The sequence below is a fragment of the Myotis myotis genome, unplaced genomic scaffold (assembly GCF_014108235.1).
Source record: "Myotis myotis isolate mMyoMyo1 unplaced genomic scaffold, mMyoMyo1.p scaffold_m19_p_12, whole genome shotgun sequence".
In the NCBI taxonomy this organism is placed as follows: domain Eukaryota; kingdom Metazoa; phylum Chordata; class Mammalia; order Chiroptera; family Vespertilionidae; genus Myotis; species Myotis myotis.
The window spans coordinates 57,935,125-58,007,213 of NW_023416316.1; the positions used below are offsets into that span (position 1 = coordinate 57,935,125).

Genomic DNA, 72,089 nt, shown 5'->3' on the forward strand with positions numbered 1-72,089 from the left:
CAAAGGGTATATTAAAGAAATGAAGTTTCTACAATTCATCTTCCAGGCTTGCCTCACATTTTTCATCCCAAGCTCTTCCCTTTAACAGCCTTCACTCTCACAAACCAAAGCTCTCAGCCTTCAAATTTGCCTTAGCCGGGATTTGAGGAGCTCTATTTTGAAACTGAAAGCTGAGTTTTTCCCACTGGGGACAGCGAGTATAGACAGCCATCGCTGCTGCCTGGAAGATAGAGAGCAAAGGAAATAATAAAGACATTTAAAAAATATACTATCATTCAGTCGCAACCTCCTGTCCTAAATCTGCTCACCACACCCCTGCCTCCTTCCCCACCCTCAGAATGCTGATCCAGGCCTGGCTTTGCCTCTCCTCCTCTTCTTATATCTCAATTTATCCCTCTTTACTTACTTCTATGCCCTCAATATTTAACCACCTTTATGTTTTCCCTGGTAAATTAATTGAACAAGGAGACCATTAGACTAAAGTGCTTTTAATGACTTAGCAACCTACTTTAGAAAACCAAAACCTGGGCTTGTAATACCTCAAGGTTAAGAAACTGAAATCTAAGGACAACCAATCACAAACAGTCTTGGGGGGAGGGGGGGGGAGTTCCTAAATGAGGCAACTGCTGAAGCTATAGCCAATCAAATGATTGCATTGCTGTGCCTCTCTGGATGCTATAGCAGTGTTGCCCCAGCTCTTGTCAGTGGATCTCTCCTAACAGTTCCACTTTGGTGCTGCCCAATTCACATAGATTTTTGCTCAAATAAGCTTTAAAAAATTTTTAATATGTCTCAGTTTATCTTTTAACATCTTCAAAACAAACTTACAAACAAAAACTCAACGAACATTCCTACCTAATTGCATGTCCTAATTGCATTTCTTTCTGTTTTCTCCAACAGTTTCATGAATCGAGAAAAATATCCTCACCATCCACTATTCACTCCCAACTCCTTTTATTTTGGCTTCTCAATCCTGTGGGCGGGTGTCAGCCTCATCTCCCTTGACTTCTCTGTTGGATTGCTCTCATTGACCACTAGCTTCTTAAAGCTCTTTCCTTCCCTGGCCCAAGCTCTCCTGGGTTTCCTCCCACTTCTCTGCCCATTTTCTCAGCCTTTCTACTCATTTCCTCCACCTCTGGCCATACCTTTGAGGGTGCTGTTGCCTGGGTTCTGTCTGTGCTCTTTTCTGCTTACATCCTCCTCCAAGGCCATAGGGATCACAGATGTGCCCTTTGCATCTGCTTTCCAACCCTTTAGAATGCCTTCTTTGCCCCTCTGGGAACTGACCCCTAGACACATGCCTTCTTAGCCTTCCGATGGAAGGTGGATTGTGGGGAGGGTGCTCCTCCTCTGGGCAGGGCCCCCCCTTCTGTTTGCTCTTATATCCTGTGGGGCCTGGTGGCTGGCTGTTCCCTGTATTCTGGGAGGCCTCTCCTTGGCTTGAGCACACCGTGGGTCCTGCCTTTTCCATCCCGCACTTTCCTGAAGGAGTAATCTGTAGAGTCTCTTTCATTATCTATTCCCTGATAGTAACAACCCTGCTTCTTCCAACACCGAGAGTTCTCCTTCCAAAAAGCTGAAGAGGTTTTGCTTCCTAAGGTCTCAGGTAATCTTTCAACAGAGTTGGGATATCTGCCGGGGGTACAAGATGGAGGCAGCATGCTGCCTCAGTTAGACCCTTCCCGGGACGACTGGCTGCGTTTGGGTGATGAGGATGTGTGGCGTGCGGATTCTTTCCAAGGACATCATCTCTAGTCTCTAAACCTGTGCACTAGCCGTTTCCTCTGCCAGAAGCACTCTTTTTCATCCCTTCCCAGCTTCCTCCAGGTTTCTGCTCAAGGGTCACTCCTCTCACCACCTGTGTTATCTAACATCCCCCCAACACTCTCACCCTCTTATCTGGCTATCCCCCTTTTTCCTCTGGGCAGTTATCAACACCTGACACATTCTAATATACTTGTTGGTTGTCTTTCTCTCTACTAGAATGTAATGTCCGCGGTGGCAGGAATTAATACAGCTTTGTTCAGTGCTGTGTCCCCAGTGCCTCAGACAGGGCCTGGCATGCTCAGTAGTGTTTGTTGAATTGATGAATGAGTGAATGGTGATGTCTCTTCCCAGGAGAACAGGAGATTTAGGGCAGATTTTAAATTGTACTAGGTAAGCCAAGTCAGAAACCTGAGATCGACTCCCCTCTCTTTCCTCTTCCCAACATTCAGGCTCACTCAGGTAGTTCTACCTGTTGGAGGCCTCAAAACCAAGTCCCCATCTCTCTGCCCTCATTCCCAGGCCAGATCCACCTCATCTTTCACCAAGCTACAGGCAGCCTCGTGCCTGTTTTCCCCGACTTTAGTTTCTCACCATCAAAATCATTCTTTTCACCGTAGCCAAAGGGTGTTGCCAACATGCAAAGCTACTAATGGCACTCCCTGGATTAACGAACTTCAAAGTTTTCTCATTTCCTCCAGGGTAAACCCAACCTCTTTTGGCTATAGTTTCAGATCTGACTTCCATATAACTCCTCAGCTTTATCTCTAATAGATTCCCCCCCCCCCCCCAATTCAGGGCTCCACCCACTTGTTCCTCAATTCTGCACAGCCACCCAAACCCCACCACCTGGTTCTTTAACTGGAACATTCCAGACAGAGAAAGGGGTGTGGACGGGGCGGGGCCCTTCTGACCTGAGTCCTCACAGACTCCAAAACAGACATACAAACAAAACAGGCAGCTTCTGCTTCTTCCCACCTTGTACCCCTGCTGTTTTCAAAGAAGGCCCCGCGTTTCCCTTTGCCAATTAGGTCAGTATAACACTTCATTTTAATTGCTTATTATTAATATTTCTTCCTAATCAGATTTGGAGTTCCCAAGGACAGGGTCTTTTTACATATTGTTTGGATGCTCAGTCTCAAAGGGAGGCTAGCACATGGTGGCCACAGAGGACATGGCTGAAAGGAGGATGATGAGTGAATAGAAGTTTATTTGTGTAAATTGGAAGGAAAATACAATGGTCTTTTAAAATATGGAAAAAAAACTCAAGTTGTATAAAAATAACCCATCTTCCTAATGAAACAGCTTCATATTTTATATACTGCTTTCCTTAGGGGGTGTGGTGTTATGGAAAGCATGGCTTTGCATTTGTGTACCTACCTGCCATTCCCAGTGAATATTTCTGGTTCAGAGTGCAGGAAAGTAGAACTTGCCATCCTGAAAGGCATCATCAGCGTAATGAACAGGCATTTAATTCTTGAGCTTTGAAAACTGAAGCGTGTTTAGCGTATTCCTGGGGCAGGTGCGGGGCCCGTGGGGCAGCCCTTTCTCTGGGCCACCTCCCCAGCATCCCTCCTTCCTGCGCTGGGGTTGACGGCACTTGGAAACGGAAGTGGTTGTACAGTCCCCAAGGTCTATTTAATCTTTGGCCTAGTTATTGAATTTGCCAAAAAGGAGGCCAATTAGTTCCAGGTGTGATGCTGGGGTCTCTGAGGTGGAACTTCCCCATTGGGAAGTTGGCTCGCACCTGCCCGTAAATGGCGCCAACATCATTACCAAGCCTCTCTCTGGCCTGTGGGGTGGGAAGGGAATTCTGTTCACTTGTTTGGTTTTAAAGTCAGTGTCCCATATCTCCTTGAAAATAAGTATACATTTGGTAATGTTCCTTTTATAATGTGAGAATTCAGTGCTATTTAGGTCAGACAACTTATAAGCAAGAAATGACCCTCTGAAAGATTAGACCTCAAAGCTCACTTTCATTGAAAAAAAAAGAAGAAGAAAAAGCATTTTCCTTTCACTAGTTAAAAAAGAAAAAAAAATAGACATCTGTGCTGATGAAACTGTTCTTGCCCCTCATTCATGGCGTGGCTCTTTTTGCCCAAATGGGTGATTTGTCCCTAGGGAGATGATGTAACAGTTTTTTCTCCATAAAAGAGCATAGAGTAAAAAGTGTGCTGAATTTCATGTACTGTAAAACCCCTTGCTTAATGCTTTTCAGTGTAGAATGCTTATCTTGTACAGCCCTGCAATGTTCCCAATTACAGTGCTCCTTTTAATCTGACCCCTGGGAAACCCACTTTCACTATTAGTCGTCCACACTGATGGGATCTGTGTTTGCATTCTCAACCAAGAATCGTGGCAAATTCTCAGCAGCTGAGGATATATGGGGACCTAACATTGTTCATTCTTTACAAAGCTCCCTGTAGTATCCAATGCAACACAAAATTCAAGGGGGTAAGAAGGCAGCCCCAACTCCCTAAATGCCTGTGCCTCACTCAGTTCATTCCCCCAAATACTGCCAGGCCTTCAGTCCCTGTGGTTTAAACAGGCCTGTGACCTCAAACTTGAACTTTGGGGAGATTGTCCCCACCCAGATATAAAGAGCATCTATGAGCAGAACATGAGGATTTGATTAGGAAAATCAGGAAGTTGGACGACTATGTACCAAGAAATATACTCTCATTCTTATGTCATGTATAAAACCAGTAAACAATTTAGGGTTAGACATATTGTAATTCTGTAGAATAGGATGTGAACTCTTCAAATAGAAACAGAGGAAGAAACTTATGTATAGCGCTAGAGTCTTACTTACAACTCAGACACATTGAAGAGAAACATGAGCTAAGTGTGTATTTTCTGCTCCATGAAGATCACAACTATAAACCAGGTACAGATGAACTCCAAAGACCATATTCTTTTTTTTTCTTTATTGATTAAGGTATTACATATGTGTTCTTATCCTCCCATTGCACACCCCCCCAGTCCCCCACTCATGTTCTCACGCCCCTGGTGTCTGTGTCCATTGGTTAGGCTTATATGCATGCATACAAGTCCTTTGGTTGATCTCTCCCCCTTACTGCCACCTTCCCCTACCTTCCCTCTGAGGTTTGACAGTCTGTTCCATGCTTCTCTATCTCTGGATCTATTTTTGCTCATCAGTTTATGTTGTTCATTATATCCCACAAATGAGTGAGATCATGTGGTATTTATCTTTCTCTGATTGGCTTATTTTGCTTAGCATAATGCTCTCCAGTTCCATCCATGCTGTTGCAAATGGTAAGAATTCCTTCTTTTTTTACAGCAGCATAGTATTCCATTGTGCAGATGTACCACAGTTTTTTAATCCACTCATCTGCTGATGGGAACTTAGGCTGTTTCCAAATCTTAGCTATGGTCAGTTGTGCTGCTATGAACATAGGGGTGCATATATCCTTTCTGATGGGTGTTTCTAGTTTCTTGGGATATATTCCTAGAAGTGGGATAACTGGGTCAAATGAGAGTTCCATTTTTAGTTTCTTGAGGAAACTCCATAGTGTTCTCCACAGTGGCTGCACCAGTCTGCATTCCCACCAGCAGTGCACCAGGGTTCCTTTTTCTCCACATCCTTGCCAGCACTGCACTGACAGGTGTGAGATGGTACTGCATTGTCATTTTGATTTGCATCTCTTGGATGATTAGTAACTTTGAGCATGTTTTCATATGTCTCTTGGCCTTCTTTATATCCTCTTTCGAAAAGTATCTATTTAGGTCTGTTGCCCATTTTTTGATTGGGTTGTTTATCTTTCTTTTGTTAAGTGGAATAAGTTTCCTGCAAATTTTGGAGATTAAACCCTTATCAGTGATAACATTGGCAAATATGTTCTCCCATGCAGTGGGCTTTCTTGTTGTTTTGTTGATGGTTTCTTTTGCTGTACAGAAGCTTTTTATTTTGATGTAGTCCCATTTGTTTATGTTCTCTTTAGTTTCCATTGCCCTCAAAGACCATATTCTTATTAGAGCTATAGTACAACTGGAATATTTTCATAGCACCAATAATGAACAATGTAACTATTACTGGTAAACCACATTCTTAAATTCTAGGGTATTTATGTTGGGCATCAAATTTTCTAAAATTCCCTAAGATCATTGTAGGAAGCATGCTTCTAATAAAATAACTCTTAACCTTTAGAAGACAACATAAAGCATAAAACAGTATGGCAAAGTTTTGGGAAGAAAGGAACCCGTTTATTTCTTTGTACATAAAAACAACAACAACAACACAACAAACACATCCCAAAACACCAAAACTTAAAGGTAGCCAATAATGTTGGTGATAAATTGCTAAATAAAAACATATGAACTCTTGCTTAAAGATTGAACTTATTAAGTAAATTTAGCATTTGGTCCTTTGCAAACTTTAGATAACTACAGTTCTAAGTAATAAAATAAAATTATTTTTTCCTAGAAGTTACTGAGAGATTAAGGGCTTATAGCAGATTGTCAATGTAACTCTGAATCCACAGGAAATACTGAGAAGAAAAGAATCAGAAATAATGGGGAGACCATTGCAACGCCCTAGTTCAGTGATGGCGAACCTATGACACGCATGTCAGAGGTGACACGCGAACTCATTTTTTTGGTTGATTTTTCTTTGTTAAATGGCATTTAAATATATAAAATAAATATCAAAAATACAAATCTTTGTTTTACTATGGTTGCAAATATCAAAAAATTTCTATATGTGACACGGCACCAGAGTTAAGTTAGGGTTTTTCAAAATGCTGACACACTGAGATCAGAAGGCTTGCCATCACTTCGAGTTCTTTCAAAGGCGCATGAAACTTTAACGATAACTTATACTCTTCAAACATAATTTAACCACTATTTTTTTTTTTGATAATTGATGTTCAGGAAAGACTTAAAATAAATGCTAAGATACATTTCAACAGTCTTCCTCTGACAATAACAGAAGTCCTTCAATTCAATTCATAGGGGTCACTGATTTTGGAAACTTGACCCTCTGGTCATGTTTTGACACTCTTGACACTCTTCAAGGAGAAGAGTGAGGCCTAAATTGTGGGAGGTTGCCAATGTTTATGTCACAACTACTTAACATTGTGCATATCACATATGTCAGATTCTTTTGGAATGAGGTAGAACATAGCATTTCATAAAATACATAGGCATAATTGAGCAAAGATTTTTGTTTCAAACACATAAAATTGGTTTTCAGAAAACCAATAATGTTTCTAGATTTCTACTTATTTGTAAGCTTTGTTTATTGTGAGATCTTTTTTTCTCGCCACCTTTCCTATTCTGGCTAGATTAAAAACATCATTACTTATTTGGGAAATGTGATATGCTATAGTGATGTCCTGTAAGAATACAGAAAATGCCCCCAGTGGTTAAGCTGAAAGATGCCTCATTGGGGGCATATGAGCTCCCCATGGACCATGTTGGATACTCATGTATTTGAGCAGATGTTCTCTTCATTGTAAATGGTCCTATGATTAATATACCAGTAGAAAGCAAAGGTGTTTTCAAAATTCTGTATGCATTGTATGAGTCATCCTGTATGCATCATGCATGTCTACCTTTCAGTCGCATGAAAGACTTGGGGATTTTTTATTTATCCTGCATTATGTGCACTTCTTAGTCCAGAAGGATTTCCTCAAGTTCAGATCTTTAATTGCCTTTTTTCTTCTTTATTAACACACTTCTTCGCTCCTGTTGCTGTGCTGTTGGTGCTTTTCTTCCTGTTGCCTTCTAAATGAGAGTCTGTCTGGCTGTCGTATCCCATTAGCCATAAATCCTCTTGTTGGCCTGTTTGAATATCCTGCTCACTCCCTTCTCCAATATTTCAGACCCTTCCCCAGTGTTCTCTTGGTCTGCAGAGCCCTTGGCTTCTTGGAGAAAAAAAGACAGAGTGCGCTTCTCTTTGTTTTGGAGTAAACTAAGAATCGTCTTCCAGCAAATGACTCTTGCTCTCAACCTCTTTATCATAAAGCATCTCCTTTTCAAAAGCAAAAATACTAGTCCACCACCTGACAGGTCCGCTGCCTTCTAGGTTGAGATCCCAGACTTTTGAGTTAAAAGTTAATATGGCAAAACTGAACTTTTGAGTTGTTAACCAACATCCCCTCCCATCCCCCCTACTTTCCTTTAGGAATTTTTCCCCCCTTTCCCTCACTTCCATTCAAGAGGCAGATAGCCTCAGAGGAGGGCTTCACTAAGGCTGAAAGCTTTCCTGGCGATGGATTCCAAACTCCTAAGCACATTAATAAGACTATGGGAGGAGCCTCTGAGAGGAGACAGAGCGTCATGCAAGAGTCTCAGAAATAGAGTGGCTTCTCTCTTCCTGGGTCCCCAGGTTGGAAAGCTTGCCCAAGAATTGGGGTGGGGCTGCAGACAGGGATGCTATTGCCAGAGCTCTAGATCAGCGGTTCTCAACCTGTGGGTCGCGACCCCCTTGGGGGTCGAACGACCCTTTCACAGGGGTCGCCTAAGACCATCAGAAAACACATATATAATTACATATTGTTTTGTGATTAATCACTATGCTTTAATTACGTTCAATTTGTAACAATGAAAATACATCCTGCATATCAGATATTTACATGACAATTCATAACAGTAGCAAAATTACAGTGATGAAGTAGCAACGAAAATAATTTTATGGTTGGGGGTCACCACAACATGAGGAACTGTATTAAAGGGTCGAGGCATTAGGAAGGTTGAGAACCACTGCTCTAGAGTTTCCTGATCTGTGCTCAGGAGTGGGAGCAAGATGCAGGCCTCCTATTACTGTTTGCCTGTGTTTATCTGCATGTGTCTACCAGAGCTTGCTGGGGGTTCTCTATAGGCCGACTTCACGCAGTTTCCTGCATCTGGAGCGGAATATCAGAGAGCTGTCAAGATACCAAGAAGGTAACTGTTCCTTGATGTATTCAGGCTGATGATGCCATGGTCAGCTTCCCTGAGGTCTGTGTTGCTTCGTATACCGCATGGAAGAAGTGGAAGAAGCCACCAGACACAGGGTCCATGGGCACATGAGCCAAGTTCTCAGACGGACAACAAGTAGAGAGAGATGAATCGAAGGTCAATGTTCCCACCCTCCCCCAATTCAAAGACCCTCCCTATCATATTCTTGTTCATGAAATGATGAGAGGCTGAGAGAGAAATTAAATTGGTTAAATGAAAAGTGTTAAAAATATTTTAGAATTTCTGAGTAGTAGATCCATTAAACAATAAATCCTCATTCCCAGCTGCACCCACCTCTAGCCACTACCATTATACTTCCTGTACCAATGAATTTGACTTTTCTAGCTACCTCATATATGTGGAATCATAAAATACTTGGCCTTTTGTGACTGATTTATTTTACTTAGCATGTTTTGTAGGTGAACCCATGTTGTAGCATGTAAGATTTTCCTTCCTTTTTAAGGCTAATAATATTCCTTTTTATGTATATAACGCAATTTCTTTATCCATTTCTTGAAGAACACTTTGGTTGCTTCCACATTTTGTTTATTGTGAATGATACTGCTATAAGGATATCAGTACACAAATATCTGTTCAAATTCCTGCTTTCAATTCTTTTGGGTATATACACAGAAGTGGAATTGCTGGATCGTATGATAATTCTTATTCTACTTACTTATTAGATATAAGTAAGTAGAACACTTCTTATTTTGGTAATCCATCAGTTTCCTGTTAGCTTTGCAGCATGCACTTTAACTCTGTAGTATTGTTTTCTTCCTTTTTTGAATCCATACACTTAAAAAATGTTATCTAGAAGCTTTCCAAGAAGTATCATTCTGTTTCTTGGTACAGATTGTCAGAGATTGGACTTATCACATGTCTTTTGTGTTTCTTTGCGCCTCCCCCCGCTTTTGGTATGTTTGTATAGTTGCCATGCCACTTCCCCTCTTGTTTATAGTTAACATATAATTTTGGTATCTCTAACCAGTCTTCTCTTTGCTCTGAGAGGCTGAGTACGTGTCCCTGCTACTTTTCCTTCTCTCACTTGCAGTTTGAGGGGTAAATGCAGATTTAGGTCCATTTTTCTGTAGCCTGAAGGCATTATAGTGAGAAGAGTGGGCAAAATGACCTGGTAGTAGATGCATTCTTTGTCAAAGGACCTGAATTCTCTCTGTTTTAGGGAAGGCAGGGAAGAGTGGTGGGAAGAGATCAACCAATGAACTTGTAGGCATATATGCATAACCCTACACAGACAATGAGATAGTGAGGGCCTGGGGATGGGGGTGGGGGGTGAGTAGGGAGTGAGCTAGAAGAGGTTAATGCGGGGGGAAAAGGGGGATCCTTATAATAATTTCAACTATAAAGATTTTTTTAAGTGCACAAAAAATAAAAATTTTTTTAAAAGAAAATTTTTATTCTATCATGCCATATCATAGGGCCCATTTCTTTGTGACTTCATGCTTTGGGTTGTTCCCCAATGAGCTCAGATCCCAACCAGCACCCTTTGCCTGGGACTTGGATCCTTCAGGCAAGTATGAGATGCTATCCTTTAAAGCTTTTTCTTGACTTTTTCCTGAACTGCCTACTCTGTTCCACAATCTGCTTCTGTTCAAATTAGGAAGTATTTTTACAAAATACAGAATGTTGTCAGTTCTTTCTTTAGTACAATTTCTGAAAGGGTGGGTTAGAAAGCAAGCCACAGAGGAATGTTTCATTCGTTCTTTGACATTTTCTTAACATTCATATTCTCTATTTTTTAGTTGTTTCTGTTTGTTTACTAATTTTTAAAAATGTATCTTCCTTGTCAAAATACAGATGCCCCCCCTCTCCCCCACTCCCCCTGCCCATTTACCCTCTCCACTCCACTCCCATTCCCCCCCAGGCCTTCCCTGCACTATTATCTGACCATGTGTTATGCGTATATGCATATAAATTCATTGGCTTATCTCCCCCCCTCCCCACCCCCCCAAATACATCAGTCAGTCCGTTGCATGCGTCAATGTCTCTGGACCTTTTTAGTTCACTAATGTTTAATGTACTTTGTTATGTACCAAAAGGATATTTTGTGATAAGGATTTGTTCTGCTGTCTTTTCTTGAAATCTAACAAATCTTTGAATTTCTGCCCCAGGGCTGTAAAGAGCCTCACCTGCTCACAGTGGAGAAGCAAGCTTGTGGCTCCTTACCCTGAGGGGGTGTTCATTAGCATATGTGCCAGCTACACTGACCTCGCATTTTCACCTAGTGCAGTGATGGCCAACCTTTTGAGCTCAGCAAGTCAGCATTTTGAAAAACCCTAACTTAACTCTGGTGCCATGTCACATATAGAAAATTTTTGATATTTGCAACCATAGTAAAACAAAGACTTCTATTTTTGATATTTATTTTATATATTTAAATGCCATTTAACAAAGAAAAATCAACCAAAAAAATGAGTTCACGTGTCACCTCTGACACGCATGTCATAGGTTCGCCATCACTGATCCTAATGTGAACTTCAGAGAACCTTGCAACCTCTCCATCAGTGGCTCACAAGAGTGCCAGCCTTTTTCTTTTTAAATGCTGATCTCTCCAGCTTATGTGGATTTTGAGAGAGGCCTTTCCCTCGCTGATAACTGAAACCCCAAATTTCTGCTGAGGGCGAGAACTGGACTGAAGGTGAGGACAGGAGGAAATTTAGCCTAAAGACAGGGAAGGAAGAGATCAACCAATGAACTTGTATGCCTATATCCATAACCCATGGACACAGACAATGGTGGTGAGGGCCTGAAGGGGGAAGGGCGGACTGGAGCAGGCTGGAAGAGGTTAATGGAGGGAAAAGGAGGACTCATGTAATACTTTTAACAATGAAGATATTTTAAAAATTAAATAAAAATTTAGCCAAGCCCCAACCGGTTTGGCTCAGTGAATAGAGCATCGGCCTGCAGACTCAAGGGTCCTGGGTTCGATTCCAGTCAAGGGCATGTACCTTGGTTGCGGGCACATCCCCAGTGGGGAGTGTGCAGGAGGCAGCTGATCAATGTTTCTCTCTCCTCGATGTTTCTAACTTTCTATCCCTTTCCCTTCCTCTCTGTAAAAATATCAATAAAATATGTTTTAAAAAAAATTTAGCCAAAAGTGCTGGAATAGTTGGGGCAACTAATCCCCTGGGTGAGGAGGGGGGGCAGCTGCCCCCCAGGAAGGGAATGTAGTGGGGGGGCGACTCTATCCTCTGCTGGCCCATGTTCTGTTTTACCCGCCCACCTGCCTTCTCTTCCCCTCACATCTGCTGCCTTAGCCTCCTACCTTTGTACTTGACACTTCTGCCTCAGCCCAGGTCCAATTTCAGGCAAGGTTTTAACACGGTAGTGTACACTGTAGAAACAGAATGGATCTCTTTTGAACATCATTGCGTTGTTCTATTTGTATGTGAACACATACCATTTGTATAAATTATTTAAACACTTGAGAGACCTTCTCTTACTCTCTTAAATGATCCATGATATTTGGATCTGCAGGTCCTGTAAATAAGAAAACAAGACTGTGTGTTTTTGACTCACAGAAGTATCACATATGCCAATTAGTATCACAACTAAAGTATCACATATGCCAAATAGCACCACAATTTTCATATTGATCCAGAAAGGAATGTTAAAAAGTGTTTCTGATATGTGAGAAAAAACATACTATACCTGGCTGATCTACCATGTTGGTATTATCTACACCTTTGGGGGTCATAAATAACTAAATTTTGAACACACTGGGAAAAAGAATTAGAATCCTCAAAATTCACATAGAACCCTGGGAAAGAGAATAATCCCAGATCCCACATGGCTTGCTCTGCTGGCGCTGGCTGGGGCTTGCCGAATTTCTGCCCATCAGATCTGGCCTTCTGGGGTTGCCTTTCAGACTTCCCTTCATCACTTCACTCACTCGACTGCAGTTTGAGACTTTCCCCTGGATGACCTGAGTGACTGCACAGGCAATATTGTGCTAGTGTTTCCCTTGAAGCTTGATTCTGCCAAGAACTTGAATTTCAGTGTATTCTTGCCTCTCAGTGGTAGGGGCTTAGAGGTCCCTGATTGGTGCTCAGGGCCAGTAAGGAGAGGGGCCTTGGGCGTTTAGCCACTTACCTGTCCTCTGTGCTTTCTGAGAATTCTCCCAGGCAGATCTGGTGGCCTGGTCAGGTTTAATGGATTACCCCTCACACAACATCATTTTGTATCCGAGGTTCCTTTCTCTTAAAGGGTAGACTTGTGTCATGCCAGGTACTATCAGCATGATCATGACACAGAGTTAGTAGTTCCTGAAAAAGTTTTCAGAGCCTCTTGTGTCATCATTAGATGAGTAATTCATCTTACTGTGGCTAATATTTCTAAGCAAATGCATTTTTTTGAGAGGATGGAGGTAGGATAAAGACCTGAAGTCTGGACCCATTCTCCCTATGATTCTAATAATTATTGTAATAAACTAACCCAATAAGTAGGGCAATGGTGGTGACGGGAGCCTCTCCTGCCTCCTCGGCAGTGCTAAGGATGTCTGACTGACAGCTTAGGCCTGCTCCCTGCCACCTGCCATTTTGCTCATCAGCCGTAAGCCCAGCTTCTGGCTGAGCGCCGCTCCCCCTGTGGGAGTGCACTGACCACCAGGGGGCAGCTCCTGCATTGAGCGTCTGCCCCCTGGTGGTCAGTGCACATCATAGTGACTGGTGGTTCAACAGTTCGGTCAATTTGCATATTAGCCTTTTATTATATAAGGTAGAATTATATTGTATTATTATATATTCATATGTTAAGTAAAATATCAGATTATATAAACAAAAACAAGCTGCATTTACTACTGATTTTAAATATTATAGTTGATTTATGGAGTTCTATTGATATGCCAGGTATTACACAGAGCACTTTACAAATCTCTCATTTAATCCTACATCAAGAGTAGAAAAGTAGCCCTAACTGGTTCAGCTCAGTGGATAGAGCGTCGGCCTGCAGACTGAAGGGTCCCAGGTCCGATTCTGGTCAAGGGCATGTACCTTGGTTGCAGGCACATCCTCAGTGGGGAGTGTGTAGGAGGCAGCTGGTTGATGTTTCTCTCTCATCAATGTTTCTAGCTCTCTGTCCCTCTCCCTTCCTCTCTGTGAAAAATCAATAAAATATATTTTTTAAAAATTTAAAAAAAAGAGTAGAAAAGTAGGTGCTACTATTATTCCTGCTTTATAGAAGAGGTGATAGACTGTGAGTGTGTGTGTGTTTGGTGGTGCCTTAAGTATCTTCCCTGTGCTCATGCCAGATTTGAACCTATATGTGTTAGACTCCAAAGACAGAGTTCTGATTCTTTAAGCACCACTGTTGCTCTCGCCATTTATTTGCTGAGCTGTTCTCCAGGCTACCAGTTACAAGCTCTTCATCCCTCCAAGGGGCTTGGATATTGACTGTAATGGTAAGTGCTTCTTTTCTTTGTCTTATTTATTCCTCTCAACAACTCTGCAATGTGACTACTGATATCCTCATTGACAGCCAAAGAAACAGGCTCAGGGAGATGAAATCATACAACTGTTACGTGGCAGACCCAAACTGACCATGTGTTCAACTCCAAAGTCCTTCATCTTCTTTCCTCTTTCCCACACCCATGCCCATCCAGCCATCACCCACCCACTGACTCGGAAACCTCTCTCTTGTGCAGGCAGCAGGACAGCTACCAGGGTGAGGCCATGCCAACAGCCCAGCCTCCTGGCCATGCATGTGTTGGGTTATAATTGAAGGGGAAGAGGACCAACCAATGAGTCAATGGCTGGGCTCTCTTGGGAAGCCTGCCTTTGGCCCTTTGCTCCATCCCAGCCCTTCTGGGGCCTGACAGACTCACAGCTGGGGGTGTGGCCGGCCTTCAGTGATCTGACTGATGATATTTGTTACGGTTCTGATACTGGATGTCATTCTTTTAGCACTTCGTCTATTTGTCTTTAGAGGTTGGTGGTAAAGGTTTTCATCATTGCCTTTGGTTAACCTCAAATAATGAAGTTAACAAGCACCAAACATGTTTGGAAGGATTTCAACCTCAATTAAGTGTGTACTGTAGCATGATTTGATTTGTGGGAGAGGCATAATAAGGAGTTCAGAATAAATCATATCTAACATGAAGCCAGGGACTAAACATAGATGTGTAACAACATGGAATGTATAGTTGCCCACCCAGGAACACAACTATCTCTGCAAATTCTTGCAGGCTGCTTGTGCTGGTTGACTCACTAGATGTTCATGGATATCCTCCAAATAGTTTTCCTATCAAACCATGAAGTGGGAATCACTGTTTGGGTCCCCCCGCCCCATCACCACCATTTGCTAAGAAAATTGTTATAAGGTGCTGCTGGCTATTCCTGGATAAAAAAGTGCTGCCTCAATGCAAAAAAAATAAGTGCCCCATTGAGCATAACCTCATTTCCACCTGGGCCTGGGGAAACACACTGATCTGAAACCCACTAGTTAGAGAGAGGTGTGTCTATTCTAGTCATCCTGTTCACACACCAAGTTGTTTCTTTACGTCTCCCTCCTCCACCATGAGTATCCATACAACATTCATCAAAGGGGAGGGCTGTGGGAAGGAAACTTCTAAGAAAGAAATAAGAAATAAGACACCCACACAAGAAGCAGGTGAATGGCCAATGGCACCTTTTGATCGCCGTTGCAACCTATTTATTTCCTTTAAGGTTACACAATCAATCATTGTTGCTAAGTGCAGTTACTAAAACAAGTGAATTACATAAAACATCATTAATCAATTTTTGCCCTGTTACCAAGACATTACTAATCAACTTTGCCCCGTTGCTCTAACTACTAATATTAACTTGCCCCGTTGCCCTAGCTATTAATATCAACTTGCCCCATTTCCTAGACTATTAGAAACTTGGCCCGTTTCCCAGACTACCCTTGACCATAGTTGGTTCCATTTCCCCAGTACCTGCCAACATATCTGAGAGGGACATTCCGAGGTCACAGTGGCCACGCACCCGGAACCAGCAGTTTTCTGCGGCATCTACAGGCACGCCCCCACAGAGGGCAAACTCACATAGTTATTGAAGAGTTTATTTCTTTCCTCCAGTTAGTTCCACTGAATGCCCTAGCATTTTTGGAGAGGTCATAACTAAGTCAGCATTCTTTTAGACCTTTCTATTGCATACGCAACAAATATCTATTGAATAGTTGATGCTGTCTTAAACAATTTTAGTTTTTGGTTATTGTCAATTTTTTATTTATTTCTAATATATATTGAAGTTTTGCTATTCAATGTTCACTTCTTGGCCGTCTCTATCTTACCTTCTCTTTATTCCTTTCCTCTTATTTGATGGATTATCACTTTTGCCAATTTTCAATGAGTTTTCTGCTCCTCTGTATATTCTTACTGGGGATGAGAGATGGTTTTCTTAAATTTCCTTCAATTATTATATTAAACTAGAGGCCTGGTGCATGGATTCATGCACTTTGAAAGGAAATTAATTAGAAGAAATATTCTAGAGGCCAGGGAGGGACATGGGAGATTGGCCGGCCAGGGTGGGACTGCTGGAGGTTGGCTCCAGTGTGGGTCTGGCTCATCTCACCCAATCCCAATCTGCAGGACCCCAGCAGCAAGCTAACCTACTGGGTTGGAGCGCCTGCCCCCTGGTGGTCAGTGCATATCATAGCAACTGGTTGAATGAAGGATTGGACACTTAGTGTATTAGGCTTTTATTATACAGGATCATTTTCAAATTTTGGTTCATCCTGTATGTCTTTAGATTTAGGGTTTATTTTCTTTCTCTGGCATTTTTATGGGTCTGATGTTAGTAATTACCCCCTCCACCCCCTTTCTTATTTATAAAGAAGGAGAAATATGCCATTTTCCAAAGACAACGTTTGTGGTTTTGCCTTTGACCTCATTCTTCAAATGGACAACTGAATAGCACGTTAACATGCATGGCTTCTAGACCCATTCTCAAACTCTAGCTGAGAAATCTCAAATGCTCCTGTTAGATTGACACTTCATCACATCTCATCCTGCCTCCTAACACTGCCCCTGATGGAGATCCTAAAGGGCTATAATCCTAAGTACGCACTGTTCCTAGGACTACTTTTGGGATGCCACCCCACCTGTTGTAATTTACTTTGGGGGTTTGCACCTTCCATGCATTTTTTTTTCTGGAAATTCCCACCTGTGACTGGATATAGAAAAAAGAGTGATGGCGGGGTAAAGAGTGGACAGAGGATGGCACCAGGCCTCAAAGAGCATCACCCACATAGGGAGAGAGCCTGGGTTATCCAATCAATACATAGCTTGCATTTCTGAGCCAGGGATTGAATACTGGGAAGGGGCAGGGCTTCTTTCCTACCTCTATCCACTCTTCCGGTGAGAGGAGGAAGCGAGCTCTGTTTCTGGTGGTTATAGCCCAAGGAATCATGGATTGTGTTTTTAATACCATTTTGCCTTCTTGCACTTAATAGAAATTGGTCCTAGATGCTGAAAATAGGTTATTTAGTTCCAATTTGGGTAATGGAATGTTTGTATTTTTTTCTGTGTCTTTATAGGTATTTTGTTGAATTGTTGGGAGCGATTGAATCAGGGCCTCTAAGCCAGATGCCACAGTAAACTCGACTTTCTCCCATTCCTCACTTCTTAAAGGTAAAAAGCCCTTTAGTCCAAAATATGGTTATGTTGATATCCTTGTAGATAACGCATCATGTACCTGACAGGAAAGAAAGGTCTATTCAGCTGGGACTAGTTCTCTAAGGCGGGGAGACTCTAATTGAGGAATAGATTTCCTGTAACAAAGTTTCTCATTGTCTGGGTAGACGGCATTGACAGAAAGACTACATTGATGAAACCATCTGATCTTTCAACCCATTCGCCTATGTAGAGAGATTCTGTAAATTATAATGATCTAATAGCAGAGCTTAGAAACACCTGAATGGAAAAGGCAAACAATCCTGAGAGCAGATTGTGTTCTCCCTGCGCAGGGTCAGTTACTGTGGGACGTGGACCAATTTCCCTGTCTCCCCTGGGGATCAGCACTGCAGCTCACTTCAGGCGTGTGTGTTCAGGCCTCTATGACTTCATGACCAGGGGACACTTCTCACATGTGGGATGGGAGGAGGAGTACCTTCCCCTAGTCCCGGGGATGTTGACAGAGCTGAGTCTTCACTGCATGGGAGCAGAGTGTGGACAAATATTTGGCACTGGGACAGGGCTTGGCCTCCCGCACTTGAGCTGCTGAAGCCCAGCAGAGTCCTGCAGCCAAAACCGCAGTCCTAACAGCTTCTTTTACAAAAACCAAATTTCACAAGTGTCAGTCTCCCGGGCATTGGTGATTTCAGAACGCGTTCAATTGGGTGGAATCAAAAGATATGTGTGTGTTTCTTCCTGTTGCCCCGCTTCTCTTTCACCCAAACGTTGGTCCTCTGTTGTTTCAGTGGCACAGCACAGCTAAGAAGCAGCATCAAATAAAAAGTACACAATATTTTACATTTTAGTTTTATTTTGCTGAGACCACAGACTGATTTTTAAATGCGTTAAAGTAATTAGGTTCTGGGGTTGTGCTAATGAGAAATCGGTGGTCATCTGTCTGCTCACTGGTACTCCATCATCTACAAAACTCTCAGTAGAGAATTATGATTGACAGAATGCTAATTAGACCTTGTCAGGGTTGGCATTGAAATTGTGTGGCCAATAACTGAAGCAATAGTCCCATGGAAATCATTTGTAGGACCAAGAACGTGTATGCTTTATTCTCTGTGTGTGTGTGTGTGTGTGTTCAGAAGATATCACATACTCTTATTCAGAACCTGGGTGTCAACTTTATGAACTGTTTAAGAGATTTCCATTTCCTCATATTTTCCTGTCTTGTATCCATCTTCCTTCCTCCCTCCACACTGAGAATGAGAAAGAGAAGAGAAAACTCACAATCAAATCATATTCTTAAGTGTAGTGATGACTGTCTCATCAAGCACATTGTCCTCAAATGGCATTTAGCCTTCCACTATCTCCCTGGAGGATGAGGCCTGCACTGCCGGTATGGAACATAAAGAGCCAAGAATCCTATCTGATCTGCGTTATTCCTTGACGCAACCAGGTTACTTCAGTTTGGTTTTGGAATTTTCCTTGACATCATTTGCTTTTTTTAATTAAATTTTTTAATTTATTGATTTGAGAAAGAGAGGAAAGAAGAGAGAGAGAGAGAGAGAGAGAAACATTTATTTGTTATTCTACTTTTTTAATGCATTCATTGATTGATTCTTGTTATGTGCCCTGACTGGGGATCAAACCCACAACCTTGGTGTATCAGAACAGCCCTCTTTCTAACTGACTGACATGGACAGGGCTCATTGATATCATTTGAGTTTTTCCGGTGACACTTGGACTCTTGGTTGGTTTTAAATTCTTAAGGCCATGCTTGACCAACCATCAGAAGTCAGGGTTTTCTGTGGTAACAAACAATCTCAAAATCTCAGTCACTTACCACAGTAAACACTTAGTTCTCACTCACAATTCCACTAGTCATTTGAAGAACTGTTGGTTTGACTGTGCCCAGCTGAAATTGCCTCCAGGCTACAGGTTGGGTTCATACCTGCTCCATATATCTGCTCATTCTATGATCCAGTCTGAAGGGGCAGCCACTATCTACAGCAGAGATGAGGAGAATAAGAAAACTTTGCAGGCTATGCTCTGAACTGGCACACTGATATTTCCAGTACAGTCCATTTGTTAAAGCAATTACTTTATAAGGCCAAAACCAAGGTCAATAGGGTGGAGATGCTCACTCGAAAGTATAGGCAAGTCACATGAAAATAGACATTATCTTATTACAGGGAGAGAGCAGAACGTTGAAAACAATAATTTTGTCCCACCATACCAAACTTATAATGGTTTGAAAAAAAATCACCATCATTCATACCTATTTTTACTAGATGTCCTCAGTTTGTAGGTAATATAATATCAATAGAGTACCTATCTCAATCATGGCCTCATTCAACTTAATTTTCCTCGAGAGCTAGAAAAGGGTTTTATTCCTCACCCCCAATCTCTCCATCAGAACATGTCTGCACACTAGAGGACATAGTCATTAGATGACAGAAGATTTACTGTCTCCCTCCTCAATAGAGTGTGCAGTGGAAATAGCTCAGGATTTGTTTTCATACAGACATGAGTTTCCAGCCAACTCAGGAACTAATTAATTAGCTGAGAGTAACCTTGGGCAATTTATTAAGTTTCCTAAGTCTCTATTTCTCTAGCAGGAGGGACATGGTACTTTCTTCACTGAATTATTCTGTTGATGAAATAGATGACATACTATGTCTCTCATAAAGATTCATTTCCTTTCCCTTCTAAATATCATCTACCATCCAAGGTAAATTTTAAATCCCAGTGCCTTTCCTAAACCACCTTTAACTTCCTCTTGAATTAAATGAGCTCCTGCTCCTCTGAACTTCTATATTTCTTAAGAGAGAGATCCATAAACTTCTCTTGCATTCATGAATGGATTTCAGGAAGTTCATGGACCATCTCCCTCCCCTTTGGAATCAGTGTGAAATTTTATTTGTATGAACCATGTGCAGATTTCTGGGGGGGGGGGGGGGGGGGGACCTCTCTAAGCCTTCATCTGAGCTTTAAAGTTCTGCTGAGCCCAGAAGTTCTGAACCATTGATACTAGATGAACTGGGTAACTTGACCCTCATAATATAGCACCTTATGTGCAGGTGTTGCTTCATGCTATTAACCCTCTTTTCCTATCTTAATTATGAGCTTCATGAGGGGAACAAAAATATCCTCCATGGCTAATATATTTTCTACAACTTGTAGCACAGTCCAAACCCTGGAGAGAATGCAATAAATATTTATTGATTTATTACCCAGGTAAGGGTTTAAAAATACCACCACAACCAGCAAAGTGAATCCAAAAAGTTCAAATGTTTAACAACAGAGCTAAAAGCATGCAGAAAAAAAAAATAAGAAAAAAACTTCTGTTGGTAGCAAAGTTTGTCTGTGGCTCATTCTATCATGTGAAACATTGCATTAGATGTGATTAAAACACATCTTCTTACTGATTAAAACCCGTCTCCTTCACTGCCTAAAAGAAATGCGGAATATTTCAGTGATTATGGGCGTGGCTACAGGTTATTGCTGGGAGAGGGATGCTGTGGGTGAGGTGACATGTTGACAGTATGTTGGATGTAGCACAGTTCTGTCAGAGAACACTTAGATGTCTTTGCAAAGGGGCTCCTGCTAATCTATAGGTTGATGATTTAGTCCAAATGTAATCTGAAGAAAAGGAAGAAGAAATAATTATAAATAAACCTGTTTGTGCTTTTTCTTTCTTGCTGAAGAAATAAAACAAATATAGGATTAAGATCATTAACCAGAACCATAAACACCACTCAGAGATATTTTTTTAGAGAGTGAATTTCTAGACATGAAAGAACCTTCAGCCCGTTAGCAGTACCAGGTAGACCTGAAGGCGAAAGGATATGAGGAAACTGCTCATGGAAGATGTAAGCATGTTGTCAAAACTCAAAGAGCTCTTGCTGGTCCTAGGGTTCCTTTTTATTGCTCAGGGCTTCCAAGATTCAAGTTTTTGATTCCCCAAGATGTGCACAATGATCTTAGGGGACACCATCTTCAAGTGCAGCATGGCCATAGAATTCTCAAGACACACTCTCTATATAAAAATTCACAAGCATACATTTTCACAAGTCAATCCTCTAACACTTTCAGAGGGCCAGATTCTGTATGCCTAGCAACAATTCTATTTTTTGTGTGTTTTATCCTCCTTCTTAGCTTCCTTGCTAGGCTTTAGGGAATTAGCAGGACTTACCACCAATTGGATTGCAGAGCTTTTTGGCCCACAGTAAGGCTTGCTATCATCAGGTATGTAAAATCTTGCCCAGTGTAGTCAGAAGTTAAAACCAAACCATCATAAACCTGCAGGACTTATGACCCTTAAAGCCCTGGGGGAGTTTCCTGGACGAGACCTCAATGGAACTTTGCCCAAAACCCCAAATGGGAAATATATATGAACTGATTCTGTGCAGTGTGAAGGCTGAGGCAGCAGCAGAACGCTTTTCTTGACTGATACAGTGATAGATTAGTACACATTTAATCTTAGGTTAGGGGGTTGGAGGAGTCAGTCTTCAGTTAATGTTAATAGTCCAGAGTTTGAGTTTAATGGTGAGGGGAATTTTTCTTTTGTGACACAATTATTCTATACTTAAGCCAATTAGAAAGTTGTTATATAAAGGAAGAGAAATGCCAATGGGATACCAGTGTGTATTGTGGCTGAGATTGTGGACTTCTAGTTTAACAGGGGTTGGTGGTGGTGGTGGTGGGGGGGGGACAGGAAGAAATCATGGGTAGTTTAGTAATTATTTAGTGACAAAACATAAATAAATTTCCACATTTTAAAGTATATAGAGATTGTTGACTTTAGTAAAATGTGCTTACATTTGAACTTATAGAACCAATGAATGGGGGGTTCATTTACATTACACTTGCGTGTGTGTGTGTGTGTGTGTGTGTGCGCGCGCGCGCGCACGCGCACGCTAGGGTTTCCATAAAGAGTAAGTTTTCTGGTTGCATTAAATACATATTTGATTTGTAAACACCTAGTGGGTATATTGGTTTTCTGAGTCAACTTATTGTGAAAAGCAAGATGTTTTGCAAAAGTATTAGAGCAAAAAGATGCCTGTTGGAAAATACTTAGGGTACAAACACAGTATTTTTGGCCATAGTTGATGGAGGAGATAGGACTTACAGGCTGTCTTGTGAAAACCTGAAGAAATAGACCACGTGGCTGATCCAGTTCTTCTGATGTCTGGTGGGTACATGTAATGAGGTATTTTGGTCATGACCTAGCTGCACACCCTACACAAAAATCCAGATGACATCAAAGCTGTAGGGTTTATCCATCTTTGTTTGATTCCATATCAGATTCTGCATTCCATCAGGGCTTAAGCAAAAAACAAAAGCAAAAAAAGTTAATTACAAGTTCCTGAACGAGTCTCAGAAACCTCCTTTAGGTAAAAGATTTGTCTCTGACAATGGAGAGTTCCTTGCAGTTTGATATGTCTGAGACACCCAACACACCTTGACTTCTAGATGTTTTTGGTTATCTGACCTATCAGAGGCTCTAAATATCAGCAACTGTAGCTGAAGATTTCTACATCCTATTTCCCATACCAATAGGAAATAAATATATTTACATATACCGTGGTTCTGCCAGAACTAGAAGCAATGAACATTTCTCCCTGACGTATTAGGGGAAGCTCCGTAATAGACGAGAGTTTGCTGCCTCAAGGTCTACGTAATTTTTTTTCTGAGACTTTTCTTCTCATCTCTCAGAAATGCTGTGGAGGGCATTAAGAGGAAAGGAGTAAGAAAAAACCAACGAGTGTTTGGAACTGTGCTGTCCTTGAGGTGGACATGAGATCAGCGTGCCGACCCAGATTTCAGCTACTCCTGGCACTGTCCAAGATCTCCAGTTGTTTGGGATACTTCTCCCTTTAAAAATTGGGTACAATTGGTATGAACCCCATGAAATATACAGTGGTGCATCTGGTGTTCTTGGTGATGGTGATAAATGGTGACAATGGTGGTTATGGTAAGGAGGAGGGTGTGTGTGTGTGTGTGTGTGTGTGTGTGTATGTACATGCACCCATGGTGGTCATGATAGTGAGGCTTTCTGTTAGTGAGCTTTGACTCTGAATTCTTACTTGCGATGAAGTCTTTAGGCCATCCTGGACTTTCCCTCCTGTTCCTTTCCAGCATCATATCATCCCACTGGGTAGAACCCTAATCCCTTTTTATTTAAAGTATACAGACTCAAAACTGTATGGCAGTCTTCACTGAAATTTGGGACTAGGATTGTGCAATGTGAAATCTAAATGGGAACTTGACATGTTTCTTCGAAGGTATCGTGTTGATTCCTGATACTAGGAATTTTTCTCCCCTGTGTTGCCGTCTCCAACTCATTCATTGTTCTTCCCTCTCCTCTCCAGCTCATGTGCCTCTTACAGCCTTCCCCCCAAATTCCTGTTTATTTTCATACAGACATCAGCTTAGCTCACTCTATACCTTAATTCATATCCATTTCAGTTTGCTTGTAACTGTCTTCCCAAATAAACAAAGATGCCTAAACTAAGATGGTTCATACCCTCAAAGGAATTCTATTACTTAGCAAGAATTAAAAAACAATGTTCAATGAATTCTCACTTCACTTCAGTGCTTCAATCCATACCTATCACTCAATAAAAGCACCTTTTGAGCACTTTAAACTCTTATTCACTCCCTCTGTGGGCATGTAAGAGCCCTTTTTCATTGAACCACACCAGCCTTAGAGGTGGAATTATGGAGGCCCTGGGATTTCTTCTCTGCCAACTCACCCCTTTCTGTGCTAAAGGGTAGAATTGAGAAGAATACATAGGCCCTTCTTTTCAACTCTTTTCCTAAAATCTTCTTATGGTTCCAAGAGTCTTTGCTGCCCTTATAGTTTCCTCTTCCTTCTGCTTTGTCACGTCCAAAACTGGGGGCCCAGTACCCTGCTGAGAACTGCCATTGCTCTCATCCCGATTGGGGTTGACGTCTGTCTGCAGTGGACCATCTCCAGTCATGACCTCTGTTAGAGCAGCAGGAAAGATGTGAAAGATAGCTTCCATCCAGCCCAGATACCTCTACTTTCACAGGGGATGGGCTTTAAGTGGCTGTTCCTAAGTCCTTCATGATTAAGGTGTATTTAAACTTTAAAACCCGGCATGTTATGTTCTTTTGTGCTAATGTGTGCTCTATTGGGCATCTTTTTGAAAAAGTAAACCAGTTTTACTCCTCTGGAAATTCTATTGCAGCATGACCATCCTCTACTTACGTCCCATCTCACCTGACCCCAGGACCTCTGCAAGTGATGTCAGCAATACCTTAGCAGTGCAGTATTCACACGGACAGCCTTTTCAACACTTACTCTGACGTAGTGCAGACTTCAACAGGCCTGGGAACAATGGAACCGTAGGAAACATTGTTTCTGCATCAGAATTTCATAGCCAAACTCTAACCCTCGTGGTCTTTTTCTGAATTAGTATTAGGCTAGTAGGCTTTCCATATTAAGGCTAACTAGTCCATTTCATCAAGCACTCTTCCTTGCCTTTTGCTGGTTATTTTCCTTTGCTCAGGCCCAGAAGCATACACTTGGCATGATTTGCTCTGTGTCCTTCAAAAATGTTCCTACTGATGAATGATTCATCCTACAAATCTGTGGTCATCTGACATCTTCTTGTCACTTGGATATATATGTTTTTAACTTTTGAATTTGTTCCATTGTCATTTTTACCTCTTATTACTGGCGCTTTCAAAGTTCTCAGTGCCTTTGTACTCATCAAAAATTAAGCACTTGTCAGAAATAATAGAAATAGAAGCAACCACAATGTAGAAAACTAACAAACCAAAGGATGGCTGAGCCTAAAATGACCAACATGACCAATAACAGCACCTGTGGTGGTAGGCAGAGTCCACAGTCTTTTGCTTTGGGGCATCACTTTATGAATTTGAAAGTACAGAAGTTGAAAGTTGGTACGTAGATGATTTCTTTCTTGCTATAGAGGAGTTCATGCTAGTTTTTCCAGAGGCTTGGTCATGGTGCAGTGTCTGCCTGTGAGACATAATTTCCAATTGAATCTCTATTCCACGATGTGCTTAACAATCCTATGCCTTGGTGCAGCTACTCTGTTTCTCAGGGACTTCCCTCTCAGGGGCTGGCAAAGATTTACTACTCTGCCTTTCTTTGTTCAAGAGTGGGGAATGGGGTCTGGACAGTGTTGTACAGTGGTTAGAGCTTCAGCATGCACACCAAAGGATTGCTAGCTAGATTCTTGGTCAGTGTCATGTATCTGAGTCGAGGCAACCAATCGATATCTCTCCCACATCTCTCTCTCTCTCTCTCTCTCTCTCTCTCTCTCTCTCTCTCTCTCTCTCTCTCTCTCTCTCCCCTCCTTCCCTTCCTTCCACTTTCTCTAAAAATCAATGGAAAAAATATCCTCAGGTGAGGATTAACAACAACAACAAAAAGAGTGGGGAGCGGGGTTGACATGAGCATTATCAATATTTCTCCTGAAGTTCCTGTTCTCCTATTTTTCCAGGAGGTAGAAATGTCTCATGTACACAATTTTTTTGTTTGTCAAACTCTATTCCAGAGTTCCCAAGAAAAATTTACAGATTAAGTCCTTCATCATGAACCTTGCTAAAGAGATAGGAATTAATATTAGGACTCGTAAAGAAAGTGTTCCCTCTGTTCTCCCCAGTGGTGAAACATATTCTGATGATTCAGTGACAACTTTGCTATTCCACTGCCTCTCCGTGGCAGGGTAATCAGAGAGGGCGGGAGGAGAGGAGCTAGTTGCAGTACCCAGGCCAAAGCTTGGCTTGAACTGCTGGATATACTCAAAGACCTCAAAAGAGCCATGCTCCACTAATTTTATAGCATTTTGCCCTATAACTTAACCCAAAAGATGCCAAGACTTTATAATAAATGGTTACCTGGGAAACCCAGAATAAACCCAAAGTATGAAATCATTTTTCAGAATGTCCCTGGCCTACTCCTTCTAATTCTCAGTGAACACTTTTTGGACAGGCTCTCTGTTGCCAAGGAGGAGGCCTGAAGCGGCTTCATATACAGATAAGAGGTCAAACCGCAGAGGCGTAGGGCCCTGCTTTGAACAGCATCAGAATGTCTCATTTCGCTTGAATTCATACCAAATAAAGCGCAAACCTCTGCCTGTCTCTCCTGTGTACTTTCAGTTTGAAGTTTACTAACATTCTTTCTTGCTCAGTTTTAATAGTGGCACATGCTCATCTGTTAGACCTGGCTGCACAGCCTCACCTCATTTAAACACAAGCAAGCAAGAAAGAATAAGATGTTTGCTGTCATGATCATGGTTAATGTTTTTATGGTGTATTTCCCCCCATCCTTTTACATTAAGATTTATCTTTCTCATGGATAGTACATAGTTGCTCTTTCTTTTTTTTAATTATAAAAATCTTTGCTTTTGTTATAATTTACATCCTTCACAATTAAGATTATTATTGATCTGGTTGGTTTTAAGTCAACCATCTTGCTATTTTAAAAATATTCATCATATCTCTTCTTTGTTTCTTATTTTCCTTTTTTTGCATTAATTGAGAATTTTAAAAATTAAATTTATTGTAGTATATAAATATACCCCAATATTGGTTAATAATATTATGTAAATTCATGATTTTATTTTATGGTTGCTATTGGTTTTAAAGCTTATTGATTTAGTTTTTAGTGGTTGCTATAGGCTTACAGTATTCATCTTTAAATTTTCACATTAAAAAAATATACCACTGCATATATAATGAAAGAAGTGTACAACAATCTATTTTCATTTCTGTCATTCTGTCCTTTGACTCTTTTGTTTGTGTTATAATCTACAATACATTGTTAGTATTTTGCTTTATAAACATACATATGTTATAAACTCCATAATACATTGTTACTAGTTTTGCTTTATCTCTTAAGTAAAATAAAAATGCAAACATTTTAAATATTTATCTACATACTTGCCATTGCTTTTTTGCTTCATTCCTTTATGAAGGTCCCAGGTTTTCTCTGATATATATTTTTTTTCCTCACAAGGGAATTCCTCTAATAAATCACGTAATGCAGATTGATTGGGTTGAAATAAATTCTCTCAGAATTTTTGTTTCTCCGAAAAAGCCTTGATTTTTTTCTTCACTTTTGAAAGATATTTTTGCTGGATTTAGATTTTTAGATTGATAGGGGTTCCCCCTCCTCACCCGTTTTAACTCTTTAAAGACATTGCTCTATTGTTTCCTGGCTCACATACTTACTTACCCTTGATTTCTTACCCTTGTTCACGTAAGGGATATGTCTAGAGAAATTTAATTCTCATGTGCCTTGATGAGGTTTTTTGTTTGTGGATTTTTCATATATATCCTTCTTTGAGTCCACTGAATTTTGTATATCTTCAAATTCAGAAAATTTTCAGCCATTATTTCCTCTAACATTTTTATTCTGTTATTCTTCTTCCTCCGTCTGGAACTTCAAATACGCGTATGTTAGACCACTTGCTCTTGTCTCAGACCACTGAGATACATTCATTTGTTTAAGATATGTTTCCCCTTCTGCTTCATTTGGATAATTTTTATTAATACTTCTTCAATTTCACTAATTTTCCCCTTTAGATATCATGTTGTTGTTGTTTTAATTCTCAAAGTTTTATTTTTATATCTCTCACATTTTTACTATGTTCATGTGTTTTGTTAAATATTTGAATGTAGTTAAAATAGCTTTTTAATGTTTCTGCAGTTACATCATCTCTATCATGTGTTGGTCTGTTGCTACTGAAAATGTTGAATCTTGATTACGGGTCACATTTTCCTGCTTCTTGAGATATCTAATAATTTTTTGTTCTATGGTGAACTTTGTGAATATTGTACCATAAAGTATTTGGATTTAGTTGTCCTTTAAAGAGTGTTGGTCTTTCTTCTGGTGTTTAGTTTAGTTTAATGTTCGTGTGTGTGTGTTAATCCTCACCCAAGGATATTTTTCCCATTGAGTTTTAAAGGGAGTGGAAGGGAGGGGGAGAGACACAGAGAGAGAGAGAGAGAAACAACAATGTGAGAGAGACACATCGATTGGTTGCCTCCCACACTCACTCTGACCAGGGCTAGGGATTGAAGCTGCAACCGAGGTACATGCCCTTGACAGAAATCAAACCCAGTACCCTTCAATCTGTGGGCTGGTGCTCTATCTACTGAGCCAAACCAGCTAGGACAGTTTAACCCTTTTCAGTCCAACCTCTAGGCCAGCCGTGGGCAAACTATGGCCCGCGGGCCGGATCCGGCCTGTTTGAAATGAATAAAACTAAAAAAAAAATTACTGTACCCTTTTATGTAATGTTTACTTTGAATTTATATTAGTTCACACAAACACTCCATCCATGCTTTTGTTCCGGCCCTCCGGTCCAGTTTAAGAACCCATTGTGGCCCTTGAGTCAAAAAGTTTGCCCACCCCTGCCTGACTCGACAGACCAGGAGCTAGGAGCAGGTCCAACGTTGAGCAATAAGAACATTAAAAAGTTCAACATTCAATCCTGTCAATTAATTTGGACCAGACTGTTTGAATTCCAAAAATAACATTGGACTGCAAAGGGTTAATGTCCATTTTGATCCTCCTTAGACTTTAAAAAACTTTCCTTAGAGTGGTTTCAGAGTGGTTATACTTTAGGAATATTTTAACCCCTCTGCTAAGGTGTAACCTTTCTTGGTTTGTACTGAACAGCTGAAGTGATCAACAAGAGTCCACCTTGACTCGTGAGAATCAGAACACCTCCAAGCCCCGTGTGAGCTCCATGAACCCTTTAGTCCACAGCTTCTGAGGCCCTGCTTGTTGAGACTCCTGAATTTCCGCCCTACGCATGCAGAGCTTAGTATTCAGCTAAGACTCTAAGGGACTCTGAAGCTATTTTTCTGCATAGGTTCTCGCTCCCAGAACTTTACTCTGTGCCTTCCAGTCGCTTCAGTCTCCCAGAAATCTAATCTCTCTCCTTAACTGAGCAAGTCTGCCATGCTCTGCTGGGGACCTCTACCCTCCTACGTGGCCTGCAACATGCCTTCAGGCAGAACGCAAGCATGATCCTGAGAATCATCTTTTATTTCCTTTCTCTCAGGGATTAGAACCTTTCTGTACACGTTGGCCAATGACTGAAAATAGCCATTTCACTCCTCCACTCTAGTTTCCTAGTTTTCTATTTGGGGAAGATAATTGAATCTTTGATGCACTTCATGGCTGGAAATAGACCTGCTCAAATAAGTCTTTTTACACTTACTTTGAATCAGCACCTAAAGGAGGTTCACATATCACATTTAGAGGTTTTATCTCTAAAAATAGCTTTTGTTAGGTAAAAATCCCCTCTTTTTTCCCCCATGCCATTGATTTCTTAGATAAATTTAATAAGTCGTACTTGAAATTCTGATTTGCCTGATATCTTCCTTGTCCTTCTGTTCCTGGGGAACTGTAGTTAGATATTAGAAATTCAGTGGTCCACGTGAAATCTTTTTAGGCAATAATATTTCATAGGTTCTGTTTACACTCCTAATGCATGACATCATGAGATAAATAATGTCTGGCTTTCCCCTTTCAGTAATGCTAAGATTGATTGAGTTCAGGTATGACCATTCCAATCCGCATTATGCATTTTGTCAATCAGAAAGCTCCCATTTAACTACTATTGGCATTTATTAATGATATTTGACATTACTTCATTTTAAATCAAAATGTTTTAATTTTATCATTTGTCCTGCATTTAGTTAGCTAGAATTCTACTCTATATTAGGTGCTTCTCAATGAAATTTCTACACTGTTCTGCCATTTTAAAGAATATCAAGTTGGCGTTTGGGAAGGGGGTTTGTAGAGAAAGACACATATGGTGTTATACAAACCAAGCCATTAATTTTGAATTTTAATACCATTTAGCAGCTAGAAAAGACTGGGAGCAGGCATAGTCAAAGGAAATCATATTATTTTTTCCATTTCTTTTTGCTGTCACCAGTGATAACGTCAGTCATTCCAAGGACAACCATGGAGGTTTCATGTTTTAAAAGCCATTTAAATGTAGACATAATAATATTCCTCAAACTGGAAAGGACCTCACAGATCACCTACTTTGTTCCTCTCATTTTTTTCATTTTTACTAATGGAAATGAACCCAGTGATGTTCAATGAAGTAGAACAAAGTAGTGGCAACAGCAAAGGCTCTGAGATCATTACAGGCATGTGTTTGTTTCTTGACCACCACTGACCAGGGACGTGACATTAAGTTATTTAACCTCTCGAGTCTTTAACTCCTTCATTTGGGTTTGATGATGACTAAATAGAATAACGCATAAAAATCTTGTAATACTGTCTAGCCGGCCAATCAATGTTTTTATCTCTCTATCCCTTTTCCTTTCTCTCTCTCTAAAAATCAATAAAAACAAACAAAACAATGAGCTAGAGACTGGGGAAGACATAGAAGCAAATCCTCTCTAAATTCCCTGCAGTCACAGGAATGAGTAGGAAGGGCTGGTCTGACGAGGACTAACTGAATTTGGCCTGGCCTGGCGGGCTGTGATTTTTAAAATCTTTCCCCCTCCATATAGGATCAGATATTCTCTGACAGTCTCCCAACTGCATGTGCCACACTTACTTTTCCACCTCAGGAACACAGGCCTCTCTTCCTCCTCAGACCAGTGAGGGAGACATCATGAGTCACTATCCTGTCCCTCTTGGTCTGGCTTAGCAGAAAGGAGACAAGATCCATGCCTGGCTTGGCCACATACTCACTCCGCCACCTTAAGCAAGATCCCAAGATTTTGGAATCTCTGTTTCCTTATTTATAAAATGGCAATAGTGACGCCTTATACTGTGGACAAAGGACAAATTCTTGTGGAAGCTATTTGTAAAGTGCTTCTCTTTGCGCCACTTTAGGCCTTGAAATACAGTGTCCTCTAGCACCTCTTTAGACAAACATCCTAATTAGTCATTCCTTTACTCTCACAGATGTAAAGAGGAGAAATGTTACCGGGTCCTGTCGTTCCCATCTTAAATCCTTAGAACGTTTAAAGTAGTTGCCCATTTTCACTTTGCATCACTGTCATCCGGCCATTGCTTGCCTCTGTAACTTTATTTCCCTTTGCCTTATTCTGCTCTAGCCACACTGGCTTGTGGGTATTCCTCTGAACATACCTCGTTCATTCCCATTTCATACTTAGACTTGCTTTGACTAGAACTCTCTTCCTCCTGCAGAGCTGGTGGCTCGCTCCTGCATGGAACTGACCTTAAACTCACCTTCTCAGAGACCTTTCCTCAACTGCTTTATATAAAGGGATCCTCTCGCTTCACAATCCCTTTTTACAGTAGCCTCTATACTTCCTTCTCGGAGCTGATCAGAAACTGTAATTAATCTGAACATGAATTTGATGGCCAGTTTACTGTCCATTGTCAGTAAAATGTAAGCTCCCCGAGGGCAAGGGTCATCTCCTCTTTAGACATAAAGAGTAACGCTGAACAAATTAGGCACTCATTGGGGCAGAATCTATGTCAGTGCTTTGTGTAGGGCCATACGGTCGTGGTGGGGATCAGCCGAGCAGGAGATTTGAATCCTCTTCTGGGCTTCTGTTCAGGAGGGTGAGATCCTCTAGGAAACAGAGCCCAGACTTTCTTCTTCCTCAGCACCCTCAGCAGCTGGCACAGAGCCTGGGACGTGATGAGGCCTTAGCATGCTTTGGTTTGGGCAGTGTGCAACCTGCCTCTGTTTTCTTAAATGAATTGCTGGGTGAACACATGACTGTTTCCTTGACGCAAGAGAGCTGGCATCTCATGTTGACCTCGCCACCAGCGTCAGCAACTTAACCTTTGATTACAACAGTGTTCCTGGAAACACCTTCTGAGCCCCTCACCCACAGGCTTGAATGGAATCCGCTGATTCTGTTGATAGACAGGCAGGGCTTTCCAACTTCTATGCTACTCGCTGAAGGGAACACTTCTGAGACTTGTTAAAAGTAAAAATGATCGGTGATAGCATTCAACAATATGACTTCAATAATTGATGATAGCACTAATAGTAATATGAACTAGTGTAACATGCACCAGGCACACTTCCAAGAGTTTTGCATAGTAGTATTTGTATATTAACTCATTTAATCCTTACAATAAAGCCCTGAGAATGGTTATAATTATTTCCTCCATTTTATGGCTGAGGAAGCTGAGATATTGTGGGGCCAAGGAGCTGGGCAGTGATAGAGCTGGGACATGAGCCTGGTCAGTTTGGCTCAGGGAACTGTGATTAGCTGTTTAGCTGTCAATGTGGCAATCTTTAAGTACAGACTTTCTGGCCCTAGCATTAGCCTTCCCTAAGACAGATGATGTATTTAGTCTTTAATGAATTGTTTAATGATTTTTGTATGTTGTGCATAAAATAAATTAAGCAATTAATACATTCCAATAAAGTAAAAGTCCCCCTTTAACCTCCTTTTATAATGCTGAACTACTTCTCCCTTCTCTGGGGATGGCCTTGTACCCAGTTTTGTCTGTATCTCTCCCATCCATTGATGTACCTGCCGAGTATGGGCCAACCTTCTCATATACAACTGAAAATATAATCTCTCCATTCCTGGGGGTAGCAACCCACAATCCTTTGCAGCTAGTGCATGTAGAGGTTATGTTACAGATCCAAGGCTCTTGGAATCCCCTATCTTCTGCTGATGTTTGTTCCTGAGTTCAAATGAACTATCCTAAAAATATTAACTAAATGATCAACTTAACCACCATATGTAGAAAGAAAAGAATAAAGTAGAAATGTTAAGTATATTGTCAGTCTTTGAATGTGTTAGCAGCAAACATGGAAATGTAGGTAGAGGTTATGGGACTTATTTCTACTACTGGTAATAAGACTCTGGCTGTTTCGTTTTGTTTTTGTTTTTTACAATATAACAGCACCATTTATTCAGCATTTACTTAAACAATGTGTTAAGCATCTTATATGTTTTATCACATTGATTTCTCAAAACAGATCTGTGATGGTAGTACTGTTATTCACATTTTTACAGATGAGGAAGCTGAGGCTTATGAGCTTGACCAATATCACATGTCTACTAAGTGGAAGGGTCAAGCAGGTCTGACTGCACTGTGCCTTGCAGGCCACAATAATTTGGACTGGAAGGGAAGGAAATCAAATGTCTGGCTGGTATTTTCAGTTCAAATAAATTATACACTAAAGGAACATCCTGGAAAGCCTCCCTTGGAAACTTTTCAGGTTTATAATGAAAATATTAAGGAATCCATGGCTTTCTCATAGTTGGGATGTACTGTAATTTGGATTCTAAAGCCATCTTTTTGTCTGGGTTAATAGCTTGAAGAATCACTAATTCTTTTGCTGTCTTAGGACCAAATCAACAAAACCTCAGTGATTGCTGTAAAGGTCTGTGGTTTATTCCGAGGCACTCACTCAGAAAGAAAGGTGAGCTGATCTGACATAGGAGGCTCCACCTTCCCTGACCTGTGGAGAGACTGAGCGCTTGAGCTTTATGTTTATGGGGCTAATAAATCAAAGGCGAGACTGGGATGAGCATTTAATAAAGACAGAACTTTCTTTTTGATTATAAATGAAAGCCTGAGAGAATGACTTAAGCTGGCTATAACATACAGCTCAATGGAATTCTTTTATTATTTACCTATAGATACTTGAATCGTATATTTAAGAAGAAAGCAAATTCTAAGATAAAACCTTGCACTTAAAAACATTTCTAATCTGGTAGTCTATAGGTTCTGCAACTTAACCAAGAACAGGAAGATAGCACTTGAATATAATTTTTAAACATTTACTCAGGCCACTTTTTATTCTGATCACGAACTGTTTATATACACAAAAATAACATGTTACAACAACAAAAATCCCAGATTGTCCCCACAACACAGATGGGGCCATAGAAGTCTGTAATGAAGGCCAATGCTGTAGGATAAAGTCTGGGCGGAAGTATTCTTGTTTGTTTTTCCATGAGGACAGAGTGAACATGGAGTGTGCGTTACATTATTCTAAGACCACATGTGCTTCAGTGACTTGGCACAAGGCAGCTGGCCTACAGGTGCTCTGGCAAGTTGTGACAGGAAGGCTTCTTTTCCTTTTGTATTTTTAATATCATGTGTATTAAATGATTTTAACGTGCTTTTCAGTGCTGGGGTAGATATTGCAGGCATTCCCTGTGGGCTGAGGAGTTTGTCTTTGAATGAGGTTTCCGGGAATAGGTGACAGTCCTAGTTCCTCTCTTCAAAGGATTCTTTGCTGTGGCTTGTGTGGGATTGTTAGCTGGAGCAGCTCGCTTTTCCTCTCCATCAAAATCGAGGAAAGGAAACTTAAAGACAAAGTAAAGCAAAACATCACCTTAGGAAAGACCTTCAGCAATTTGGCTCTGGCGAGATCAGCCAGGCCAAGGCAAGAGGGTCATAAAAGATTAGCAAAAACTTCTATAAGCAAAGGGCAATTATGCACTTTCTTATTAGTCTAGAAGTGCCCCTGTGTTTGCTTTTGAGTCAGATGTACACAGCTCTTGCTCCTGGAATGCAATCAGCCTGCAGGGAAGAGGCAGGTCCTGTAATGATACAGCCCAGCACCAGCTACTGGGAATGCTGGGAAAGGCATTTGCCTTACCTAGAAGCCTCACCGCTCTGCCCAGAAGGCATCTGCTTGGAACATGGCCTTTTAAGAGCTGCTCTCTTAGCACATGAACTAAAGAGAGGAGGGAGAAAAAAACAGCCACCCATACCGCTGTGCTGAAATAAAACTGTTCTTCGTTAGATTCTGACCATTCCCCGTTGTGCATTCTCCTTCGATGATGTAAAGTCGTTCGGGTGTGGGAAGCCATACCATGAAGCACAGGAAATAGTTTAAATCTTTGGAAATGTTTTTAAGGTTAAATAAATGGGGAAATGACTACAGTTGAGGTTGCCAACCACTTCAGAGTAATTTTAATTTGTTAATGGTCAGTGTTCCTCTGAAGACATACACAACCGAGATGTACTAGTGCAGCCTGCTCCGTGGGTGCAGGGTATGTTTTTAAAGAGGCTGTGGTCAGTTCATTATTTTCTCTCGGACTCAACTCAGACTTAGGCAGACTTCTGGAAATCCTTCAGTGAATTAGGCACATCTGACTGACGCGATAGTGTGACTGGGATTTCTAGATGGGTGATGATAAGCAGATGAGATGGTAAGGGTTTTTGGTAAACATCTATTATTGCCTTCAAAATAGGCACATGTCTAAGTTGCTTTGATGGAAATGTTGGACCTATTTAGTCAACTGTTCAGATATATTGACTGAAAAGAAATCATGGGATATTGGTTTTGATGATAAAATATGAATTTAAATGAAGACAGAGACGGAAGTTTATTTACAGCTGTACTATTCTCTAAGGCAGAAGTAGCTGACATGCTTAATTGACTGAAACACAGCAGTTTGTATGCATATCCTCATGCCCACCAACTACTGATAGCGTAGATCTGGGAAAAACAGGCTTCTTGGCTTCTTGTTTCTCTTCTGTCTCTGCAATTTCCTGACATTTGACTGCTTGATCTCCAAAAAGTAAGGCAAGGAAGGCAGAGGAATTAATTTCAAGATACCCCTTTTCTACAGATTAGATTCTTAGCCACTCCTCGGTCCATATCATTATTATGGCTTATGGCACATGTCATATAGTATTAAAACTGTATGATGTTTATATTAGCCTCACTAGTCTATTAGTTCCTTAATAGCATTGTAACATGTTCAACTCTCTAGTCCCAGTACTTAGAAGATTACCTATAAATAGCAGACTCTTCATTAATGATTGTTGAATAACTGAATAATAAAAGATCAGTATAAAGGTTAAAATATGGTCAAGTAATTATTTCAACCTATTACTACGTCTAAGAATGCTTTTTAAAAATATACACAGCTATATTGAGATATGATTCACATATCATAAAATTTATTTTTCCAAAATGTGCAATTCAGTGGTTTTTAGTATATTCACAATGCTGTGCAATCATTTCAATCTCTAATTTTAGAATATTTTCATCATCTTAAAAAGAAACAATATAGCCATTTAGCACTCATTTTCCAAACCTTCCTCCCCTCAGGTTCTAGCAACCACTAATTTATCTTCTGTCTCTATGGATTTGCCTATTCTGGACATTTTATGTAATTGGAATCATGTGATATATGGTGCTTTCTGGCTGATTTCTTTCAGTTAGCATAATGTCTTAAGGTTCATCAATGTTATATCATGGTCGATACTTCATGCCTTGTATGAAGGTTCAAATTTTTACAAATCCTCATCAATACCTATTATTATCTATCTTTTTAAATTTAGCCATGCTAGTGTACCCAATGTGGTATCTCTTTGTGGTTTTGATTTGCATTTACCTGTTGATTAATGAGGTTGAGCATCTTATTATGTACTTTTTGACCATTTGTACATCTTTGGAAAAATGTCTATTTAAATCTGTTCCCCACTGTTTAAATAGGGTTATTTGTCCTTTTATTGTTTAGTTGTAAGAGTTTTTTTGAATACTGGATGCACATTTCTTATTAGATACATGATTTAAAAATATTTTCTCCCAATCTGTGGGTTTCCTTTTTTACTTTCTTGATGGTATCCTTTGAGGCACAGAAGTTTTTAAGTTTGATGAAGTCCAGCATATTTAGTTTTTCCTTTGATTGCTTATGCTTTAGTTGTCATAGCTAAGAAACTATTGTCGAATTCAAGGTTACCAGGGTTTATACCTATGTTTTCTTCTAATACTTGTACAGTTTTATCTCTTAGAATTAGGTATTTAATCCATTTTGAACTATGTTTTGTACTTGGTGTGAGGTAGGGATATAAATTTTTTTTTTTTTTGCATGTGGTCATCCAGTTGTCCAAGTATGCTTTTAACATATAGTGAATGTAAGCAGAAGCTGAGTGGTGTTTGAGACCATAATAAAATTTTAATAGCTCACACTCCACTCCCCTCAAAACTAATGATAATTTGGATACTGACTTTCGTATTAGTTGTAAAGAAAGGCTTTACCATTAACCTTAATAAAAAAGGAGTTTATTGGAATGAATCTGAGAAACTATAAGAGACCACATCAAGAGGGCTCTTTGTCATTTACTTCAAGTTTGAGAAAGAAAGGAGGGATTTTGGTATAATAGGATATAAAAGCTACTTAGGAAGGAGATTCACTCCATGTAGTAGAACATCCTTTTTTCCTTTAGATATCTCATCCTGAGATGAGAGTACCTTAATGCCTGTCCTCTTCTCTCCCTTCTCAGCAATATAATAAACATTCCTATTTCAGCAGTGGAAATGGAGCACAGAAGGTAAGCAAGACTTTCAGCTTACAAGGTGTGTGCTTCCTGGGACAGAAAAAAGGGGATGAAAAAGACCAAGGACTGTTGAGTGGGTACAAAGAAGAAGAAGCTCTTGCTTTGTGAGTGACCATGTAAGATACCCTAAAAGACAGGAACTAGAGTCGCAGGTTGTAGAAAAAAATAGAGCACTAGTCATTTTCCCAAGTCTGTATGGTTCAATATTATTACTTGACAGCATAGTAAGAAAGCACTGGTACAAATTTGGGGGGTTTGTGTGTGTGTCTGCCAGACCTTTTTTTAAAAAAAATATACACAGAGACGTGGGAGAGGCCCAGTAGGGTGGGTGGTAATGTACCTTCTTTCACTGATCAGGTTGGATGCTTGACCTACATCAGTGGGGTATGCAAAAAGTGTCATTATTCCACCAATTAGGCTTTTTTTTCTGACTGTCCTTTTTGCCGTTCATATCTCTTGTTTCTGAGTCTATGCCTGGGTTACACCAAGACATCTGGGGAATTGACTATACTCTTTGTAACTTGCATGTCTGATTCTCTCTAAACTGCTTCATTTTCTTCTTGCTTCTGACTGTGCCTCTTCACCTTGTCCTCGATGCAATTCCTCTAACTCAGATTTTGCATACTTAGGGTTATTAATTCCTCAACAGCATGGCTTACCGTCTGTCATACTTCACTCTACTTCATAGTTCCTATGCTTGCTTTCAACTTCGGGTCCCAGGGCTTATTCACAATTCCTGCAAGAGGGAATTGGGTTGGTGCAGCTCAGTCTTTACACCAGACCTCCTTCTGGGTATCTGATCATCTTTGAGATTGTTTATCTTTGGCCCCTTGCCTTACCCTGATGTGGCAGGGTCTTAGTCTGATATGACTTACAGTTGACCATCTAAAGGCCAACGGGGAGGGTTAGTCACGTAGAACTCGTGAGCATGGAAAGACCTATGATTTTCAAATCTGGAAATTTCTTCATATGGAATGGAAAATAAAAATGTTTAACTTCTGGGTAAGTGTGTATAAATAAAAAAAAAAAACCATTCAGTTCTTTTTAAAAGAAAAAAATCAGTAATTTGCTCATTCAAATCCACTAATTCAAAGATTTCACAAAGTTTTCAATAAGTGTCACTTAATATTTTTATATCTTTAAGAGCTTTGTAATTTTAAGCAAACACCTTCTTTAATATTAAAGGAGAACTGGGACTCTGTGTTTTGATATTTTGCTCTAATTTTTCTATATAAAAGCTCACTTTTCTACTCTCCATCCCCTCCCCCCATGTTGGGAAGTCTTTTGAGGGGCCAAAGAATGTTATGGGCTTAATTATGCCCCCCTCCCCTTAATTCATATGTTGAAGTTCAAACACCCATATGACTGTATTTGGAGACAGGGCCTTTAGGGAGATAACGAAGATGAAATGAGGTCATAAGGGCAGGGCCCTAACCTAATAGACTAATGTCCTTATTAGGAGAGGAGAGACACCAGCATTCCCTCTTCCCCGTGCACACACAGGAGAGACGGTGTGAGGACACAGCAAGAAAGTAATATCTACAAGCCAGAAAGTGGGTCTCACCAGAAACCTACCCCCATGGCCTCCTGATCATGGACTTGTGGCCTCCAGAACTGTGAGAAGATAAAGTTCTGTTGCTTAAACCACCCAGTATGTAGTATTTTATTGTGATAGCCCTAGCAGATTAATACAAAAAGTGAAGCAAATGTTGATAGGGTAAATCCTATTGATTCCTAATACAAAATTCAGTTTTATTTTTGTCTTAGTGCTGTGTGAAATGAGCTTAGATAAGCACTCATTTACATGTTTATTGGCAATCTCCTTTCCCCTTTTGTAATGTAAACTGCATAAAGGGAAGACTCGCCTATCTTGTTCACTGCTATACTCTCAGGCACATAGTAAGTAATATGTACATTAATGATGAATGCATTACTATTTGATTTAGCTGATCATTCTTGTTTTTTTTCATGGTTTTCTCTACATTTGGCTCTTCTGATTCATCTTTACTTAAGAACTTCTCCATCACCATTTCCTTTAGTAGCTCCTCTTATTTGTAGACGTAAAGGTTGGAGCTTTAGGTCTCATTCTTGTTCCTCATCTCTTGTAATGGAAGATGCAGTATTGAATGGTGATTAAGAGTACAGATTCTTAAGCCAGATTGGCTGGGTTCAAATACTGGCTCCACCACTTAAATAGTATAGAATGAGTTTGGACAAGTGAATTAACCTCTTTCTGCCTCAGTGTCTTAATTTGTAAAACAGGGATTGTAGGTACCTCAAAGCATTGCTGCGAGAGTTCAAAGAGTAATATGTGTAAAGCACTGAGATTGGCACCTAGCACATAGAATGTACTTAGCTAGCATTACACAAGGTGGGCAAAAGTAGGTCTACAGTTGTGAGTATACAAAACACAGTTTATTCTTATAGTATTATTTGTTAATTACTGTACTATTTTTTATATGAACAACTCTAAACCTACCTTTTCCTCATCCCTATATATAATTATTTTTAAATTATTATTATTTTTGTCATCTACAATCTCTCTCTTTAGGTGATTTTATATAATCCCATGGCTTTAATAGCCATGGAATATCACCAAACTCCAGCCTATATAACCATCACATATCCAACTGTGGTAGGCAGGATTCTAAGGTGGTCCCCTGGTGTGCACCACCCATGTAATTTCACCCTTTTGAGTTTGGGTGGATCCCATGAACATGATGTGATATCATCCCTGTTCTTAGGTTACTAACTTGGAGACCATCAAAAGGGAGCTTGTCTTGAGTGGGCCTGACCTAATCAGGTGAACCTTTAAAAGAAGGTGAAGCATCAGAGAGACCTGCTCCTGCTGGCCTGGAAGAAAGCAAACAGCTCTGGTGTGAGACCCCCATGGGAGGCACATGGCAAGGAACTGAGAGCAGCCGCTGGGAGCTGAGAGTAATCCCTGACCGATAGCCAGCAAGAAAACGAGGACCTCAGTCATACAGCTGCAAGGAAGTAAATTCTGCCAACAACCAGCGAGTTTGCAAGAGGATCCTAACCCTCAGATGAGAATCACAGCCCTGGCCGACACCTTGATTTCATCCTGGTGAGACCCTGGCTAACGCAGACCTGTAATTCTGACTTATAGGACCTGAGAGATAATAAAGGGGTGTTGTTTTAAGCTGTTAAACTGTGGTAAGTTGTTACACAGCAGTAGAAAGCGCACGTACCAATTGCCAAGTTCACTTCTCTACGTTCATGTGGAAGAAGAATCTCACACTTTACACATCCAAAAAGAACTCTGGATTTCTTTCCACCATCCTGCATTTTCCTTTCCTCCTCTCAATAGGTTGCTGAGGGCTAAAACCTAGAATGATCTTAATGCCTCTCTCCTGCACACACAATTCACCAGCTAACCCTATAGCCTCTGTCATAAAAGTATAGCCTGCATTTGACTACTTCTCACTACCTCCACTGCAGCCACCTGGTCCAAGCCACCGCCATCTTTTGCCTGGACCCTTGCAATGGCCTCTAACTGCTCTCCCTATTCTATGCAGTTAGCTCTGCAGTCACAGTAAATCTTTTAATATAAATTAGACCATGCCACTCTGTGCAGGATCCACCAATGACTTCTTATAATACTCATAATAAAATCCAGAGTCCTCACAGTGACCTCAAGGCCCCACAAGCCTTGGTCCCTGCCTATGTTTGATCTCACTCCCCACCATCATTTTCCAGCTACACTGGTCTTTCTGATTTTCCATTATGATGCCAAGCAAGATTGCATTACAGGACTTTTATCCTTATTTTTCCCTGTGCCTGGAACATTCCACCCATATCTTCCATGACTTCTTCCCTCACTTAATTAAGATTTCTGCCCAAATGTTACCTCTTCTGGCAGCCTTCCCTGATTGCTGTATCTAAGTTAGCCAACCTCTCCCTTCCCCTATCACTGCCTGTTTGTCTTCATTGCACTTAGCATTCCTGACATTGTTATACACACTGTGTTTTCTCTTGATTTGCTTCCTTATTTGTTTATCGCCTGTCTCCACTGTTAGATATAAGTTCTACCAGGGCAAGACTTTGATTGGATCATCACTCAATCTTTAGAACTTCTCCCAGTGTCTGGCATACATAAGTAGGCACTTATATAAATGTTATTGAATTAAGAGCATAGAGAAATATTTGATAAGTTTACACTAAAAGCAGAATTGAAGCTTCCATCTTTCCCAAGAAAGTACTGATTGTGATACCTGTTAAAAGCAGTAATTGAGTAAACATACTTTATTGAATTGAGAAATATGTGTGCTATTAAATTACATGGTGTTTTAAAGAAGTAATGCTATTAGAACATTACTGATGATATTGCTGATGCCATTTTTGCTGATGTAAGGATATAGTAGTTAAACTCTAAGACAATCTTGTTCTCATGATGTTCTTTCTCTCCTTTTTTTTTCTTTTTTCTTTTTGGCAAGGAAAAGGTAGTTTTGATAATACAAATGCTGAAATATAAATTCTAGCTCTGATCAAGACAGACATGAAAATGGGACTGTGATGAGACCATGTCCTAGGTCAAACATAAACCACCTTACTAATCAATGACAAAAAAGAAAAAGCTAGAAACTATCCAAAATTTACGTGACATGGAAAATGGAGTTGTTTAGAGCTCATCTCATATTTTAGATATCTGGATGGATCACAAATTAAAGTTTCAGCACAACAAATAGACGTCATTACAATGAAGTTTGAGACATTGGAAAGATTTTCCCAGTATAAGAGGGACTTAAGTGATCCAAGATGTACCAGTTTTTAAGGCCAATATTCCAGGTTTATTTTACATGTATCAGTTCACATGTAGAGATATATTTATCCCCTTTCTTCCTTTTCACAATGAAGCTTATGTTAAAGATGTTGGTAAATGGTCTTCGCCAGGCTAATAATAGCTTCTCTGCAGTTTAAAATATGGCATATTGATTACGAGAAAAGCCAATGCAATGTGGTTTGCTCTTTTTCATCTACTATGTTAGGTTTCTACTCTTTTAAACTATTTCATCTGCTCAAATAATATACTTGTTTCTTTTTCCCTAGCAGGCCATCTCTTGGCCAAGTGGATACTCTTTAAACAAAATATCTCTTAATTTATGAAAGAAATGTTGATTGTGATTTAGAATGTTTTAATCAAGCAAATAAAATTCAGCTTACTTCTAAATTGTCCTCAAACAGAAAAAAATACAAGTTAATAACTGTTTAAGCTTTAAAGTAGATATAAAAATATTTATTGTTTACTAAAAAGAACCAGTTTTTTAACTTTAGACAAGTGTGGAAGTATGCTGTGAATTAAAAATCTGATATGATAAAATGACAAATATTTTAGCAGGAATGTTGGTCCTAATGCCCAGGAGATGGCTGTAAATCTGCCTATAGTACAGAGCTCTCTCGTTTGACAACTTCAGAGAGCCAACTATCAGGGTATTAAAAACTCCTGCCCAGATTACTATTAATGCTAATCTGGATGGAATTACTTAATAAGTATGTCATAGCTATGTGATTGTTATATGCATGTCTTCACTTTGACTGCATTCTGGCTTCTTCAGTTGTGCACATGGGTAGAAATTATTGTCTATTTCACATGAAGGTGACTTTAGTTCTAATTGAATGAACACTAAAAAAATTATTTCAGTAAATGTCAGTGTTGTGCCAATGTCCTATAAAAATCCCATTTATTTAGTCAGAGAACAGGGCAGTATTTTTAGATTACAGAATTCATGGTGACCAGAAACAGACTCAGTTCAAATAGTCAAAGTGTTAGACAACAAAGTGGTTAAAGGGTTTTAAGAACTCTCTCAGCTGCACTCACACCACACAATAGCAGTTGCTTTAGGAGAAGTGGAAGCGATACAAACTTCCAGGAACTAACTGGCTGGGAGGAATTGTTCACAGATATACTCAAGAAGATTACTAGTAATTCTCCCCTCACCACCTCTCACTCCCACACATTTCACAGGTGAATAAAGAGCTATTCTTCATTGTAGTTTGCTATTTGTAAAAAAGGAAAAAAACAAACTAAAAAGCCCTAGTCGGGTCACAGGTCATTCTGCAGATGAATAACCACAATAAAATATGTTCAGATATGATGAGATACAATGATGGCCATCCACAGTGTTCAAAGGAATCACTGGATCAAAATGCCTCAGAACCCAGTGCTTCCCTGCATTTTCCCATTAATCTTCATACTACTCCTGTGAGGGGTGGAAGCCATGATCTCCACTTGACAAACAAAGACACTGATGTAAGCAGAGAGCTGAAGATTTTCCAACTGTCATGAAAATATCCAGGGAGGAAGATGGCAGAAGAATGCAGATTGAAAGACTTCCCAAATATTGTTAGCCCACAATGGCACAATCCATTGAACTTTGTAAGTAAATAATCTATCTGAATAGAAATGGAACAGGCACTGTGGATTTATGTTATCCTCTTTTATAAGAATAAACTTTTTCTTTCTATTCTTTACAGGGGACCTGGAAGGTTTTGTGGTTTTTTAAAAATGGAATTTGGTTTTTAATTATGTAAAATGTTAGCTTTTAGAATTAAAATTTGAATAGTTGGGCAATGTCGATTATTAAAGTGCCACCATATGCATTTGTGATTATCCAAGCCCTCATTCTCATACCTGGACAGATCTCAACACATAGAGCACTTACAGCTCCTCCAATCATTCCTCTTAGATCATTTCTGAGCTCAAGACCTTTCATAGTTGGCTTATTGGAAAATGCCATGTCTTAACTAATACATTTGGCCATCAGGACTCTTCACTAACTCTCCTTCCTCAACAGTCATTCCCATTCATTCATCCAGTAAGTAAATGAATATTCATTAGCTATCTATGTATATGAGGCACTGTGTTAGTTGCCTGTTATCCAACGTAATATAAACCATCTCTATCCCTTGAGGAACTCACACATTAGTAAAAGACTAAACAGTTATTTCACAATGTAAACAAATAAAATAATGCATTGAGATGTAATGAGAGGACTATGTTTATATATTATGAAAAAAAGAATTAGAGATAATTAGCATGAAAGGAATTTATTGAAAGGAAAAAGGATTTGGAGAAAGATTTAGGTGAGGGTTATTCATCATAGGCTGTTTATCATAGAAAAGTGTCAAAAATATTTTAAGCAACTATCCTAGATTGGGAAATAAGTTAAATAATTATGATACATTCAGAGATAGGAATATTAGGCAGTTTCAAATGTACTGTTCCTAACCTCTTCATGGCCTCTCTAGGAGTGAGATGGAATCTTCTTCCTCTCCACTGTATCAATAATAAATTAATACATGGTAGGTAGAGCCTTTCATAATGCCTCTACTTCCTACTTCCTTCCCAGGTGCTTTCTGGGAGTTGTAGTTTTTGATTGGTAGAGAGCTACTTAGGGGAATCAGACATGCACTGTTCTTTCCACAAAAAGTAACAATCACTTGGAACAAGTATAGTTACTAAATTTTGTGTTTAGAATGTGCTTTAAAGCAGCCTGACAGTAGAAAACAGAAAAAGGGCTCTCTTAATAACTCCTAGGTAGGTATAGCTTGATTATTCTTCCACCTAGTTTCATCAATCAGTCTTCTAATAAGTGGAATTTTTTGTTTCAAATTCTGGAAATAGCTTGAATGATAGTTCTGATTTTCACCATAGTTGTTGGTTTTCATCTTTTTCCCTCTTCTGAATCATTGTAGGTATTTAAAGGGAAGTTTAGGATAGCTTTTTTAGGGACCCATGCCAACAATATTTAAAACTTGCTGTTTTATTTGGCTTGCATTTTTTAAAAATTCCTGCAGGTTGGACATTTATTCTCCACTTTGTCATAGTTTCTACTACTTCCTACTATCTTAAAATGACTTATTCATTTAAGTTACCTTTCTGGCCACTGATGCTATCTGTGTTTGCTATCCCATCCCTGTTTTATAGGCCTAACAGAAAAGTTGGGGGGAAGGAGGGGGTCATCTGGACAAATATTTTTCTGTTTTCAGGGATTTCTAACATTTCCAACTGAGAAACCAGTAGAAATCAATAATAAATTAATACAGGGAACGCTTAATGAATCCTAGCACTTTCCATTCACTCCTAAATAAAGAGCGGGAATGCCTTCAGAACCTGTAGAGTCTGTCTTTAGTCCTGAATGGGAGAAAGGAATGTGAGGCCTTACAGAATCAATGTTTAAAAGGACTAGGAAATGCAAACTATAAGGAGTGACATGTAATGGGAACCTCGCCAAGTCATAAAACATTTTAGGCCAGGCACTGGGCCCAAGTCAACTAGCTGAATCCTTCATGCTTCAGATCCTCTTCATTTCTAACTTTCTGTCCTGCTAGTCAACTCTGAGGTGTTCCACGAATCCCAGAACGTGAGGGATTTCCTATGAGCAACCACTCCAATTTTGGAAAGAAGCAAGATTTCAGATTCCACACCCTCTTCTGGAAAGTCCATTTCAGATTCCTTTCCAATAGCCTAGGACCGTGGTCGGCAAACCACGGCTCTTTGGCCTCTGGAGTGTGGCTCTTCCACAAAATACCACGTGTGGGTGCACACATACAGCGCGATTGAAACTTCATGGCCTATGCACAGAAGTTGGTATTTTGTGGAAGAGCCACACTCAAGGGGCCAAAGAGCCTCATATGGCTCGCGTGCCGCAGTTTGCCAACCACGGGTCTAGGAGATAGAGGTGACACAAAGGAAGACCTAAACCATCATGCAGAGGAATCCCAAACAGTGAACACTCTGGTCTCTTTGGTAGAATTTATATTAGATTGAAATATTTTGGGAGGTATAAAAGAATCTACTATTTTTATTGATCAAATAATTCATTTTAACCTAATTATTAATCCCTTTTGTTTAAAAAATATTAAAACAGAATGGAGATTCTGATAGGTTGTTAAAAACACACACAAAGATTGGAATTTATAGATATTAGGTAGGATCTGGTAATATGCACTTTTCACAAGTACCTCCGTTGATTCTGATGCAGCTGGTGCACTGACCACACCTTAAGAAGCACTAAGACTTTATTCACACTTGAAATGTGTCTGCAAACTTTCCACTGTGAACTTTTAAAAAAAAAATCTTTATTGTTGAAAGTATTACATATGTCCTCTTTTACCTTCCATTGACCTCTTCTAGCCTGACCCTCCCCCTTCCCTCTGCCCCAGGCCTTCACCACCTATTGTCAGTGTCAATGGGTTATGCATATATGCATACAAGTTCTTTGGTTGATTTCTTTCCACCCACCCGCCCTCTCCTGCTGCCTTCCCTCTGAGGTTCCACAGTCTGTTCTGTGCCTCTAAGTCTCTGGATCTACTTCGTTCATCAGTTTATTTTGTTTATTAGATTCCACATATGAGTGAGATCATGGGATATTTATCTTTCTCTGACTGGCTTATTTTGCTCAGCATAATCCTCTCCAGGTCCATCCATGCTGTTGCAAATGGTAAGAGTTCTTTTTTTTTTTTTTTTAACTGCTGTGTAGTATTCCATTGTGCAAATGTACCACAGTTTTTTTAATCCACTCATCTGCTGATGGGCACTTAGGCTGTTTCCAAACATTAGCTATTGTAAATTGTGCTTCTATGAACATAGGGGTGCATACATTCTTTCTGATTGGTGTTTCTGATTTCTTAGGATATAGTCCTAGAAGTGAGATCACTGGGTCAAATGGGAGTTCCATTTTTAATATTTTGTGGAAACTCCATACTATCTCCTATAGTGGCTGCACCAGTGTGCATTCCCCTAAGCAGTGTAATAGAGAACTTTTAATTGTCCCTGATTATAAGGGAACTGGCTGATGTAAATCTTCTAATAACTCAGAACTTTTATCTTAGTCATTGATTCCAACATTTTCCCAAATCCCCACCCTGACAGAAAGGGTTCTTCACTTGAACAGGAGCAGAAGCAAGTATCATTGATCATCCATCCATCAACTGCACAGTCAATCCAAGTTCACTACTGAGATCAGTTAGGGTTCTTCTTTCGTGTTAGAGTTTCAAGGGTACAAAAATTCAGAGGGAAAAATAGTTCATTGAAAGTAATTTGGAACGTGAGATTATTTGTTATAAAATTAGAAGAGCAGTAGCATGAAATATATTATCTCATAAAATTTGAGATAGAGTAAATTAATTAAAGTAACTTACAGAAATGTAAATGTACAGTTGCCAAATGTATTTATATTTCTGTGAAACTTGTATCAGTCCATGCTAAGTAAAACGGCATCCTAAATGTAAGTATATTGTCTATTAAAATAATATAAGCATTGCCTTTATCAAGGTCAATAAAGGCTGAAGTTTTGAATATATGTGATGTCAGTATGATGTGGATTATAATTAATAGTCATCTCTTTGGAGATTTTGCTCAGTTTGTGTATGAATTTTGCTTGCAGTCTTAAGGACTGAGTTTAGAAAGAAGTGGAATTCTGTTCAAATGCATGAGGAAATATTTAGGAAAGTGCAACTGTTGCATAAATGAACAAATTCCTGAAATAATTTACAACTTTTCCCCCTTTATAAGGATCCCTGTAAGCCTCATACCTTATTTTCTCAAATAAGTCTAGAATTCACTTAAGATGACTGTTAGTAAGGAGATTTATACTCTCTGATAAGACTGTTTAGACTTTGAAAAGATTCCAAAAATGGCTCCATCAATGACTAAAGTAATGCGCCCTTGTTTGCACAGCCAACACTGTAACTTGCACATGCAGCCCGGTGAATGCATTCATGTCCTCTAAGTAGCAGTATCTGAGGCACAAATGTTTCACAAGGTGCTGTTTGCTCTGCATATTTGCTCACAATTTTCTTTTCTTACCCTTTTGAAAGAGGATGGACTCAGACACAAGTAGCATTTACTCCTAAAGTAAAGTTTTTATATATTAAATAAAGATTGGCAGTTTCATTCTAATATGTTCCTTCACTATATTTTAAAGTTATTTTCACATAATGGCATGTCATAGAAAAGCTTAAAAGCAAAAATGAAATCTAGTCTGTTCTCCCTCCTCCCCCAATCTTCAGGCACTTAAATGAAAAATTTAAACTTGTCCCATTTCTGTCATTTACTTTCTAATTAATTTACTTTCTTATACAACTAAAAGACTATAGCTAGTCTTTTCCTTCTAAGGTTTAAGAACTTTCTGAGTTCTTGTGCTTTTCCTCTCTATTTCTCTTTCTCTCCATCTCTGCTTCATTGAATATGAATAAGCACCTACTATGTGTCAGGCACTGTGCTGAGCTCTGGGGATGCAAGTGTGAGAAGCTACAATTCTTGCTTTCTTGGGGGCTTATAGCCTAGTTGCGAGTGAAAGAAGAAATCAAACAATTACAATATACAGTAGGTCCTCAGGTTACGTCGGAGATCTGTTCCTATGGTGCCACGTAATGCGATTTTCGCCGTAAGTCGGAACCCACCTACGTAAGCACCTACATCACTCACATGGAGCACACACACAGCAGTAATGAAGTGAAACAGTAAAAAAATGTAAAAAGATAATTCCTGACCTTTACTTGTGGTAAATAAATAAAAACCATAAAGCACATATGTACATACGTCGAAATGACGGACCTTTATAAATAAATGGGAGATGGCAACGTAACCACAAAACGACGTGCGTCGAGCCCAATGTAACCCGAGGACTGTCTGTAGTGTATGATGGGCATATGACGTGGCTGGCGGAGGAGGGGAAGTGTACATTGAGTGGGATTATCTGGGAAGATGCCTGACTTGTCTTGGGGGCAGTGAAGGTCAAATAATGGTTCCTTGAGAATCTCCCTTAGGCTGTTGTTAATTTAGGACTATTTCAACCTTTTAACTTTAAATGACATCATCCCTTGCTCTTTATAACAATCTTTAGTTTTCTAAAAGTTCCCTTGACCTTCTGAAAAGATTGTTCACATATCCTAGCCACCATGTTATTAAATAGAGATTACCTATTTATCTTAAACAGCTCTTATGTTGAAATTTGAGGCTCTATCTGTTATAGCAGTTACAATTAGCCATCTCTTCATCTAGCTGTAGGATCCCCATAATGTCCCTCTAGCGCTGAACACAGTGGAAATCCCATATGAAGTCCTAGGACTTGCCTCTCCCTCCCTTCCATTACCTGTCCCTCGATGAAGTAACAATTTATATATCTTATTTAACTTATCTACTCCAAATTTCAATTCTGAATTTCTTCCTGTATCCCTTTTAATGTATTGTCTTACCTTTGAAAAGTTTAAATATACAGTTTAAAGAAGAAGAATACATGCAGCAAAGTTTTTGAATCTTGTAGCAAATTTCAAAAAATATTGCTATAAGAGGTGAACACTCTGAATCACAATTATAGTTTCTTTATTCATTATATTACTGTATCATTTTCTATTCTAATAACTATGTGCTAATAAACTTAAGTGTATATGTCATTTTCTCAAGGCCTGTAGTATTTTGTCTATGCAACTAGTCTGATTCCTCCCCTGCCCACACCCCCGACATATGGGCACTGTAATTTATCAGGTTTCATGACTGCTTGAAAGCCGAGAGCCAAATCTGTGACTATAGCTCTATATGGGATGTACATTTGTATTAACTTCATCCCTGGCTCCATTTTAAAGCCATATCCTTGTTTTTCTTTCTCATCCAATTTTTTCTCCAAATGGAAATGTCTTTATCATTTAATTCAATTATGAAGTCAATTCATGTTCCAAGCAGCAACACTCAAACAATGTTGAAAAGCAAAGTAGAACCTGAAATATCCCGATGATCCCTCCCTGGCCCTTACTCCCAGGGAATGTTACTGTTCTCACCTAAGTTTTAGTGAGAAATTTTGATTTCTTTTTAAACATCTATCTTAATAAGCTGCCTTAAATTCTTCTGGAACATAGCATGCACCACTAAATAAAGAATGAAAGTGCTTTTAATAGTGCTTCACAATTTACAAAGCACTTTCTACAAGCTTTAGTTCATTTAATGTTATAAAAAAACTCAGCAGTTTCTTTTAAAATATGTTCATTTTATTATTGCCAAAAGTCTTGTTGATTTGGTTGAATTTCATTTATTTGCTAGTACATGGTTTTTGAAAGTCCCTGTAAGTCATTCTTCAAACTTTGTTTACATTCTTCCCAGTAGATAGTTGTATCTCAGAACAGGAAGGACAACATATATGAATACATTGAGCAATAGAACTGGTTAAAAAAAAATCAGCCATTGATTGGGGGTCCAAAGTAACAATTGCTTTCAAATCATGCTTTATATCACAATTTGTTTTGATTCTGTTTCTATAAGGAATTGTTTCTACTAAGTCATTAAGGAGAAGCAAACAGAATTCTGTGTTCCCATGTGTTTATTTTCATTGTATGATTTTCCAGAGCTATCCAGACACTCAGTGTTGATTTTTCAATTTTTCTAGTGAACTGAAAGGAATTGTGTCCATATATACATTGATATTTCTTCCAGAATGAACTGAATGGAGTTATAACTTACACCGCTGCCTTCTATCGGTGCCTCTAGGGAAACTGAGGATGGTAACTTAGTCCCAGAGAAAGGGGTCTGCTTTCTGGTGATTATGAAAGGCAGAAACTCTTGATGTCCAGTTATAAGCAACAATAGCAGAGTGGAATGTTGTTTAGCACATAGGCGACAGTACTTTGCTTTTTTTGTGTTTGCTAAAGTGATTTTATAAGACATAGAAACCCAGCTCTCGAGACTTATTTTGGAGGTTCTGTAACACAGGGAACCTAAGATGCTGAGTACAGGATAAGTACTGTACTTCATCTGCCAACTTTCTAGAATGCCTACAGCGCCTGGGGGCAGAGAGAGCATGACTGGATGACGATGTAATGAAACAAAACATACCCTAACACATAACATACTTGGATTCCAAATGGCATTATTTTATGTGAGAACAAACTCCTATAATAAAATATTGAAAACTGAGAATTACCTACTAAGCCACAAGTACTTTCTGTATAATAAATTATATTTCAGAGCCTGCCAAATCAGCACTTTAGAGAAATAAGGATTCTGATCATTGAAATACTTTGATAAGGGCCGTAGGAAGCTAGTTATCAGTACAGAATCAGTGTTTGCTTCTCATAGTGCTCATCAACGTGGTTTGCATTAGAATGTGTTCAATGCAGTTCATCAAACATTATTGAGCACCTCCTGTGTGGCAGGTGGTGGGGATAGAAAAATGTCTATAACGAGATACCAAGGTTTCAAAGGGCTTATGAAATAACAGAGATATAAATTTCTTTCATAAATGCATCTTGCAGAACTTAATTGTGCATTTTGTGAGAATAGGGATCATATTTTTCTTTTTTTATATATTTTCATAATGGCTAGAACAAAATGGAAACTGAATATTATTGTTGACAGACTAATTGACTTATGAAAAAATTGTTGCCAAGTTCAGGTAAACAGTTTCTGAGGTCCCCAGAGAAGATGAATGGAATTAATATGTCTGTTTCTAAGTGTAATTTTTTGATTCCTTTATAATCTCTGTTGTCCTTTGCTGTATTATTTGGACAAATCCTTCAACACATGGAGAAAGAACGACAATTTTTTGAAAAGGTTATTATTATATAAGATTTTCTGTGTGATAAAACCACACCCAATGGGCCTCACCCGGAGGAGCTCATATATGTTATTAGACTCAGGAATGTTAAGTGTGTTAGTTTCGGTCCCTGTTGGGCAGTCATATGACGCAAACGGTGACTCTGAAATGAAGCCATAATATATGGTTTAACCTCTTAACAGCTTGTGATGTCATTTTTTATGTGGTAAGAAAAACAAATGCTGTCACATTTTATATTTGAGACTCCCGCAAGCCAACATCAAGAGATTAAGTATGCACATTACTAACACACTATCATGAATGCAGTTAGATGGATGCCAGGAAATCAGCGTGACCTCAAGCACTCCTCAGTAACTCAGTGTTATAGAATGGAAAGATAAGTCTGCTGATAAGTTACAACCCTCATGAGACACTGAGTTTTCCCCTTAGAAGGAAAGAGGTAACTTTAAATATTTTGATCTCAATGTCAATTTATAGACCTCTGTCCATTCAGTTTCAACTAGTCTTAATGGTCATAATTTAAAAACCCAGAAACACAGTAGCTGAAACTAAGTAAAAAATCTGAATGTTCACAGGAAAGACAAAATTAAGACAGAGATTAAATCAGGGCAGGGAATAAGTGAAACCGTGGACTTCCAGGGTTTGCTTTCTGGAAATATGGCTTTGAGTCATTTCTGTGAGATGTAATACTACTTTATGTTTCCTATCATTTTTATTATGCACATAATTTAACAGTTTGTAATAGTCGAAGCCACACGTCCCTATGGACTGGAATACTGTTGAAACAGCTTCACTCAAGCGAGGAGACTTTTAACTGTATAATTCAGGTATGTATATTTTCTTTGAACAGATTTTGTGATATTCAGCTTGTCCAAAACGAACCTTTTGCTTGACTGAACAGCTTTGCTCAGTGTTTTGCTTGTCTACCGAGGCAAATAAAGGCTGACAAGAAGGGCATTTCTAGCTAGTTAAAGACCAACAGGAGAATGAAGCAGGATGTGAGCCAGTTATCAGAAAGTGCCTTTCTTGCTGGACATTTTATAATGTACACGACATACTAACTAGAACTAATTTAGATAAATCTTAACTCTGTATAACAGAATGTGCACCTCCCCCTTCCTCTTGTTTCTAAGTATTTAGGGAAAAAGATAACTTGTATTGTGGTGGATGTTCCGTATATATTATCTATGTTATTTACTTTTTGATTTCTCCTTGTTGGGGAAACTTCAAGGTGATAATAAGGAACATAATCGGTCCTATACCAAACTTCATTATATTTTTTTAGAAGAAGGAAGGGGTAGTGTAATGTTTTATCTGTTCAATAATTATATGACTTATGAATTTTTACTTGAAGTTTGGCTAGGAATTTACATGATTAAGGAGTTTCCGATTCTGTTAGTGGATTCTGTCTATTCATTTAAATGGTCAGCCAGTCATTTTTTATTGTTAGTAACTTCTATGTTCCTAGGGCATTTGTAGAACTGGGATGAAAGTCAATAACATATAACGTCTGTCCCCAAAGAGCTTGCAGTTTTTACTTGATGGTTTACTTGATGGTTAAGTGTCCGGATTGGCTCACAGAAAGATATGGAGTATGGTACAAATTCATCCATTTATTAATTCAACAAATTTTTATTTTGTCAAACATGATGTGCTGGGCATTTGGTCTGGGCAGGCATTAAATCCACAATGGTGAACTGCCCCTATAGAATTTACAACCTAGTGGGATAGGGAAAGACATTTTGGTGAATCAATCACATTAATAAAAAATATGATTATTAATTAGAGTCAGTTTTTGGAAGGAAAATAATACAGATACATAAATGCATATAATAAGGAATCCAACCCAGATATGGGACAGCTCAGTAGTTAACTAGATCAGGGGATTGGGAAGGAAGAGGATGGCATGTGTAAGAGTAGTGTTCCTGAGAGTAGCAGGCCAGTGTCTGAGAAGCATCCAAAAAGGAAGGAGTGATTGACAATGACACATGGTTTTGCTCGGTGGGACAAGTAAGAGGACCCACCAATGTTTATTGGACATGACAGCGTAGGGGTAACTGGTGACTGGGGGTAGTAGGTTCTATTTCTGGAGAGTGGTGGTGGCCAAATTCTGAGTTGAATGTGTTGAGGGTTAATCAGGAAGGGAGGAAGGTAATACGGAGTATAGATACACCTTCAAGAATTATGCTTGTGAAGGAAAGAAGTTGTAAGTGGTTGAAGGAGAAATATTCATTTCTTTGTTTATACATGGGGAGGCCAGAGCATGTTTGAATATTGAAAGATAGGATAGAGTTTACAGGGAGTTGTGGACCATACAGCAGAGAGAAGGGAAAATGGTAGTAAGTTTTCTAAGTAGTTGAAGAAAGCAAGAGGAGATTAGATTCAGAGCATGTGGAGGGACTGGCCTTAGAAAACAAAAGAGCAGGATGGCTGAGGATATAAGTAGATTTGATGGAAAAGGTAAAGTTGTAGTTGTTCTCATTTAGCTTAATAGGTTTTCTCTGAAAGGCAGAGTTCTGAATATCTGTTGAAGGGGAAGTGAGGAACGGAGGAGCTGCAGGTTTGGAGAAAGTGCAGAAGGTGGGGAACCTACTTTTTGCCAAGGGCCATTTGGATACTTATAACATCATTCACAGGCCAGACAAAAATTATCAACTTAAAAATTAGCCTGCTACATTTGGTCCAACGTTTAATTAACTCACTCCGAATGACTTGGCAGGGCCAGATCAAATGATTTTGTGGGCCTTATATGTCCCTCGGGCCAGATGTTCCCTACCCCTGCTAGAGGGTCAACATCAAGATGAGTGAATGGACCAGGGAGATTGATGGGCAGTGTTGAAAGCCAACTTAAGGGTGGTGAAAATTAAGCTATGGTAACACTTATCTGACACTTGTGTGCCCCCCCCCCCCCCCGCAGTGTTTGGCTCCTGTAGGGTAGGCACTGAGAAAGCAGATACTTGTTTTGAGTTGAAGTGTCAAGAATAGATCAAGGCACAAGGGAGTGTAGGGTATTGGAACAAGTGTTTTTGAAATGATGCTTTCTGAAAGAAGAACCCAAAACATTCTGGATAAAAAGGGACAGGAAGAGTGAGCAGTCAATGGAGTAGAAGTGCCACCATGACCAACAGTTAGAGTTAGTCTCAATGATGTATTTTAATGTGTCAATTGAACGATTCTTTCATAGGTCTGACTCCTGATGTCAGTCTCAGATGAAAGGGCTTGTGGCCCAAAGCAGAGGCTTTGGCAAGACGGGGACTGGGGTGAGATGAAGAGCCATCTGTAGTTGTTGGGCTCTTTTGAAACTCCATGTGGATCCTAGTACCTGAGGAATGTGACATTTCTTAGTCCTTGTGTCACCGTGAGGTCATGAAGCTGTTAAGTAAAACCATCTGTTTTAAAGCATCCTCCCTATATTTTTTGCAGCATCAAGGAAACTTGATCTTCAGTGGATAATGACAATACTTTCTTTCACCTCATTCATTTAGTTCTTAAACTCTCAGTGATGTATATTATTTGGAAATTAGTTTAAGACTCTGTAGATTTGTAAGCAAACAATGAATAACCAACAAAACCAGACAATTTGCTAACATTTGAATCTGATGCCAGACACAAGGATCTGGAGCTGGACCTGTGGAAAGAAGATGCTCTGAGGCGGTGCCATCTGCCCATATTTTACAGAACAAATAATGCTTTCTTCCCTCTCTCTGGTTTTCCCAGCACCCACTTCTCCAGTTGCTGGAGACCATCTCCAGTAATGGAACTGTCATCACCTGGCTGGTTTACAGCAGCATCTTCTTAGCTGGTCTTCCTCAGTTAGGGCTCTCACCTCCCTTTTTACCCTCCACTTAACTAAGCCTTACATTCTTGTTTACTTCTGTTAACTGATTGTTCAAAGAAGAGAAGCTCACTCCTTCCACACCACATTGAGGCAGAAATCAATCAATCTGCCTCTTAAAGTGTGAGACATTGGGCAAGTCAGGTAATGCTCCTGGGACGTAGTTTCTTCACCCATCTGTAAACTAAAATGTGGCTATTGAATGAGAGATGGAAAAGGTCTTAAAGGTTTGGAGTATGTGGTTGGGCTAGAGTTCCCTTTCAATCCTGAAATTCTGTTACTCTGTTCCCCACCTGGGTCTTATTCCAGTTTTGGGAGTATAGCCCTTGAGCCTCAGGATTCTCAAGTGGACCAGGGAGATTGACAGGCAGTGTTGAGAGCCCACTTAAGGCTGGTGAAAATTATGCTGTGGTGACACTTACCTGCCCTGTTGGGGTGATCTGTGATTTGCACCTATTTGAGGGTTGTTTGAAGATTTAATTCAGTTAATATTGCCTAGCACTGACACCTGGCACACCGATGTGATGGGGGTCCTTTCTTCCAGCGTGGTGCTTTACCTTCTCCCACCCCACCATTTAGGCCCACCACCCACCAAGCCCAGTATTGCTTTTGTTGATCAATGTTGTGGCTCAAATGTCCTAGCAAGACAAGCCATCTGCAACCCTCCCTAGGAACTCTTTCCTATGTCCAGCTCCTGTGGTTTTTGTTTGTATTTTTTGTTTGCTTTTTAATATCTTAGCCTTTCTTCTTTACCAATTCATATGGAAAGACTGGCCTAAAAACCCCTTGAAAAAAATCTCTAAAGATTTTGACTTTCCAATTTTTATTTTCTGGGACTCTTAAGATCAAAGGAAGACTTTTTTTTGTCTGCTTCTATTTTTTGTTTGTTTGTTTTTGTTTATATCTTGGCAATGCAAAAAATATGCACATAATGAGTAAATAGATGAATTCTGAGAAGCAGCTCCTTTGCCACATACAAGAACAAAACCCCCCTATTCTGAACACACATGCCGCTGCTGGCACATATGCATTCATTTCCTAAAGGCACTTCTGCCCTGGCCATGCCTCTCACTGTCAGCAGACAGTTTGTGTCTGGTCTGTTTACGCAACTGAAACAGGCAGGATCCACCTCGGTCTAGGTCATTCTTGGGCTGCAACGTTTAAACACAGCCCTTGGCTTTAGGAATATGTGGACTGAATGAATGGTTGCTAGGGAGTATGGCGGCGTCTTCATTTTATGCTGGGCTCACTCCAATGCTTGCACGTGGGAACTTCACAAAAGTTATTTCACCAGCGCTGCGCTGAATCCTCTTATCGTACGGAGTTTACTGAAGTGGGGCCAGCTCCCCGCCTCTGCTTGCTTCCCTGCCAAGGTTCCAGAGGGGTGGAGTGGCCTGGAAGGCCGCTGGAAGAAGGGTGGGGTATTTGCTTTCTTATAAAGATGCTTTGGGAAACTGGCTCTGGAGCGCCAGGTTTTCAGGAAGAAATGAGCCTGGATCCCAATGGCAAAGAAAAAGGGCACGGAGGCTTATTTGCCGGTAGGGAGAAAGCTTGAAAGTTCAAGTGTAAGTAATGAGAGCATGGCCCACGCCCAGGGAAGGGGCACCCTGGCTTGCCCCCAGAAACCCACTGACACAAGAAAACAGCAAGTGAAGTCAGTCTCCATGAACTCATTTCTTGGGCTCCCTGTGCGTGACACTGGCTCCTGGGTCATTGCATCCATACTTAGCTGTCTCGGGTTCCCGCTGATCTAGAGCGAATCCTCTTTCCCTAAACTCTGGTTGCGAAACAAATGAACTCCAAAGGAAAATCTGTCTCTGTCCCCAGGGGACGGGTCCCCAGGGACAGGCTAGCACAGGGTAACGCTCAGTTCTGCCCCGCTGTGCCACCAGTTTCTTAATCAGGGACCCTCTCCGCACACGCACCAACCTCCCCCTACCCCCCCCCCCCCCCGCCCCCCAGTCCTCGGGGGCCCTTCCGTGGCTTCAGGGCTCCGAGTTCCAGGCAAAACGCACAGGGAATGGCCCTGGGGACTCGTTCCCTTGAAAGTGCCAGAGTCCCGAAGACCTTTCCCTTCTCATCCTGTATTGACGCAGGGCGGGCGGGATGGCATTCCAAACACGAGCAAGACGTGCAGCGCCGGACCCTCCCTTTAAAAAGAATAAATAACTAGAAGCCAGCAGGTAGCCCGGCTCCCCGAAAGGCGCACCGCGGTCGCTGCCCCGGCGGCTGGGTGTCTGCGCTCCCCGCCTTCACTGGGCTGACCCGGGAGGGGAGGAGCAGGAGCCGGAGGGGGTGTTGGGGGTGGGGTGGGTGGGGGTTGGAGCGCGAACCATCCCGAGCCAAGACAAGCAGCACATTCACAAATAAGGTCCCCACCCCCAGCGCACGCGCTCCCATTTAAAGCCGCCGGGCGCCGCGGCCACAGGGCGGCTCAGAGGACGCGGCGGGCCAGCGCCACCCTGCCCCGCAGACTCACCCGGGCGTCCGGCCTCCGCAGCCCGCGAGGGACGCGGCTACAGCTTCTGAGAAGGGGTCTCGCCCGGGACTGCCCCCTCTTTCCCGCGAGGGGACCATGGCACGCCCGGCTGCGCCCTGGCACTCGGCGCTCGCGGTCCGCATCTTCGGCAGCACCTGGTGGCTGCTATTTGTCGCCGGACAGGTAGGGCGCTCTGCGCGTTTGGCGTTCCTCCCTCTCCCGGCATTTTTTTTTTTTTCTAGTCTGCGCGGCTGCGGAGAGCGCTCTCCCCAGCGAGGATCTGTCCCGAGACCGCGCGGCTACCCGAGCTGGGACAGGTGGCGCGGGTTTGGGGCTAAGGCGGCCCCTCGCGGCGAGCCCGGGGCTGGCGGGGTCAGGTCCGCGCGGAGCCTCAGCCCAGCCTCCCGGGCCCTTCCCCGGCTTCCCGCCGCGCGCGGGTCCTGCCTCCAGCTGGGCAGAGTCGGGGCGAGGAGGCGGCGCCTGAGCCGGGGTGCGGCCTTCTCCCGGGGAGCCCGAGACCCCGCACCCCTCCGGGACGATCCTTCGCGGAGCCCCTGCTCTCCTTGGTGGCGGAGGCTCAGGCCGCGTTGGGAGGCTCGGGCGCTGGGACACCCGTCCTTTCCTTGACCGGTGAACTTCTGACATCGTCACCCTGGGCCCCCCGCGTCCCTGGGTCGCAGCAGAGCGGGGTAAGAGGTGCGGACGCCAGCCCAGGTGGGCTCCCTGGCGCTCGGATTCTGGCGGGTGCAGGAGGACGCGTCCTCACCACGCCCCCTTGGAATTCTCCTACTTAGGCTGTCTCTGGAGCCAGAAGGGGTGTAGGATTTGGGGAGTTCTCCTGAGTGGGTGGCTCAGGCCCGGAGGCGGCACCCAAGGGCCCTGGGAGAGTGTCTAATCCACAGTCAGCTTGGCCACGGTTTATTCCTGAAGGACTCGGCAGGGAGCTGCTTAGGGAAGGGCCGGGTGTTAGTCAAACCCAGGATGCGTGTGGTGTCTTTGACATCCAGGCTTCCAGAGTCAGGTAACTTTTGTTTAAACCGCACGATTTAGGCAGTTTGTACATAATTTAGCCTACATGAATTTGCTCTTCGCAGTATTACTTGGGTAATTCTGGGAAAATGCCCAAATACTCTTGGCCGGAATTATGGCCAGATAGCCTCCCTTTCCTCTGTTTTGCTTATGGAGACTTGTCCAAATCGGGGGATTTCCTTCTCTTGCGTTTACTTAACTTTAGAAGCTTGTTTCTGGATCTTTATTTTAATGGTCACTTTGATTGGAGTGGTGCACTTTCTGAGGATGAGCAAGGACCAAGAATGATGGCTAAGAACGGCCCAGGGCAGGCTGGCCAGCAAGAGCTACCCAACCAAGGGACAGAAATTTTCAACAGAGAACACCTGCTTAGACTGGAGTGTTAAAAAAAGCATTGCAAAAACGTGCCTTAATTATCAGCAAGCTGTATTCCCAACATGCTTTGCTCCATGGCTGCAGAATTAGGATTGCCTGTGGGAGCTCTTGGAACTCCCTGGCTGGGGCCACACCCCAGCTAGATTGCATCAGAATCCTTGGGGGCATGGGGTATCAGAATTTATAAAGCTCCAGGTGATTTCGAGGAGCAGCTGGGTTGAAAAACACTGTGCAAAAATCTGTTCTATAAAACCATGATCCCAAAAGGAAACTCGAAGGAGAACAGTAAAGAGGGCCTAAGAGACAGGCTCCAGAGGGCACCTTTAACTCGGAGCTTCCAGTCCTGCGCTGTCCCTCACTAGCTGTGTCATTGTAGTCAAGACCCATAACTCCATTTCCTCACCTGGGCAGGTTGACATCTAACCCAAATCAAGACAGAATGCCTTGTCCTGTTTCCAAATATCCACAGGGGTAGAAATTCTTACCCCTGAGATTTTGGTAAAATATCTGAGAATATTTGATTCCAGCAAAATGCATAATGAGTTTCTTAGACTTATGGGTTTGTGTGTTTTTTGTGTGTCTGTTTTGTTGGTTTTTTTTTTTTTTTTTTTACTTGCCCACTCTGCCTTTTCAGACCTATTTCAAGTCATTTGGTGCTTTTCAGATGTTTAGGATTTTTCTGCATTACACACCTGTTCTTCCTTGCTCTGCTTGTCAACCAATTATCTTCTGGATGAAGATGATGAAAGCAGATTTGAGCGTGTGCACGTGTGTGTATGTGTGTGTGTGTGTGTGTGTGTGTGTGTGTATGTGTATGTGCATGTGCCCGTGTGCGCGAGCCTACGTTGGAAGTGGTTCATTTAACTCCAAATGACTTTTTCTAGCTCCTCTTGGCAGGGCTGCTGTCCACATGTGAGGAGCCTGACTAAACTTGCCAGGGAAGGGATAGAAAAGAGTTTGAAGTGGTAGATGGTCCTGTCTCCTGTTAGAATGCAACACTTTACAATTAATTTACTCAGGTGTTGCTCAGAAGCAGCTGACCTTGCACCCCTTTCCAAGGTCCTCGCTTAGTTTATTTTAAAACCACATGGGCATTATGTCTAACCAGTGATTACACAGACCAGAAATTTGAGGGCACATAATATCAAGAAATCGTTCTATCACCAATAGCCAATACCAAATAATTTGAAATTGTTTGGAATTTATACATTCTTTAAACAGGTTTTAAATCAACACTCATCCATGAAGGCATGACTACCAGAGTTATCAGACCGTATAAATATACTAGAGGCCCAGTGCACCAATTCGTGCATGGGTGGGGTCCCCCGGCCTGGTTGGCAATGGGGGCCGTGGGAGATTGGCTGTGGGAGCGCACTGACTGCTAGGGGGCAGCTCCTGTGTTGAGCATCTGCCCCCTGGTGGTCAGTGCACATCATAGCGACCAGTTGTTCGGTCCTTAGGCATATGTGTGTGTGTGTGTCTGTGTCTGTGTGTGTGTATATATGCCAGAATAAAAGGAGGGTCTATGTTCAAGAGCTTCTGGCTCCCTAAACTGAATTACACCTGAGCTTTATTCTCTAAAAGTCCAAAGAATGATTTAAATGCAAATGAAAATTATTTGGAAATCCCACCATTTTTTTCTTTCTTTTCACTGAATTTCTGCTTTTGTGCTGGCTGAATCACCTTCCTAACTTGCAAGATTCTTTTCTTTCCTTGTGAAACTTGAAGGTAGCTCATTAATTAGGTTCTTAATGAAACTGATTATTATTTTTTTTAAATATATTTTATTGATTTTTTAAAGAGAGGAAGGGAGAGAGATAGAGAGTTAGAAACATCGATGAGAGAGAAACATCGATCAGCTGCCTCCTGCACATCTCCTACTGGGGATGTGCCTGCAACCCAGGTACATGCCCTTGACCGGAATCGAACCCGGGACCTCCCAGTCCACAGACCGACGCTCTATCCACTGAGCCAAACCGGTTTCGGCGAAACTGATTATTTTACTGATACCACCTTCAGTTCATCAGCTGAACCCAAACTCATCCTATTGCCCAAATTGCTTCCAGGTAAGGAAGTAGACTAGTATTGGGGTTTTAACCACTAGCAGTTATCACCTATTTAATGATTCCTACTACCTAACTATAGCAATCCCTGTAAAAATAAACAAGGTCGTGGCTAGATCAACACAAATCTACTGTTATTGCTTAAAAATACCACTTAATGGCAATTCATGTTCTTTTGTTGATATATCAGTGATAGCTCATTCAAACATTAAGGTTGAATATTTTTATTTACTATGTGTTATAATTGCATTCTTGTTAGGAATTCAGTAGGAAGTAAATAGTTCCAGGATGGCTGGAGAGAATTTGTGCCTTTATGGGCACCTGATTTTCAGTTAAAAATTTTGAAGAAAAGAAGACTTGTTTCTGTTGTTATTCCTCTTGTATGTCCTTGCTCTTGTTTTATTTTTAATTTTAACATGATAATAATTTTGCATGGTTAAAAAAATTATAAAGGTTTTTAAGGAAACAGCAACTTCTTACCCTAGTCAGTCTTTTCTTTTTGTTGTTGTTTTATGTTATTTTGAGGTATAATTTACTTACAGTAAACCGCACGTCTTTAAAGTATACACTTTGGTAAGTTCTGACATATGTGTACACACAACATCATCACTGCAGTTTCCTTATTACCATTTGCAATCCCTCCCTGCCTTTCCTGGCACCGAATGTCACCAGGCAAACAGCGATATACTTTCTGTCACAAAAAATGAATATATCTTCTAGAATTTTGTGTAAATGGACTCATACAGTGGGTACCCCTGTTTAAAATTTTTTTTTTTTATTGATTTGAGAGGAAGGGAGAGGGAGAGAAAGATAGAAACATCAGTGATGAGAGAGAACCATCGACCGGCTGCCTCCTGCACACCCATGCTGGGGCTGGAGCTCGCAACCCGGGCATATGCCCCCAACCGGAATCAAACCCGGGACCCCTCAGTCCGCAGGTCGACACTCCATCCACTGAACCAAACCAGCCTGGGTGGTGCCCCCTTTTTTAAAAAATATTTTTATTGATTTCAGAGAAGGAAGGGACAGGGCGAGAGAGATAGAAACATCCATGATGAGAGAGAATCATGGATCGGCTGCCTCCTGCATGCCCCGTACTGGGGATCGAGCCCTTAATCTGGGCATGTGCCCTTGACCAGAATCGAACCTGGGCCCCTTCAGTCCACAGGCTGACACACTATCCATTGAGCCAAACCAGCTAGGGCAGTACCCCCAGATTTTAAATGTGTTTTTCTTTCATGCAGCATAATTATTTTGAATTATCCATGCTTTAGCATGTATCAATTAATTCCTTTTTATTACTGAGTATTACATTTTATGGATGCACTATGGTTTGTTGTCCACCAGCATTCCCCTGGTGGTGCACAGTGTGTTTCCAGTTTTTGGTAATTACAAATCAAATTGCTATGAGGATTTGTATACAAGTCTATATGGACGTGTCATTTCATTTGTTTTATTTTAGGTAAGTGCCTAGGAATGGAATGGCTGAATCATTGGTGTATGTTTCACTTTTTAAGAAACTGTCAGTTTTCAGAAGATTGTACCATTTTATTTTATTTTTTATTAAATTGATTGGGATAACATTGTTCAATAACTACACACACACACACACACACACACACACACACACACACACACACACACATATATATATAATACTCAGGTGCACAACTTTATAATATGACATCTGTATACTCTATTGCAGGGGTCCTCAAACATTTTAAACAGGGGGCCAGTTCACTGTCCCTCAGACTGTTGGAGGGCTGGACTATAGTTTTTTAAAAAAAACTGAACAAATTCCTATGCACACTGCACATATCTTATTTTGAAGTAAAAAAACAAAACGGGAACAGATACAGTATTTGTATTTGCATGTGGCCCGCGGGCCGTAGTTTGAGGACCCCTGCTCTATTGTATGCTCACCAACTGAAGCACAGTCTCCTTCCATCACCATGTATTAAAACCCCTGTATCCTCTTCATACTCCCCCCACACACTTTTCTCTGGGAACCACCATTTTGTTTGTGTCTATAAGTTTTTAAAATTGTTTTGTTTGTCCATTTGTTGCTTCCTGTTTTATATCCCATATATGAGTGAAATCATATGGTTCTTGTTCTTTCTATTCTGATTTATTTAACTTAGCATAATACTCTCAAGATCCACCCACGTTGTCACAAATGGCACTATTTTATCTTTTTTATGGCTGAGTCATATTCCATTGTATATTCCAGTATATGTACCACATCTTCTTTAATCATCCATCAAAGGGCACTTAGGTTGTTTCCATGTCTTTGCTATTGTGAAAAATGCTGCAATAAACACAGGGGTACTTACATCTTTACGAATAGTGTATCCAAAATTTTCAGGTAGATACCCAAAAGAGAGATTGCTGGGTCATATGGTAGCTCTAGTTTAAATTTTTTAAGGAACCTCTCTACATAATGTTTTTCATAGTGGCTGCACCAAATTTACATTTCTGCCAGCAGTCTGTCAGGGCTCCCTTTTCTCCACATCCTCTCCAATACTAGTTATTCCTTGTCGTATTGATAATAGTTACTCTAACAGGTGTGAGGTGGCCCATTTTACATTCTTGCTGGCAGTAGATGAGATTTCCAATTCTTCTGCATCCTTGCCAACACCTGGTGAGGTCAGTCTTTTATTGTAGCTATGCCAGTAGGCATACTAGTAGCATGTTCTGGTGTTAATTTGAAATTCCCTCATGATGAATTATGTTGAGCATTTTTTCATGGATTTATGTAGAATCCATATATATTCTTTGGCAAAATTTTGTATTAAAATATTTTATCTATTTCTTATTGGGTTATTTGTTTTCTTATTATTGAGTTCCTGAGAATTCTTTATATATTCTGGCTATAAGTCTTTATCAGAGGGTATCATTTGCAAATATTTTCTCCCAATATGTGGCTTGTCTTTTCATTTTCTTGACAGTGTTTTGGATGAACAGCAATTTTTAATTTTGATAAAGTTGAATTTGCCTCATTGTTGTGTGGGTTTTTTTTTTTTTTGGTAGATTATGTGTTTGCTCTTGTTTTAAAGAAATATTTGTCTAACTTAGATCATAGAAATTTTCTCTTTTATAATTTTATGTGTTACCTTTAGTCTATGTTTCATTTTCAGTTAATTTTTGTATGTGGTGCTTGATATGGAACAAAGTTCATTTTTTGGCCTATGGGTATTCAAATGTTCTAGCACATTTTTTGAAAAGACTGTCCTTTCTCCATTGAATTGCCTTTGTACCTTTGTTAAAAATCTGTTGCCATACCTGTATGGGTCTATTTTTGGATTCTCTATTCTATTCCAGTTACCTTGTATGTCTATTGCTATGCCAGTACCACACTATCATTAACACTATAGCTGTACAGGAAGTCTTGATCTCAAGAAGTGTGATTCTTCCTACTTATTCTGTTGTTTGCAGGACATTGATTTGCTATCTCTTATGAGTTTTAGAATCAGTTTGCCAATTAAAAAAGATGTGTGCAGGAATTCAATTGGGAATGTTTTAATCTATAGGTTTATTTTGAGAGAATTAGTCTCTTAATGTTGTTTCATAATTCCTGAACATTATATAACTCTCTGCTTAGGTCTTTTTAAATTTCCCTAAACAATAGTTGGTAGTTTTCACCGTACAGGTCTTACATATTTTGTCAGAGCCAGTGGTAAGCATTTCATATTTTTGATGCTCTTTTAAAATGGCACTATTTTAAAAATTTTGTTTCTGATCCTTGTTAGTATTTTTAAAAAATTGATTTTTGTAAGTTTGTATTTTCTTCAAGCTTACTAAACTCATTTATTAGTTGCAGTAGCTTTTTGCTATACCCCACCAATTTTCTACACATACAATCATGTCATATGCAAATAAAGACAGTTCTTTACCAATCAGGATACTTTTTATTTCTTTTCCTTGTTTAATAACACTGGCTAGCACCTGCAGTACAAGATTGAATAGAAGTGGTGTGCATAGATATTCTTGTCTTGTTCCTGATCTTAGGAAAATATAATTTGATGTTTCCCCATTAAGTATGATGTTAGGTGTAGGTTTTCTGTAGATGCCCTTGAGGATGTTCTTTTTATATTTTTATTTGCTGAAAGTTGTTATAAAATATGGATGTTGGCTTTTGTCAAATGCTTTCTCTAAATCTAATTATCATATGGTTTTTCATTTTAGTGTGTTAATGTGGTGAATTACATTGATTGACTTTCAAATGTTAAACTCACCTTGCATTCCTGAGATAAACTCAATTTGGTGGTAATATATTATTCCTTTATTTTTTTTTTTTTTTTACGTTGTTGGATTCAATTTGGTAAGTTTTGATTAGAATTTTTACATCTTTGTCTATGGAGGATATTGGTTGTAGTTTTTTCTGCAATATCTTTGTCTGGTTTTAGTTTCAGAGTAATACTGGCCTCACAGAATAAGTTGTGAATTATTCCTTCTTTTTCAATTTTCTGGGACAGTTTGTAAATGATTTCTTCATTAAATGTTTGGTAGAATTCATCGGGGAAGCCATCCAGACTTTGAATTGGCTTCATGTGAAGATTTTTAACTATAAGTTTAAATTCTTGAATAAATATAGAGTTATTGAGGTTATCTATTTTGTTTTGAGTTAGCTTTGGTAGTTTGTGTCTTTCATGAATTTGTCTATGTCGTCTAAGTTGTTGAATTTATTTTCATAAAGTAGTTCATGATGCCTCATTATTTTTTTCATTATAGAAAACATATAATATCACCTCTATCATTCCTGGTTTTACTCATTTATTCATTATTTTTCCTGATCAATCTTCTTAGAGGTTTATCAATTTTATGGATCTTCTCAAAGAAGTAGCTTTTGGTTTCATGGGTTTTTTCTATTGATTTGTTTTCTATTTTATTATTTTCTTCATCTTTATTTACTTTTTCCTACTATTTTATGTTTCATTTGGTCTTATTTTTCTAGTTCATTAATGCTGAGGTTATTGATATGAGACATTTAATGTTTTCAAATATAGGTGTCTAATGACAAATTTTTCCTCCGCACTGTTTTAGTGGCATATCAAAATGTGTTTTCATTTTTTTTTCTTTTTAGTTAAAAAAACTATTTCCCTCCGACTTCCTCTTTTACTTCTGTATTTTGAAGTGAGTTGTTTAGTTTCTAAAAATCTGGAGATTTTCCATATGTCTTTGTGTTATTCTTTTTCTAATTTAATTCCAGTGTGGTCAGAGAACTCATTTTATATAATTTGAATCCTTTTAAATTAATGAAATTTGCTTTATGTCCCAGAATATGGTATAATAAATGTTCTTATGTATATTTAAAAGGCATTAAATTTTTTACAAATTTGTGTCTTCTAAATTTTTCTGGTCAGTTTGTTATTGGGTAGAGTATTGTGTAAATGTCAATTAAGACAAGTTGGTTGAGGTTATTATTAAAATATTCTGTATCTTTACAGATTTTTGTATACTTACTGTATCAATTATTGAGAGAGGGGTCTTGCAATCTCCATTTACCATTGTGGATTTGTCTGTTGTTCCTTGAAGTTTTTGCTTTATTTATTTTGACGGTAATTGGATGCATAAACATTTAGAATTATGTTTTTGGTGAATTGACCCTTTTGTCATTATTAGATGACCTTCTCTATCCCTGGCAATCATCTGTGCTCTAAAATCAACTCTGTCTTTGTCTTTATTAATATTAGATAATGTTTTTAATCCTTTGAGATTTTTCATGTTAGTTACTAGTATTTCCATAAGTCGTTTTTATCTTTTGAACTGAGTTAACATTGGTTTATAACATGATACAGGTTTAAGGTACACAATATTGTAGTTCAACATCTGAATACACTGCAGTGTGCTTACCACCAAAGCTGTAGTTTTCATCCACCATCACTCAATTGACCCCCTTTACTAATTTCACCCTCTTTCATAGTCCTTACAGTATACCTTTAATGTGATTTATCACTCACCATTAGACTTTGATTATTATATAATTCCCTAATTCACTTTCACATCCTACTTTGGCAACCTTTCATGATCTTCTATCACATTTTAAAGACTCAATGGTCAGCATTAACATATTGTAATGGCTACAGTGTGCCAGGTGAAGTGTTATTATTCCATTTTTTTTCTAGCATATTTTCTTTTTAAAATACACAAAAACTCATAGACTCAGCCCTGGCCAGTATTGCTCAGTGGGTAGAGAGCTTCAGCCTGCGGACTGAAGGGTCCCAGGTTCGACTCTGGTCAGAGGCACCTACCTCGGTTGCAGGCTTGATCCCCAGCCCTAGTTGGGCACGTGCGGGAGTTAACCAATGGATGTGTCTCTCTGACATCTATGTTTCTCTCCCTCTCCCTTCCACTCTCTCTAAAAATCAATGGAAAATATCCTGAGGTGAGGATTAATAAACAAACAAACAAAGGAAACCTCATAGACTCAGACATGGTATTTTTAATTCTAGAAGGAAAAGGGAGCGAGGGGAGGAAATAAAGGGTAAAGGGGGTTAAATATATGGTGAGAAGGAGATGACTTTGGGTGGTGAGCACACAATGCAATATACAGCTGATATACTATAGAATTGTACACTTGAATCCTATATAATTACATTAACCAATGTCACCCCAATACCTTTAATAAAAAAATAAAAAAATAATAAACAGCTTTATTGAGATGTACTTCATATATCATACAATTTGCCCATTTAAAGAGCACAATTCAGTGTTTTATTATATTCTCAGATATGTACACCCATCACCACAGTCGATTTTAGAAAATTTTGTTACTCCAAAATGACACATTTATTCTTTAGCTACTACACTCCTATTCTCCACCAACCCCTGCCCCAAGCAATTACCAATCTACTTTCTTTATACATTTTAATACCTTGAATTTTCATCTGAATGGGATCATATAATATGTGAACTTTAGGGATTGGTTTCTTTCACTTAGCATGTTTTCACAGTTCATCCAAGTTGTAGCCTATATTTGTACTTTATTTATGGCTGAAAAATATGGCACTGTATGGACATGCCACATTTTGTTTACCCATTTGTCTATGGATGGACATTTGGATTGTTTTCACTCTGGGCTGTTATGAGTAATGCTGCTATGAACATTCCTGTGCAAGTTTTTGTGTGAACGTATGTTTTCATTTCTCTTGGGTAAATATCTTAGGATTTGTACGCTCTAGTACTGTATCTGTTGCAACTACCCAACTCTGTTTTTACAGCACAAAGCAGCAATAGGCAGTATGTAAATTATTGAACTTGGCGGTGTTCCAATAAACTATTTACAAAAATAAGTGTTGGGCCAGATTTTGGCCCCCTGGCCATAGTTTGCTGACCTCTGAACTAAAGTTTCATGATGATGTGCCTTGATGTGGGTAATTTCAATACAGCATGGTAAATTCTTTATGTCCTTGCAATAGGTCTATGTCCTTTAGTTCAGGGAATATTATTTTCATATGTCTGATACTTCCCTTGCCAGCATTTTGTGTTTGCTTTTTGTGAAACTTGTTAGTTATTATGCTTCCTGAATTGACCATCTACCTTTTAAAATCTTTTCTTTATTGTTATGAAAGTTTGTTGCACTTTCTAAAATACTTTATCAGTTTTGCTTTTCAAGTGTTCTTTTGATAGATTTTCAAGCAGTATTCCTAGTTGTAGGCAAAGCGTCACTACTCTCCTCCCCTTTTGCAACAACAGGTGTCTCCAGGTCTGCAGCCTTCCTGACCTTCACCGGGCCAAATGGTCTTGCTTCTCACATTGTAACCCTCTGCAGGCACAGTTCTGTCAGTCAGTTACACGTCCTCCGCCAGTTTTCCATATTCAAAAAATTTGGTGGCATCTTTTCTCTGCCGTTGTCTCCATTCCAGTTCTCTTGCCATCTTTATTTACTTACTGTTATTTTAACAGACATTTGGGGTGTTCCATCTGCAACATTTAACTGGAAGTTAGCACTGTTTATTCTTTATTTCTATTTTTTTGTCCTGATTCATCTCCAAATCTCATTAGCGCTCCTTCTGGTTATTATGCACACTTTCCAGCTATTCATGCTTTTTTTCCCCCCAGAATAAATATAAACATTGGTCAGTTTTACAAAAAAGACACTAAACTTGAGGTTTGAAGACCTTGGTTCTAGTTCTGGATTTACTGACCTCAGCAGCTAAGAGAGTCATATGTTCTTCAGGGAAGGGAATCAATGTTTACTGACCGCTAGCCACCAAACATGGAGATACTTCCTCCATCCCCATTTTTGTGTTCTAGTTTAAATCTTTCAGTCACTGCTCTCTAGTCCCTGCTTCAGTAAATACAGTCTAACCTATTTGCTCACAAATACACCACAGAAACATAGTTTTACAAATTTTGAAGTTAATATTCAGAAACAGTTTTATGAGAGAACATGGAGTCAACATGATGTAAAGATCTGGCCGTAAAATCTCACATGTGGAATTAACATTTATTCTCTATGGTGAGATTGAGGTTTAGGCATTTCTCTTTTTTTGTGGTGGAGAATGAAGATGAGGTGAAATGAAGGAGGAAATGCTTTTGAATAGTTAGTCATTCCATATCAGTTTTAACATTTTATTTTGCACTAGGATGACCTGTAAGTAGAGAATGATGCATTTTGGGGAGGGGTGGAGTGAGTGGTGCAGGAGCCATAGATTTCTGTTCAGCTCTGTTCATGACTATGGGATTCTATAGCCGGGAGGAACCTTAGAGAGTTTTTAGTCTTATGCTTCACAGACTTCATTTTATGTAGGGATTGGTTTGGCCCTGTCACACAATTCCAAAGGTCACCAGAGACAGAGCTGTCCAACCAGAAGCTGAGAAGCTTTCAAATGGCCCCACTCTTAGGGATTCAGATTCAACCGGGAAAGGATGGGTCCTAGGATACCCCTTCCCCTCTTCCATGTATCCAAGAGGATTCAGGCACAGTTGGACCAAAGGCCACAATGTTGGGAAACACTGATCTGGTCGGTCTTATTTAAGGACGTGAGAAATAACGTCTTAGGAAGCTGAGTGGCTTGTCCCAGTTTGTTAGTGGGAGAGGTGGGAGTGGACCACGCGTCTCATAACTCCCCTCAGTGATGTTTCCCTCCAGAGCCTACACTGTTATTTCAGTGTCTAGTTACATCATGAACTAAAGATATGAACCACCAGTTTAAAGTGTCTTTATTTGTAGTAACCTCAGTTTTTTACAAATGGTTTTCAGATGTTTGGGAATAGCTTTAGCTCTCAGTCCCACTGCCTGCAGCAGAGGCATGATGGGGAGGAAGAAGGAAAGGAAAACCCCCAGCCTGTACCCCCAGCCCCTCACATAACCTGCTGGAAACTGGCTTCTGTGTATTTTCTTCTCGACTCCTCATGCCCCTGGAAGATTAACAGATACTTATTTAGAACACTGTCCAAGGCATCCGGGAACTTGACACTTGGTGAAAGGGAGAGTACGTGCTGCTGAACACCTTCTCTCCTCAAGCGCGATGTAGCAACCGTTGCCACGGTCTTGGAGGAAAGGAAGGAAATGCTTCGTGCGCCTGTTATGTAGGATGTTCTCCCCGTCTCTGTCCCAATCCAGCCAAACCAAATACACGCTCTTCTGTGAGTCATGCACAGGGTCCGACGTAGTACTGCACGTGGAGAGGAAAGATGTTTTCTTTACTGAGAATAGTCATTGTTCAACTGTGTACATTGAATGAAGACGATCATTGTGAATGTCCTTTCAGAAGTCAGTTGTGGAGACATAAAGGTTCTGGACTTTTAAAGAGTATGTATTGATGTTCGCTGAAATTCAAATCCTCATTATGTAATGTTCCTTTTAAAACTGTATTAGTCAGGAAAGTTAGGTTATACTGTGGTAACAAATAGCCCCCCAACCGTACTGGCTTAAAAAAAGGTGTATTTCCTCGTCAGGCCACACATTCTGGGCAGATTGTCAGGAGGGGCTTGGCTCACTGTGTGTACTCTGGCGTCGGTGTTGACAGCTGCTCCCATGGCTGCAGGCAGATGAGGAGAAGGCCACTCTGCCTTCCTTAGGCTGCTAAGCGCTTCCCCTGACAGTGGCTGGTGGCAGATCTGCTCACATTTTATTGGCTAAATCAAATTCAAGAGAGTTGAAAG

The 72,089-nt window shown here is 40.2% G+C and overlaps 1 protein-coding gene and 1 long non-coding RNA gene across 4 annotated transcripts in view; both read left to right on the forward strand.

Annotated features, from left to right (window-relative positions):
* The first annotated feature begins 2,696 nt into the window (after positions 1-2,696).
* Positions 2,697-40,800, forward strand: LOC118667568. Its single transcript, XR_004971323.1, has 3 exons — positions 2,697-2,795; positions 17,257-17,350; positions 40,373-40,800. It is a non-coding gene; the product is annotated as an uncharacterized LOC118667568 (long non-coding RNA).
* A 17,781-nt stretch (positions 40,801-58,581) lies between these two features.
* Positions 58,582-72,089, forward strand: part of ADAMTSL1 (ADAMTS like 1) — a 900,799-nt gene continuing 887,291 nt past the window's right edge. For all 3 annotated transcript variants that reach the window (XM_036331231.1, XM_036331234.1, XM_036331232.1), the window contains exon 1: positions 58,582-58,695. In XM_036331231.1, coding sequence (XP_036187124.1) covers positions 58,609-58,695 — 87 coding nt within the window. In that variant the 5' untranslated portion in view covers positions 58,582-58,608. The remainder of the gene's footprint in view (positions 58,696-72,089) is intronic.